The sequence below is a fragment of the Prunus persica genome, chromosome G8 (genome assembly GCF_000346465.2).
Source record: "Prunus persica cultivar Lovell chromosome G8, Prunus_persica_NCBIv2, whole genome shotgun sequence".
Lineage (NCBI taxonomy): Eukaryota > Viridiplantae > Streptophyta > Magnoliopsida > Rosales > Rosaceae > Prunus > Prunus persica.
The window spans coordinates 1,032,684-1,102,809 of NC_034016.1; the positions used below are offsets into that span (position 1 = coordinate 1,032,684).

The following is a 70,126-nucleotide window of genomic DNA, read 5'->3' on the forward strand; positions in this document are numbered from 1 at the left end:
AAAGGTTGTATGTTTGTTTAGGAGCTGCTAAGGAAGGCTTCAAAGCTGGGTGCAGGCCTATTATAGGTTTAGATGGGTGCTTTTTGAAGAGTGTTTATGCAGGGCAACTGTTAACTGCTGTGGGTATAGATGCCAATAATGAAACCTGGGTAATTGCTTATGCAGTTGTGGAATCAGAGTGCAAGGAATCTTGGATTTGGTTTCTGGAGCTATTGGTTAAGGATTGTGAGATTGTGAATCAATTTGGCTTCACCTTTATATCCGACAAACAAAAAGGTTTAGTACTTGCTTTTGAGCAAGTGGTCCCTAATTGTGACCACCGGTTCTGTGCAAGACACCTGTTTTCCAACTATAGGGTGCTTTTCAAAGCAAAAAGCCTCAGAGACAAGTTTTGGAAAGCATCATATGCAACCACTGTCCCCCACTTTACAAGGGCCATGGAAGACCTGAAAAAACTGTCAAAGGATGCATATGAATGGCTAACCACTCCAGATAAACCTCCAAGGCATTGGTCCAAGTCACACTTCAACACTCATTTGAAGTGTGACATGTTGTTGAATAATCTTTGCGAGTCCTTCAATGCTACCATATTGGAATGTAGGGATAGACCAATTATGTCAATGTTTGAGTATATTAGATGTATGCTGATGAGGAGAATACAAGCAAGAAGGGACAAAATGCTGACATGGAACAAGCCTATCTGCCCAAGGATATTTAAGAAGGTAGAGGGAAATAAAGCCAAGGCAGGTGCTTGTGTGGCAATGTGGTCAGGTGGAGGTAAATTCCAAGTGTCAGCTGGTGGCCATGCACAATATATTGTGGATTTGGAATTGAGAACTTGTTCTTGTAGAGCTTGGGATTTGCAGGGATGGTCTTGTGTTCATGCTATTGCAGCCATAAATTATAAAGGGGGTTTTAATGTCATGGATTTTGTGGATGACTGCTATTTGAAATCAACTTACTTGAAGACATATGAGAATCTCATACTGCCTATGAATGGGATGGATATGTGGGATAAGAGTGACTTTCCACCATGTCTTCCTCCGTCTTACTCTACACAGCCTGGAAGGCCAAGAAAATGTAGAACCAAAGAACAGGAAGAGCACAAGGGCAAGATGAAGATGAGAGCATCAAGAAACCAATCTGAAACTGCATTGTCTCGCATTCCTAACACACAGGACTCTCTCAAATGTGGGCAATGTGGTAAAAAAGGGCACAATAAGAGGACTTGCCATAGGAATCTTCCCCCAAAAGCTAAACCTGCAACTAAGAGGAAGAGGGGTACTGAAAATACCCAGGTATAGCAACTCAATCTTTTTCAATTCTATCCCTTAATAACCCTAAGCGTTTGTTGCAAACTGATGTAGTTTTTATGTTGTAGACCACTCCATCTGACGCATCCACTTTAGCTGGTGATCCAAGCACCCTAAAGCAAAGATCCAAGCCTCCAAGGCGTGTGCAAAAAGGGAAGCCAAAACCAACTAAGAAAGGACATGCCACTTCTGAAGCACAACCAGCCTCAACTTTGCTTCCTCATGCATCAACTTCTGTTTCAACTGCAGGATCAAATGTTGTACATTGAAGCTCACTGAAAAAGCTATTTGATGATTCACGTTTTGTTGTTAGACTGGCAGTTTGTGATTAGGAGGTTTTTGTTTTTGAAAAATTGGTCATGTATAACTAAGTGCTGACTTATTTTGATGGATGTAATTGCATTCACATAAGCCTCAACCACTGTGAATGCAAATACATCCACTGAAACTGCCATTTTGGAATGAATTTGAATGGACATGAAATATGTACGATATGCAATGTTATTATCTGGTTATTTTGAGCTATTTTGAATGCAGAATTTTCTGAGTTTTTGGGTTGCCACTTTGCTTCATTATTTTGGTCATTCACTTCATTGTTCCAGGTGCATCCATTTTCTAACTTCCCTGTTACATTATTTTTGCCATTCCATTTTCTACAAATTTTGCCATTCCATTCACTTCATCAAGTTACAAAAAAGTCGGCAATTAAACTGCTACATAACAATTAAACCTTACCCCATAACCCTTAATCCTACCCCATAAGCCCTTAAGCCTTACCCCATAACCCTTAATCCTAAAACCCTAAACCCTTAAACCCTTACATAACAATTAAACCATTACAAACTGCTACTAACAATACATTCATTCAATGGCAGAAGCTAATTCCAAGCTCCTCTTTTTGTTCACTCCACATCCACACATCCCTCCCAAAATGATGCTTGCAAATAGAACCCACGAAGCCACCAACAACACCCAAACGACCTTTTCTCTTTGTCTTGCCATTGCCATTGACTTCTCCAGCTTATTCCGCGATTTTAAAAGCCCAGGAATCACTGCCTTCGACCGTTCACACATGGCCGGATCAAACCATGCCCAAAATTCACAGCCCTTAAAACCCCTCTTAGTCTCACGTACCTTGGCTGCACACATGGAAAATCGCCTCCCAGGATTCGAATCTGTCCAAGAGGTTCGAATTGTAGCAGCCTTTCCGCACCAACACATCGGCGCCTCTTCATCCATTTCGCCCAGCCAATCGGATCTTCTTCGTCAGTTTCCCTCCACTTTTTTCCTCGCTCCTTTACTCTCGAAAACACGAACACAAATCAGAAACTGAGTTGGTTCGTTTTTTCCAACCCAGGTAAGCGAACTCTTCCTTTCCTTCGATTTTTTTCTTCCGAAATTGCCCATCGTGACGTCGCTTTCTAACAGCTATTTGGTTATGATGTGGGTCCCACGACTGCCACGTCAGCATTTAACGTCTGACTTTGACGGTCAATGTAACGGCTGGTGTAAATTGGTAATATTTCGAAATATTGGGTACGAAATTGATAAAACTCAAACCTTGGGGCCCATTTCGATACTGACACTAAACCTACAGGGACTAAAGTGAAGTTAATCCAATATTTTTCTCCCCAAAATCTACCATGGGCTACAGCTCCGTGTAGCCCTTGCACTAGTTCCGGCCGTGAATCCCAAAGGCAAAACCAACGAACACACAAAGTCCAAAAGGCTGGAACTAAGAAAGAAAAATGAACAGTTCGAAGGGATACAAACAAAGGTACATATGTGAACAAAACACTAGACAGAACAAAAAATATAACACCAAAAAAAGAATGGACGGTCCAAGAAGCTTTAGGTCGGCTCTCAAAGGCGAGGAGGAGTTTGAAGAGAAACGGGGAGGATATAGATAATTGAGACGAGAGGGATAAGAGTAATGGCGTCAAGTTACCATAAATTACCCTTTGGTGTGACCAAATTATAAAAATTAGATTGCTTGGACGATCCAAACATTGCAAAGTGTGAATAAATACGTAAACTCTAAATGTGGAGACTCAGGATCCCGTACAACAATAATCATGAAAACAATGAAGCATTATTGAATCAAATAGAAAATAAGTTGGGTTTATTGGCCTAGTCGCGTAAACGGGTAGAGTTGGGGGTTTCTCTAATATGTATTTTGAAAGTGATTCATTCAAGATCATTTTAGTTTTTCAGGCTGCAATGTCGGATATACCTTTTATCAGGGATGTGGTGGAGGATGTCAAGTCGTGTTGTTATAGGTCACTAGAGATGGCTTTGCTCATATTCACTGCAATGTTCATAGGGTAGTCACCGTTTGACTTGTTTTGCTTCACATTGAAGTGATATAATCATCAGATATTATTTTACTCTTTGAAAATTTTAGTTATCCTTAATCAATAAATTATGCCCCTTTTCTTTAAAAATATGTTATTATATTCCAAACCTAGTATATCAATAAGTATATATGTACAATACAATTATACAAATCATTGTGATGCACAATACGGAGAACGTATATCAACCATGTGATCCCGACTCGTATTTGAAAAGACAAAAGCAAACTTTAAGAACCTATGAAATTGCAGACGTTGCTGAGGTTTTGATGGCACACAGTCACGCTAGCTATAGCCTAAGCCTACAGGCGTGGGAATTTGATTCTATTTCTCATGGTGCACATCAGCTAGCTAACTTTCCATATCTGCACAAATTGTAAAGGATAAAAAGCTCAACTTTATTTTCGGTTACACATATAAAGCCGAACTTTAACGATCAAAAGAATGATCATGTATTCTTCACCAAACTCTTATAATCGATTGTGCTCTTCAAAAAAATAAATAAAGTTTTTTTTTTTTTTTTTTTATCACAAATGGTCTTTGAAGCTTGTGAAATGATCACTTTCGTCACTAATGTTTCTTTTTGTGACATTAATGGTCCTTAAGATTACTCTCCACATATCAAAATGGTCATTGCCGTTAACTTCTGTTGAATTTTCTGTTAAATTGTTGATGTGACACATGTATGGAGCCCACACATCCAATGGTATAGAGCCACGTGACTTTAAATAAAATAAAATATATTTTAAATATTGTAAAACTTAAAATCCATAAAGGTTAAGACTCTAATATTTTTTTATTAGTTTTTTTTTAATACAATCGATATTTTATTTTAATCTAATCTAAACTACGGAGAGGGAGATTTAAACTCGGGTGCAGAGTGGAGAGTACATTTACTTTAGCCAACTTGGCTAAGCCTATGTCTGTATTTTCTTATTAGTTAAGTTTAGGAATACTCTTAAACCCTATGAGTATTAGTAGGGATTGATTTGGTTCAGTAACCTAACTGAGATGCCCACACCAATGACCAATCGACTGGCGTCAAAATGGCCTACCATCGAACCACAATAGGTCAGTTACCGATTGTTTCAGTGTCAATCAGTTTCAATTGGTAGCGCTCGGTTTCAGGATCTAGAGCTTGTCGGTGTGAGAGAGAACAATGGTCGGTGTAGTTTGGAGCTTGTACTACGAAGATGAGAGAGAGATCAAGACATATAGAGACAAAGAAGAGGGAGAGATATCAAAAAGGAATAAGAAGGAGAGAGAGAGAGAGAGAGAGAGAGAGAGAGAGAGAGAGAGAGAGAGAGAGAGATCGATTTAGAGACATAGAAGTCGCAGCCACCTAAATCTTGTTTGTTTTCTCCCGATTTGGTGTCCGTTTTTCTAGCTCATTATCCCCCTTTTGTGGGCTTTTGCCTTCATGTGGGTTTTATGCCTTTCGTGAGTTTAATGACGGTAGAGGGCCCTATTCTATTTGTGTTGCATTTGGTTGAACTCATTTTTTGGGTTCACGTTTGTGTAACTGGCTTTAGCCTTCTATTTATGGCATGTTATGTCACAGCCCACTCCAACTAGAAAGATATTTTCTGTTTTGGCCTAAGCCCTTAGGGTTTTGGTCCTAGGCTTAAGCTTATGATATCTTGCCCAAAACGTGTCTTACTAGGTGAGATGACAACTGCTCTTATAAGGCACTTCACTTTTCCTTCCTTGAGCGATGTGGGATTGCTCATTGATCTTGCTTCCCAAGCTCATAGGTCTTACATGTTACTTATCAGGAATCGATATTGCAATTATTCCAATTTCTGCTTCTCATGTGTTTACTAACACGTGAGTATTGGAATGAGGATCCCAAACCTCTGCATTTAGATATGAGAGGTACAAGAGAAATGCAAACTAGCATTGGAGCTACAAACCCTCACACACAACCCCCACCTTAATTAACAATGTACAAAGGAGGATCTATTGCCCCCACTCAAATTGATTTACCCAATTTCTCATCCATTGTACAAGAGACAATGACTAAATTGAAGACAAAGTACCAAAGACACCTACATGTTTGTTGACATTAATGCCTCAAAGGCAATTAAGTTATAAAGGGCTACTTAATTTACTTTTGCATTTCCCTGTCTAGGAAGTGGTCCACTTCCATTTTCGTCTAAACCATCCATCAATGATATAATAATCCAAGTGTGACGAGTTCCTTTCACAACAGTAGCCTACCATCAAATACCATTTTTAAAAGCCATGGAAATCGGACGCAGACACTAAATGAACGGTGCATGTTGAATTGATCCAACTTTGCAGACGTGATATATTTATGCAACATTTTCCTTTTGCCAAAGATAACATACTTATATTGATTCAAATAAGACATCCAAATTCCTATGGAGGAGTTTGGTTTAATTCTCGAATTTAGTAACTTTAATCTAAATTTTTTGACTTTTGTGACACATAGAATTGTATTTTTTTTTTAATTTTCTGACATTATTATAATGTTTTTTATTTTTTAATTTATTTTCTGACATTATAAAGTTGAACAACGGGCACAGTGCCAATTTATCTACAACATGTTCTTCACCAACGCACCTAGTTGCTTTTTTTTTTCCTTCCCTTTTTTCGTTAAAAATAAACCTAACAATAACCGAAAATTTTAATGTATCATGCATTGGGCTTGCCCTTTTAAGCACGTTCAACTTTAGCATCTGCTTAGAAAAGTCAACTTCGTTGCTTATGCATGCATTTTTCACTAAGAGCTTTGGCATCTGCTTAGATAAGTCTATTAAAAATAGGGTATATTATTGTAGATGCTCTAAGAGATTTCGGGTTTTATCATTAGTATATGAGTTGTGCAACCCATAGCTACACCCATGATATGTTAATAGGAAAGAGGATATGGGTTGGTCATTACATAATAGGTGAATCTTATGTTTATTATTTATAGTGGCGGATTTAAGATTTAATAATCTGTTGGGCGAAATTTACACACTAAATTCAATGATACGAGTGAACAAAGTCGATCGGAATTTTCTAAGGCCCAAGGCCAAATTCTAAATGGTGGCTCGTCTGTACATACACTCAACACTGAATATGTAATTTTTAAAATAAAGGGAATAACACTTTTGGGATTAAAAAATATCATACACTCATTTGAACCAGAGTAAACCATTCTAACAACAACAAAAAATCATTCCTTTTGGGCTTAAAAGAACATATTAGATATTTTCTCAATTCAAAGCTCTTATTTCAAAAGCCCCAATTCAATTCAGAAATCCTAATTCGACAAGCCATAAATTCAATTTATCATAACAAACCAAAATTCTACAAGAGAGACGCATCAAAGAAAAATGAGAGAATGAGGAAGAAGATGACTAGAAAAAAAAAAATAATAATAAAGGAATGAGAGAAATGTGACAGGGAGAAAGAGAAAAAAGAGAAAATGTTTATTGTTTAAAGAAAAGTTTTAGTCCACAAGAAAAGCATGATATGAAAAGTTTCAATGAGACAAATGAAGCGTACTCTGTAGTACAATGAAGACAGAGATAAGGTGTATTTATTTATTTTGGCTAGGTTTTTTTAGGCAACAGCCCACTCTGTTCTGTGGGTAGAACTGCCCTTAATTATGGGGTGCGTTTTAAATTTTCAAGCTTGGACTAATTTCTACATATGTTACGATAAAGGCTTTTGTTGATGAGGAAACCTAATTGAGACATATAAATAAGGTTCCCTAACTAGCAGCCGTATCGTTTATGCTCCCATTGTAATTGGTTTATTCATAATGGTTTGTTGTTTCACAGCTTAATATCTTATGTTGTATGAAAATCATATTAAGACTTACACGAATGCAAGAAATAGAGAAGTGAGACCGAAAATGAAGACAACATATCTCAACTCCCAACTCAGTAACTTGCTTATAAAGCTAGAGAGAGAGAGAGAGAGAGAGAGAGAGAGAGAGAGAGAGAGAGCCATTATATGACCCAACGCGCATAAGTGGAGAGTAGGATTGTAAGAAGGAAGTAAAGGGCGTGCGAGTGACTGTACAAAAATTTGGTGGGCGAAGCAGTGGCAGGAACTGTTTGGTGGCCGCGTCATTTATAAAACTCCAACAAATTTAAATGATTGGATTCATTAATTTAATATTTAAAAGGCTCTCCACCACTATTTGCCACGCCATGCCCAAGTGTTCCTTTCATTTTTTATATTTTTTATTTTAAATAAAAACAACATCCACAGAAGAGAGAGAGGAGAGAGAGAGTGGTTTTCCAACGTAGAAAAGCACAGCAGAGAGAGAGAGAGTGAGCCACCACAACAAACAGACACTGCTTTACAACACCACCAACGCACTCTCTCTCTCTGCATCACCCTCCTTCCTTCTCAATTCTCATAAATTGCTCTCCACACCACCCACCCTCCTTCCTTCTCAATTCTCATAAATTACTCTCCACACCACCTCACCTTCATCTCTCTCTCTCTCTCTCTCTCTCTCTCAACTTTCATCATGTAAGAAGCCTTTCAATTACTCTGCATCCAGTCTTGGACTACTTTCAGAAAGGTAACTGCAATTTTTCTTGTTCTAATTCTAATTCATTTGCTTATGAATTCATTGGCTAGTTTCGAGTTTTCCCTTAAAGAGACAAGAACAATATGTATTTTCGTAAGTTCTCGAGAATTTCAACACTAATGCTAATGCATGATGCTCTGCATCCTCTATATTTTCCAAAGACAATCCAATTCAAGGAGTTCGATATCAAAATAGGGATGTTCAGTCAATTGGGTTCTTTCTATTTGTCCATTTTTTATGTTCTTTAATTTTGATTTTGCAGGTTTGCTTCAGGATCTGAGGCCATTTTTGCTTGAGCTACAAGGGTGAAGAACAGAAATGTATGCCTGGTATGTAATATTTTCTGAATTTTCAGAGTTTCGGCTGTTGAGTTTTGGATTGATGATAGGTTATGGTGCAGAGAGCTTACTCTCTCACAGCCTCACAGCTTGTTCAAAAGGAATAAGGACAAGTGGAATTTGTCTTGCAAAATTTTACTCTACGCCATTCTCTCTGATTCTTCTCTGTTTTTATAAATATTATTTTGTTTTAAAATATTGGAATGAACGGTCTCGATCCATTGACATCTTTCACGGGTGGACTGATACTCTTGGACGGTGGGGATTCGGATGATGGTGGATAAAGTTTGGAATCACATCTTTATGTCACCTCAAAAAGTTTTTTTAGTTTTGTTTTCCGTTGCTTGAGGCTCTTTTTTCCTTTTTCTCTTCCAAGTTTAATTTAAATTTATTTGCACTTGAATTTATTTGTTATTTTTTAATACAAGCGATAGTCTAAATTACAAGAGAATGAAGGTTTTTACACACACACTACCACGGTGCTATGGATATTCGAATTTGAAACTACTAGTCTACAAATCAATACCTTTTTTCAACTAGGCTACACTCTGTTGGCTTGAATCTTTTTGTTATTAATAGAGAAGAAGAAATTTGAATTCAGAATCTCTTTCAACATTCGGAAAATAAGTTATGTGCAATTGAATTGAGGTTCTTCAATTTTATCGAAATAATATTTATGAAGATACGCTTATAAGAAAGCTACGTCACTAAGATGGATTAACTATAATTGAATATCAAATTCATCATAAATATATATACATATATATCAAATCGTAGTTGATAGAACTCAATTCCAATTGAAAAACTAAATTAGGTAATTAATGTGACTTATTCATGTGTGGTTGGGTATGTGTAGCAATAGTTCATTGTACCCGGCTGAGACGTAAGCTGCAGTATTGATTCTCAGTCATTTTGTTTGCAGTAATTTGTACCAAGATGTGAGAATGCTTATCAACATCAACAATTAGGGACCAGCCTGGGTTGATTCGATTGCTATCTAGAAACATCCCCTCCTATCTCTTTTGCACCTGCAAGGTACTCCCTCTCTCTCTCTCTCTCTCTCTCTCTCTCTCTCTCTCTCTCTCTCTCTTAAAATGCTTCGTTTTAACCATGATAGGACAAATCATTAGGTACGTAATGATAGGAAAAGGTCTTAAGCTGAAGGCCCAACCTTGTGGGCCAACATACATCTTGAATACCACCACATTTGGTGGCCCACTTGATGACAAACCCGACAAATACAACCGTATTATTGATTTTTTTAGAAGTTCTTTTAATTTGGTTTGCATATGTATATAACGCAAAAACAAAGAATGATGAAACATTCAAAATATTAAGGGAGTGTTTGGTATCTTATTCAAATAGGGAACTCAAAAACTTTGATTTTTCTTTAAAACAAGGAGTTCTTAAATCTATTTTTAAGATTCAAAAACTTATTCGGTATGCAACTTGAAAACTGTTAATCTTAAAAATTTGAGAACTTATGGGTTGTTGAAAAAAAACTGAAAAAACTGTTTTTTTTTTAAATATAAATAATTAGGGTGTTTTTTAGTTGTTCTTGAGTTTGAATTTTTAAAAATAGAGCTACCAAATAGGTTTTCTTTGTTTTGGATTCAAATTCTGTTTTTGAATTTAAAATGTTATATTCAAGTTCAATACCAAATAGGCCCTAAAAAATACTCTTATTAATGAAAATATTACAAATAAATTATTCATAAAATAAAGATAATGTAGTAAAAGGGACAATTTTTTATATTATACTTTTTTAAAATAAAAACAAAATCAGAAGATGGGTCATATTTTCATCGAACACAACTAAACCTACCTGCTAATTTACAAGTGATTAGAAAAGTTACCGTGTTTGGTATGTGTATATATCAAACCAGTAAGATCCACCATTCTAGTCAAATTTTCAAAATTCCAAAAATTTGGTCGAAATTGGAATTCCCACGACCCATCATGGGGTATAACTTGAACACCAAGATCATCGTCCCCGGAGATTGGTCATTATGGTATAACATTAATGGTAAATTTCTGTTGAAAAAAATTCATTTTTCATGTATTGGTTATTTTGGACGCATGGAAGAAACGTATTGTTTTGGCAAGTAATGCTATTATGGAATGCTAATGTGGATTTACCAGTAACACGCACACACACACACAAATACAATGCAAACTTTGGTAGCATAAGTTTTTTTTTTTCTTTCTCAAAAACAAAATTTGAATTTTTTTGTAATGACAAATCATTGTACAACGAGGCTTTGACATAGATGAAGAGGATATGGTCAAAATTGTGGTGATTACTTTCCATTTTGACATTATGCATTAGTGTTACCATTAAGTTAAATAGAATGTAAGACTTACAAATTTACAAGTGATTTGCAAGTTATTACCATATTCTTTTTTGCCAATGCTACAAATGTGGCTTGAAGTTGAAGTCAAGAATTTTTCGAGGAATTACAAATCCTAACAACTAAGCGCCCATTTGATAATCATTTCAATTACAAATTCATTTTAACTAAGGGCCTGTTTGATAACAACTAAGGGCCTGCTGGCCTGTTTATTTGAAATTTAACACTTTTTATGCAAACAAACAAAAAAAATACAAATATGCATTTTATGGTATCTGGGTTCTTTCCATTTTATCTTACCTTCTGAAAGGAGACGGACAAAACAGGAGAGGATCATTATGGTATAACATTAAAACCTTCACACTGTCTCTTCTGAATAAGTAATATTGATTTTCAAGGGTTAGGTACTTTGGCTTGACAAAGGAAGATGTGCATGTCATGGCTTTTTTTCTTTTTTTTTTTCCAGAGAAGGACTTTTATTAAAGACGAACGCTTACCAATAAGAGATACAAAAATACAATGCGTAATGTATTTGCATATTTTAGCAATTCAATTGAAATGAGTATCACTATACAGGATACCTAAATTTGGTTATGTTTGCTTCACAAGTTTTTTTGCACGTGTATTCATGATTAGTGATGCTCATTTAAATTCTAACTTGGCAATGGCAGTCTGAATTCTTCTGTGTGACAGAACTTCGGGTTGATTGGAGAAGTTGTGACTTAAATGGCTAGAGTTTGCTGGCCATACTTTGATCCTGAGTATGAGAACCTGAGCACAAGAATCAATCCCCCAAGGTAATGTAGTCTCTGCATGAACAATTTAATCAAAAGTCTGTTTGTGTTTCACAGTTTCAGTTAGCTAGTGGTCCCGTTGTCATGATTTTAGTAGGAATTTCATTGTTAATAGATTAGAATGTGTTGCGAATATGAAATCGTTCGTCGCGCTTTTGTAAACTTTGCATTTCAATATATAAAATGTTGGGTCTATACTCAATTCATTGCCAATTAGTTTTAGGTTGGATACTCAAACTGTAGTGCTCTGATACCATCAGCGCTTAGCATTTTCCGGTGCTAATAAGTGGTGATGAAATGCTGAGACTAATGAGCACATTTGTTTACATTGTATATATATCATCTTCTAGTTATTTCACATCTCTACATAAATTTTTTGCAGGGTATCCATAGACAACTCTAGCTGCAGTGACTGTACTCTAGTCAAGGTGATTTTAACTTATAACCATAAGACTTGCTGTTGACACCTGGTTCTTGCAATGAATCATGGCATGGTACTTTAAATTAGTTTCCTGGTTTTCACACAAAGAGTTAACTTCAAGAATTATACAATGCCACTAGCTATTTGCCTGTCTTGTATGGAAAAATTGCTTTCTCTAATTAATACCTGGTTGCAGAATGAAATTTAGAGGCAAATTTAACTTGAAACAGAACATATGCCTTCGAACTCCTGCTGAAAAACCGTCCACAGACAGGATTTAATTTGCTTCATTTTCATGTTACATTCAGTGAACATATATTCCAGCCATCATGTTGAAATTGGTGTGGGGGGGTATGAAATGTATGTGTAGGTCGATAGTGTCAACAAACCCGGAATTCTGCTTGAAGTCGTGCAAATCTTGACAGACCTTGACCTCATAATCACCAAAGCCTACATCTCCTCTGATGGCGGATGGTTCATGGACGGTATGTAACTTTTTGTTTAATAAGTATTGTTTTTTTTTTCTTGTTAGTTATTCTCCTCTCTGGAAAGAAAGTAATTGCCATTTGAAATCTGCAGTTCTTGACTTAAACTCTTTAACAAATAAGAATTTGATTATCCCATATCTCTCTCTCAATGTGAATCAAATTAATATGACTGTTTCTTTGATAAACAGTATTTCATGTCACGGATCAACAAGGAAAAAAACTTGCAGACAGCAAAACCATTGACTACATAGAGAAGGTATGCACCTTGGTGGTTCTTTTTTGTTTTGTTTTTTTGGTGAAACCCTTGATGCTTCTTTCTTGCCACATGCATTTCTGTGCATGTATGAAATTTACAGCAATCACCTGTATGAAAATCCCCTTTATCCCAACGTGGATTTAATAATTTTCGTTACTAGAAAATGCAGAGGCTTGTAAAACCTTGCATTAAGGGTTTGTTTCATGTGATCATATTAAGAGCAATTGTTGTCTATGATTTGTGACATGCATAGGCTTTAGGACCAAAGGGCCATATCACAGATGTACTGAAGGCCTGGCCAGGAAAACGGGTTGGAGTGCACTCTGTTGGTGATCACACAGCCATTGAGCTCATTGGCAGAGACCGGCCAGGCCTCTTATCCGAGATCTCTGCTGTCCTTGCCAATCTTCACTTTAATGTAGTTGCTGCTGAAGTATGGACACACAATAGAAGAATAGCCTGCGTTGTGTATGTCAACGATAATTCTACATGCCAACCTGTGGATGATCCAAACAGATTATCTACTATGGAAGAGCAACTCAAGAACATCCTGCGTGGGTGTGAGGATGATGAGAAAGTTGGTCGTACAAGCTTCTCTATGGGGTTCACCCATGTTGATAGGCGGCTACACCAGATGTTGTTTGCTGATAGGGATTATGAGGGTGGTGGACTAGCAAATGAAGTTGATGACTATCCTCCCTGCTTCCAACCGAAGATCACGATTGAGCGTTGTGAAGAAAAAGGATACTCAGTGGTCAGCGTCCGGTGCAAAGACCGCGCAAAGCTCATGTTTGATATTGTATGCACACTCACAGATATGCAATATGTTGTTTTCCATGCCACCATTTCATCTGATGGACCGTACGCATCACAGGTATATGCATTTCATGCTCGTCTGCAAGTTCTCCAAATTAAGTTTCTCCAGCAGATCATTTTTAAGCGGTTGCTTTTCTGTTTTCTTGAAATTATTCTCTGGATTATGAAAAGGAAATATTCTTTCATACAGACTACATCTATGATATACTTGTATGTTAATGCAGAAGCTCATTAATTGTTACTATAATGTGCCCATCTGTGATGATCAATGAAGTCTGGTCACACCAACGTAATCTGGTATCTTGAGTTTCTAGACTAAACTCTGATGCTAAGTCTCGAATTCATTAGTTTTCTATTGGAATCAGTACTGGTGTGTTGTCTCCCAATAGATATAGGAAACCCGTTGAATTCCCATGTCTTAAATCTCCTTGAAGATTTGATTAAAGTACTTGAACTGATGCATATAGTTAATTGCAGGAGTATTTTATTCGTCACATGGATGGTTGCACCCTTGATACTGAAGGAGAGAAGGAAAGGGTTATCAAATGTATTGACGCTGCAATTCGGAGACGAGTAAGCGAGGTTAGTGAAAAATATGTCCACATTTAACGCTCATTTTAGCTTTGTTAATAGGATAAGTACAATTTACAAGTAATGTTAAAAAAAACTTCTGTAAACAGAACAGCTCATTGACTACTAAAACTTTTGTAAATTTACCACTAGTCAGGATTATATATTTGTAAACATTAATGGATAGCGAATACAACAAAGACATGCTTTCTTGACCGTTTTAAAGGTATCAAATTACCATGAAATTCAGGATCTAAGGCTAGAGCTATGTGCAAAGGATAGAGTAGGCTTGCTATCTGAAGTTACAAGGATCCTGAGGGAGAATGGGTTGTCAGTAACAAGAGCAGGCGTCACAACTATTGGGGAGCAAGCAATGAATGTCTTTTATGTTAGAGATTCTTCAGGCAATCCAGTGGACATAAAGACGATCGAAGCACTTCGTAAAGAAATCGGGCACACAACGATGTTCAATGTGAAGAAAGTACCAACAAGTTCTAAGGCACCTGAGACGAAGGGATGGGGCAAGACAAGCTTCTTCTTTGGGAACTTGTTAGAGAGGTTCTTGGCTTGACATGATGTCCATATGAATGTAAAAGGTACATTAAAAATGTATAGAAGAATAAATGTGTTCAGTAAGTTATCCGAACACAGTTTCTGCATTTGTACACTTTGTATAATATGCATGCTTGTAACTTGTAACTTTTGGTCTTTGCACAACGCCTTTCGTTTTTCACTTCTTTTTGACATTTTGATTGTACTCCTCCTCATCACTATTATGACGTACAAACATTTAGCTTTCTTAATTTCTTGTGTTAGGCAACTACTCTGTTCAACCACAAAAACTTAAGCTAATGTATAACAAGTTGGCGCCCTTCCTCATATACATCTCATTCTCCATATATAGGCATAACTTCACCAAACACCTTACAATTATTATTATTATTATTATTTTTAGTACAAGCAATTGGAAGAGGGGGGTTTACATATGGATGATATGGAAGAGTTCAACCAACGAGTCTGACCAAAATATACCGATACAACTAACATACTCTAGACAATAACCCACCTATTTTATTACATTTAAATCAAACCCAATTTTGAATTGGATGCCAAAGTGTTCATATATTATGACATATTTACAAATCATGCCATCAACCCCTCTTTGTTGCTGGACATTTTTTTCCTTAAAAAAATCCCTTAAATTTAGGATTTCAATAATGTTTTTAACTAGGCATTCAAAGTGGTTTCTATTTTTTTTTAAATCCATCAATTTCCTGTAGGAGTCCCAATTTGAACCCGTGCATTAATTAGGGTTGACTATTTCTCTTTTTTCTCTTTGATAGTTGTGACATAGCATATGTGTAACAATTTTTGTACACTTAATATATCCAACATATCTAGGTACATTATAATTTTCCAATATACGTAGATAGGTACATTATTTAATATACAAAAATATAATTATATTATTTATAAGAAAAAATAGGTTCATTATTGAATATGGTCCATTATAAGCAAATATAGGTAAATAGGTACATTATTTAGTATACAGTAGGTACATTATTTATAAGAAAAAATAAGTGTACAAAATATTTGCAGGTAAAAATAGGTATACAAAATATTTGTAGGTTCATTATTGAAACCATAACAATAGGTACATTATTTATAAGAAAAAATAGGTATATAAAATATTTTAATGTTCCTAAAACAAATTAATTTCAAATCCATAACAATTATTAAATTTGAATTTTGATTAAATAAAAGGAAATAACAAACCAATTAATATGAAATTGAAACAAAATATGATCAGGTTGTCATATTTGGAAAAACATACCAAGTTTTAATTATATATTTTGTTTACAAAATATAACCAATCATAGTGTAAAAAAAAAACATAATAGGAATATTAGAACCAATCAATTTCAAAAATATACGACACTAATTACACACCAAGTTTTAATTATATATAAAATAAATAAATAAAACTCACCTTATGCAAAATTGAAACACCATTATGACATTGAATAGTAAACAATTTGTTGGAAAGAAAAAAAAAGGTTAAAATACAATTAGGGTATTTTGGGAATTGAAAAAATATAACATTTATTATGTTAGACTTGATTAGGTAATTTACTTAGGTGGATCCTAATTATCGAGTTTTACTTATAAAAATTGGGTTTAATTTATAGAAAAATAAAAAGATGGGCTGTGGTAAGAAAAAATGAATTTAAAGGGGAAAACCCAAATTTACTATTGATGGGGTTTCAAAAAAAGGGAACGTACTAGGTGATTCAAAGGTTAACAGTATTCAAGGTGTCTGCTCTAGACCTTGGAAAATTGCTACTCCTCTGGAGAATATTCATATGCTTAGTCGATATTGTGAGATCATTCATTATCAACATGTTTTTAGAGAGGTGTGTGCAAGTTTTTCCTGCTCTACTCTTTGGATGTTTTAGGTGGTGGTGTTTGTAGATGCATTTCTCTGTAGGTTTTCTACTATTTTGTATATATATATAATAATAATAATAATAATAATAAGAGGAACAAAAATAGGAGAAAGAAAAAGAAAAAAGAGAAAAGAAGAGAGTTGGGCATATGAAGCGGAAGAGAGGGAGAGGGGAGAGGGAGAAGGAGAGATTGAGGCACGGGCTGGCTTAGAGAGAGGAGGAGAAAATCTTCTTTTTATGTTTTTGTCTTGGGTGATGAAACTGGACTGAAAATGAATAATGGGCTGGACAACTTCAATTTTTTAAGGAGGGTTAGGCTAGGCTACCTAGGCATGGGAAGATATCTTAAAATTTGGATCGGGCTTCAGTCCTACTTAGACAGAATTAAGCCCGTGCCTGGTCGTCATGAATTAGGCGAGTGTCTCTACACATACAAGCTCAGTCGTGGTTCTAACTGAATTGCATAATTAATTAGAAGAAGAGGATTGTGAAGAAATATCCAAAGAAAACTAATAATGCTTAACATTAATGTGGCTCCCATTAATCTTATTTTCAAAGAAACAAAGAGACATTTCTTTTAAAAGGCTAATAGATTTTCTCTATTCTCCCAAGAGGAAAAAACTATTATTCATCAGCAAGGAGAGTAACAGGAATAATACATTAATAATCACTATAATTATGGATTCCAAGGATAGCACTTGTCTACCGCATGAGGCACCCCTTCAACTTTCCTGCATGCACCATTCGGTATTATGAGCCAGTCACAGTTCTTCACGCAGTAAGGTTTGTCTCTCAGTTGAATGTATATATCAAACCAATAAGATCCGCCATTCCAATCAAATTTGCAAAAATATTGTGTAGAATTCCAAAAATTTGGTCGAAACTGGAATTCCCATGATCCATCAGGGGGTATTACGTGAACACCAAGATCGTCATCCTTGGATTTACAATGAACCGTAAGGTCGACGCCTAAACGCAAATAGTTGATGATGTTGACATGAGTTACAGGATTGACGACCGCTGCATAACATGTAGTTCTTAGAATCAGAAGAAATGTTAGCACCACCACAGTTCTAAAAGGGACAGCCATGCTTGCTTGTTTGTATGTTTTAGTGTATGAACGAAGGGAAAACGTGCTTCTTATATATACCTTAAACAGAGTCAAATATGTCTAGTTTTGTATTTTATAGAAACATGACCCTTTCCTTTTATGTTCAAATTCCTTAAAGCACAATTCTTAGGCAAGGGAAAAGGAGACTAACAAGAGAGGGAGAGAGTTTAGGTTCTACATATTTTATTTCTGTCCGATGATTGTATTCAATTGGAATTTTAAAAGATAATTTCGAGATAAATAAGTTCCTTGGATTTTAAAAAGTTATTTAGGAATGTAAATAAGTTCCTTGGATTTTAAAAAGCTATTTAGGAATGTAATTTCTTATAGGATTTTATTTATGGATTTCTTTAATCATGATTTTTTTACTTTTGAATTTTAAAAGATTTTATAAGAATTGAAAGGACCACATGGATTTACATCTAGGCCTTGGCTAATTAGCTCACAATGCATGTGTGACACCTACTTTTCTCATTTGGAATCTTTTCGAAAAGAGAATGGAAAAAGTTTAATGAGATTGTTTGGACCATAAATGAAAAGTGGCCCATTAAGGCCACCTCCAGCACAAGGGCCTAACCTGGGCAAAAGGCAGCCTCAGGCCCTAAACCCGTCTCCAGTGCGCAAGGTCCAATCCGAGCAAGGTGTGGGACCTACCAGCCTGAGCAAGCCCATGAGCAAGAATCGAATGGGCTGTTGGCCGAAGGCTGCTGACTTCAGCCGCGACATCACGACTGACGCCAATGCTGACATAAACCAACGGGGAAGAAGCCACACGGCGCTTCCCGGATGCTCCGATCAATTTTTTTTTTTCCAGAAATCCAACGGACCAAAAAAATTCTGAATTTTTTCCCTATAAATACCTAACAATATTATTCCCTTTCCATACCAAATCTTCATACAAATTCTTCTCCTTCCAAAATTTTTCTACTACTTTTCATTTGTATCAAAAAACAAATGGCATCTTCCATCGAAGCCGGAGGCACATGGACAACTCAGTAAGATATTGTGTTGTGTGAGTGTTGGGTGAAAGTTGGTCATTGCCCGATCACAGGCAATGAGATGAAGTTCTCTCATAAGTGGAGAAAAATTCATAGATAATTTTGTGAAAGATCGGATTCACCTCGGACGGAAATAGCCTTGGTTAGTAGGTTGAGAATTTTGAATAAAGAGTTTGGGAAATGGAGAGATGCGTTGGCAAAAACGAGGGACAACATTCGAAGCGGTCAAAATCTTGCCGACAAGATAAAATATTTATAAATGCCATTTTATTCAATTTAATGTCACTTTTTTTCTTGTTGCATATTCTTTTATATATATATATAAATATTTTCTTGCATTTCCAATTTGTTTATATTTTCTTGCATTTCAATTTTTTTTAAAAATAGATTATGCAAGCACAAATGTGGTTCGGTGCCATGGGCCAAGGCAAAAAAGGTTTCATGAATCATCAATGTTGAGACGTTGTGAAGAATTGTTCGAGATTCAAAACTATTTCTACTGGTCCGACGGTTGTGTTGAATGAGACGTCGCTCCACAATTCATCGACAACCGATTCGCCATTGGACTCCCCAATGGAGAGATTGGATCAATCAAGGAGATTTAATGAAAATCAAATCCCTAAGTTATGGTGATATCCCTATCTTAAGTCTAAACAATTGGCTAATTAAATGGAGCACAATTGTTGACCTAAGGAATATTCTCATTGTCCACATGGAGCCACATGGAGCTTAAGTTTGGCTAGCCTAGGCTATAGCCCAGGTGGCTTTTTTTTTTCCAGCCAAAAAAAAAATCATAGCTCACCCAATTTAAATAACCTAGCCTCCTTTTATTCTCCTCCTTGAACAACACGTAGTCAATAAAAAGAGAAGGGGAAAAAAAAAAAAAAAAACTCACACACAGCACATAGAAGAAAAAAAAAATATAAAAAAAAAATAAGCACCCTATCCTTGCACGTAGAAAAGAAGAAGAAAAATGCACTTGTTACTGCTGCACTCACCTTCAAGACTCAATTCAAGTGAACCAAGTTCATATATTCGTGAGATAAGCTTCTCTCAATTTGTTGATGTTTTAATTTGAGGATTTTTTGTTTTCGTTTTTGGAGTTTATGAAGTATTAATTAGGATTTTCAATTGAAACTTATAAATTATCATTTAGGGATTTACAATTGGCGCTTATCAGTTTCAGTTTATGAATTATGAATTATCAAATAGGATTTATAATTGATTTGATTGTTCTTGCTTATTAAATAAGTGTTTTTATTTATTATTAATGAAATTACATAGTACTGTTGTATTTTCTATCTACTTAGTACTTTGCATGTAAGGTAAATTTAGCCCACTCCATTTTGAAATTCTAAGTCTATCCCTGACTGAGATATATGTTCCCACAACTAGCTCACTCGAAAAAAAAAGGATTGACAGCAGATTTAACCGTCTCTTCATCAAGCATGCAATTTCAAACATCAAGAAGGCTATATATACTAGCAAGTTGGTCTCGACACACAACTCTTTTCTTTATAAAATTAAAAATTAAAAATTAAAAATAAAATAATTTGACTTCAAACTCGATCAACACTTGATCTCATTGAACTCAAATGCATTTCTCATGTATTAGCAAGGGCTGATCCACGTACAGGCTGGAATAGACTCCAGTCCAGTGCAAGATTTAAAGTTACTAGACTTCGGTGCAAATTTTACGAAGTTGTCCCTACTCTCACAAATATTAGCCTACCCCTCTTTGCCACATGTTGTCTCTTGTGTTGCTTTTTGTTTTTAAATTTAATAAACCAATCAAATTTTGCTGCTTTTATGTATTTTGGCTTCTCTTGTTCTCTTCTTCGTCCTTTTCTCTTCTACTTCTTTTCTCTTGTGCTGCATTTCTCTTCTTTTTTTTGTTTCTCTCTGCTTTATTTCTTTATTTCTTTTCTTCTTCTTTGTATTCAGTTTATTTTCTGCTTTATTCTCTTCCTCTCTTTGTGTGAATCATTGTTTGTCCCCCTCTATCTCTCTCTTACTCTCACCGCTCCTTCTCTCACCAACTCTTTAATTGTTATTGTTAGGTTTTTAAGATTAGGGTTTGGTTTTTAAATTTTTAGAATTTTTAAATGTTAGCCTACCTCTAACAAAATTTCTGGGTCCGCCATTGTGTATTAGAATTTCCAATTGACAACTCTTGAGATATCTGTTAATTTATTTGTTATGCCAACGCTTGATATAATTCCTAGTTGCTAGGCTAAGTCTCTTTAAGTTCTTCAATTTACATATAAACCTTTGTACTGGGCTGAATAGAGAAATCTTTAGTTCCAATCCAAATTGTATTTTCACTTATTTTAAGTTTATAAATCATTTATTTATCATCAAATATTTTACAAAACCCAAAACGGGCATGCAGAACAGTTAACAACGACACATCTACAATTGTTTCAGTCAAAATTTAGTACTTAACATTGCAAGACATGTTAACAACGACACATTTCTAACATGGGAGTTCATGCTTGCTTCTAATTTTTTTGGTTTTTGATACTGGGAGAATAAAGGTTAAATATGTGTTCTTATATACCAAGAAAAAACATTCATGAATGGCAACTACTTATTGAATGCATGAAGAGGATCCTCTATATTTTGAGCATGTTTCCCACATGTTCTTTTGCCTTTGGATTAGGTTTAGATAAAATTGAAACCTCCCCAATGTTATTTGAAGTGCAATTTTGGCAAGTTGTTATGAAATATGTACCAACCATACATGCATATTTAAACTCTATTTTTTTTACATCAATCAATTTGAACCCAAATCCTGGCCCAAGGCGATCAAGGCAACAACCCAAGACCCATAATTTTTTTTCTTTTCAAATTTGATGTTTTGTATTAGATATTTCTTTTTTTAATGCGGAAAGCAAAAAAATAAACAGAACTTAGATCCATGAGGGCGCAGGCACAAAGAGATTCAAGTAAAAAGAGTTCACAATCGAAAAAGAAAGACAACAAGACCAAAATTTAAACGAGATCAAAGAATGACCTAAAGATGGTAAAGCATTAAGACATCTCCTTTGGAGATGCTCTGACACACATTTTCTCCTTTGGTTTCTTTATTTATTTTTCTTGTTTTTTTATGTATTTATTGCCAAACTTATTGCCAAAAGCATGTAAATACAAATGAATTCATCATTTGCACTCAACCCATCTGGCGTGCAATGAAAGCAGCTATAAAGCAGTGGCCGCAACCTCTAGCTGGCCTCGAGTTGATAAACCAATACAATATTTTGTTTTTGGATAACTTGACGGCCCACGCAAGAGCCATTAGTAAATATGACTTGACTCTTGATTTGCCGTTAAATTTGAACCTAATTTTTTATATTTATTTATTTATTTTTAAAAATAAAATTAAAAATATTAATTTTTTTTTCTTCTCCAATTTCCCAGCTGTCATATAAATTATTAACATTTCATTCAGTTTTCTGTTAAATTTTTTTTAAAATTTTTTTTTTTTTTAAATTGAAGAAAAAGAGGAAAACAAATTCCCTGAGACCCACTGAACCAAACCCAGCGCCAACCCCCCCATCCCTCTTTCTCCTTCCCTGCCCCTCCTCCTCCACCCCAGACTCATCCCTCCCCTCTTTGACGGCGGCAATAGATCCATGCTCCCACCCCCACCCCACAAAACCCAGCCTGCAACCCACCCTTGGAGAGAGAGAGAAAATATATATATTTCAAAATTTTAAAGTTTTTTATTTTATTTTTTAATATTTATATTTTTTTTTATGTATAAAATGACAATTTTGCTCTTATATTTAAAAAAAAATTGAATGAAATGTTACGGATTTACACGTTAGGAGACAAATTGGCGAGAAAAAAATGTTCATATCCTTAATTTTCTATAATAAATAAAAAAAGATATGAATAAATAAAAAATTAGGCATAAGTTCATAGGCCAAATCAAAAGTTAAGCCTATCAAATATTATGCTAATATTAAAATGCCAATACTAAAATGCAAATTTCTTAAACTATATTTATGTACTAGCTTGCGTATGCAAAAGGATGAATTTGAACCACATCGATCTCTTTATACACGACACGATTGTCTTTTTCTCTCTCAAAATAGTGGCAAATGAAATGCAATTAACTATATATAAACATCGCATTTAAATAAATGTGGTGAAAATAGTATTATACTTCAATTATAGCCATAGACTTGTAGCCGTGATTACCTATAAATCAAACAATCACTACGTTGGTAAAAGGGTGGCACATAGTTTTGACAAGAAACATTCTCGTGAATATTCAATAGAGGAAACGGAATAAAAGAATGCTTCAAGCATTCATAAGCCAGTTAGGATTTCATATATTTTATGGAATGAGGTAGAATCATTTTTCGAAAACATTATTTTTTTCAGAAAAAGGAAAAAAAAAAAAAGAAGTAAACAAAATACATAAAGTATGCACTTGACCAAATAATCATTTTATTAATTCTTTGTTGCAGTTGAAATAAATAAGAAAATACTTCCCTTCTTATCAGGTAAGTAGAAATTTTTATATTTTTATTAATAACAGTGTAACATGTGTATATAAGTTTTTCGTTTTATATTTTTAATAAATTATGATTCGCATAAAAAAAAAGAAAATCTTCTTATAAATAAGCAGACAAATAGTATTCAATGAAATATACGCATTATTTATTGAAACTTGATTGACTCGCTCATTCTCCAGAAGTGACTGCAAAGAATAAAATAACACTAATCTAATTAAATTATCACAAGCAAACAAAATTAAGTATATAAAAAGAGAATAAACGAAGTAAAAGACAACCCGTAACCGACAAGTTACTAATATATTGTTTGTGTCAACGTACCATTATGGGCACCTAAAGAGTATCAAGTAACCTACTCAATAATTGTCACTAAAATTCGGGAAAAATAAATATAAAAAATTTAACTTTTCATAGGATCAATCATGCAATCTTTTTCCTGTGTGAAGATGAAGATGAGAATCCCAACCCCCCAAAAAAAAAAAAGAAAAAAAAAAAAGATGAAGATGAGAATGTATCAGGACGAGAAGCTGCGCAGAATTCATGAGCACAGAGAGGATTAAAAGAGATAAGGCAGGCTTTTGGTTCAGAAAAAGGGAAGAAGTGTGTTCCCTCTGTGTGGAAGGTGGATGAACAAAGAAACAAACACAAAGATATGATAGAAAATGTATATTAAAATTGGGAAGAAACAAAAAACCAAAGAGATACTTACGTGATTTAAATTTGATTTCTGACCTCCACTAGGCACCACCACTCATGCATTTTTGAAAGCTGAAGTGAAAGGAGATAAGAACGCTTCTGTCACTTTTGACCAGGATTTATTTGATTTCAATTTGTTACAAGTTGTGCGATGCCAATCATGATGCATAAATATAAAATCAATATCGGTTTGTCGCGTCTGCACCCATTTTGCAAATTGTAATTGTAAATCAAATACGGAATTGTGAATTAAATAAAGTACTCTTGCGATATTTGTTAAAAGATTGAATTTCGAGTTCTTTAAACGATTAAGTTAAAGATAATATCGATGCAATAACTCTAAACAAATGATATGTCAAGATGAATGAGTTCTGCATGAGAATTCTTTTATGTGCTTAGAGACAATGGAGGGCCCCAAACCACGACTAGGTGGAGCAGGTTCCAAATCCTGATGATGGGGTTAATGGGGTACATTAACAATCAATCAAATGTATGTGTGGCCAAAACAACATTGTTTAAAAAATTGTAACTGTAATTGTAAATCAAATACAATTTCCTTTTCAAATTGTGCACTAAATATAATTGTTCTATTTGAAAAAGTACTCTTGTGATATTTGTTGGACGGTTAAGTTTCGAGTTTTCGAAGCAATTAGGTTGAAGACGGTATCGATGCAATATGAGGATACGATATGAACTTGTTTTATAAGCAAATTGTGAACTTGGTAAGTAGGATGGCTAATGGTGGTTAGCTAAATTGGTTTAAGGTCTCTGTTTTTTTGCCAAAACATTAATATTTAGTAGCTCCCAAGTTACTGTGGTTGTCTTCTTATAACTGAAAATAGACAATGAGTGTGGTGTGGAGATATTACAAAGTCAATATATATCGCATACTTTGCTTCCCTAATTTTCACGTTATCTGTCATGCAAAGCCAGAAAATAGTAAACTATTACTAGGATGCGACCTCCCAAGTTGGCCATTTGCTTTTGTTGCTTTTGTTGTTTGCCAACTGCAAAATGTAAATTAGAATTAAGGACGATGTTTTGCAGCAAAGTTGAAATATTAAGAGATTTCGCCTCGGTGGCATTATATAGCACGCATAATTAATACATGCAAATGAGAAATAACAAAGCAACGAAGTGGCAAGTGGCAATGTTGGATTGGAGCAGTCGTAAATTTTTTTAGGAAGAAATTAAAAACCGCGTTAGGCCGGTTGGTTAGGGTAGTATACACTAAATCTAGCCATGTTTTGGGTAGGCCGAAAATTTTCAGAAAATAAAAATAGGTAAATATGAAGCAACAAGACCAAGGAAAAGAAAAAAGAAAAAAAAATAGAGAGAGAGGGACACAAGTGGTAAGGAATCACGTGATTAGATATGAATGGTATTAAACTCTATAATTATTTTGAACTGGGTAAAATTATTTGCACATCCAATTTTTTTTACACCCTAGCCCAATTTCTTGAACACTAGCCTAGTTTTATAGCAATAGATGCTAATTGTTTTACATGTATTCATTGTTTTTTTTTTTTTTTTTTCAAAATGCAGTTGATTTTTTTTTTCTTTCTTATTTGATGGATGCAATATCAATTTTGCTGTTTATATTATTTAATCATCATATCAGTGCCATGCACATATTATAGTTTTTGGAAATTTCTTGTATCGGTGTACCCGTACTATATTCATGTAACGTGCAAGTTCTGCCTACTTGACTTCCAAATCCTAAATCCACCACTAATAATATATAGGTCTCATTATTATCGAGTTTGATCTCCCTGCGTATAGATTATAGTAGTTCAAGCTATTGTTTATATAAAGAAAAAAAAATTAGAAACGTATTCGTTTATTTGTAATGGGAAAAAGTGCTTCTAATGCCTTGCTTTCCATTTGTATGCTTCGAAACAGAAAAGAAACAATTTTTTCATGTGTATGGCGTTCAATATGAGCCACCATTAGTGATTTAAGATGAAGATCATCTGGGCCCATAAAGATTAACATGGCTTAAAAGCCTAATTTAAAGAAAAAAGGCAAACTCCATCAAGACACGTAACATTCTTCACGTACTAAAAGAAATCATTTTTACTTTTGATAACTTATTTTTATATGTTCCACAAAATAAATATACTTTTGTATGTAGATGTAGTGAGGGATCACATAACAGGGATAAACTTTCTTATACTTTATTATATATACCCATTATTCTATATCGCTTTTATCACGTGACTATCTAATTTTAGAGATACATATATTTGATTTCATTAAGTTACCCTTACTGCCACTCTACAGAACCGTACATGAGATTTTCACCTCATACGGCTCCTCATTGAATTCATATTATTCAAATTCATCTACCTCGATTTTGACCTTATAAATCAATGTATATAGAATTAATTATTAAAACTCGTGCATCTATGAAGGGATGAATACAATGAGATTGAATATTTGAATGAGGTGTAACAATTAAGGTATAAAGTATATTAATGTGTTTTAGGAATATTTTAATTTTTTATATAGTAAATTACAAATATTCTAAGTTTTATATAATTTATATTAATTGTTTCGTGATGAAATGAATGGTCGAATTCTAATGAAATATGATCCGGGTTCCGGCTTTGTACTTATATAACAAGATAATTGTATGTGTACTAAATGAAATATTCTTTTATGAGGTAGTTTGATATAGGAATTTTTATAGAAATGTCACATGAATTTATATATCAATTTCAATTTGTTATCTTAAAGAAAAATTTAAGCATTTTGAAAAGTTAAGGTGACATTTTACTTAAATTTTTCTTTAAGGTGACAAATTAAAACTGATGTATAAGTTTAGATGACATTTTTACAATTATCCCTTTGATATATTATCAGAATTATTTATACCAACATAAATTGATTAGGAATTTTTTTTTTTTTGCATGTTAATACATGTGATATGGGAGTGGAAAAATCGAATCTAAAATCTCATATGTACAATATAAGTAAATACTCTTAATTACTTTAGCTACAAATTTCATACATCGTATATATTTTTAGTCCGTAAAAATATAAGTTGTGACATTTGGCGAGTAAATTTACATCCTTGTCCTAAACTTACCTTTTTATCTTTGGATGTAGTGAGATGTAAAGGAATATTATTGGATATGAATGACTAATGAGGGCAATGATAAAAACGATAAATAGCAAAAGGGCCACTTGTGGTGAAAAGAAGGTACATCAAACCATGTAACATGAATCATTCATGGGTGGGATTGCTTTTGAGTGCGGTTTCGGTTATACGCAAATGGAACCTTCTAGTTCTTCTCCAGGTCTTGGAAAACTCCGTCCTTTCATTTTTCATATATTCTTTCTTTGTCACATTTCTTTTCTTTTTTTGAAAGGCTTAAAGAAAAATTATATATGAAAATTTTCACTATAACATTTTTCCGTTTAAAATTTTCTTTGTCACGAATCTTTTTTCCTTCGTAAAGGCTTAAATGGGGTTTTGAGTTTGACCCAAATGGGTCATCCACTCTCTCTGAAGAGTTCTGATCTGATCAAATAAATCAGGACCGCAGTTGTGGGTCCCACTTTTCTGGTCCCACCATCATATCAAATCAGTATTCATGGTGTATTGCCACGTGGCACCATACACGTCTTCAATTCTCTGCCTAGACGCTTCTCCTCTCTTCCTTTTATACTTATTAAATGTTCTTTCTCTTTCTCTCTCTGTTTTTCTGTTTCTCTGCTTCACGAAATCATCAAACCGAGACCAAAACAAAACAAGCCCACATACTGTTTTGATCAAGAACCTTATTCAGGTATATGATCAACGCATGAACTTTCTCTGTTTTTCAAAGAATTTCTGTATGTTGCTCTGTTTTGTTATAAGTACTTGGTCTTGATGAGTTCAATTTTTCAGTATTAGTTTTTCTTTTTTCTAAATTTAACAATTTGGTGTCATTTTGCGGAGCTATTATTTTGATTTCCTCTAAAAGTTGCACCTTTTGTGTTCTAAGTTCAAATATAATCTTTTGTGTTTCAAATTTATGTTCTTTGAAGTTGAGGTTCCATTTTTCATTTCATCATCACTGTCAAGCTTGTTCCTTTCTTCTAATTTGATTTTGAGCTTGCTTGAACTGATACCAGTTCTGTCTTTCAATTTACTGAAATGGGTTTCTTTCAAAAATTAAAAAGAAAAATTGAAAGGGTCTCTTTGATTGTTGAAATTTCCTTTTTGCTTAGAAAAATTGAAAGCTGTAATATTTCAATGTTATTATAAGCAACCTAATGGGTTTATTTATATTTACAAAATAACAATGGCTTTTTAATTTGAACATGATTTACTCTGCTATATCTGTTACATGATTCTCTGCAAGTTTCTAAGGTGTTGACACATGGGTTTGTGTTGGTACTCTATTTTGTTGTCGTTTTTCCACACCTTTGTTTTCTCTGTATCGGAATTTGTACTGACTTATCCATGTTTCTCTCTCTTTAGCTGGTGACAGAAACGAGGAGCTTTTCTTTTATATTGTTTAAGGCGGTGAGTTTTGGGCTGAGATTAGATTCTGAAATGGTAGGAAAAGAAAACTTCAAGACTGAAGACTTGAACTTGTGCTTTGAGAAACTCATGATGTTTGGTGCTGGTAGTGCTGGTGCTATTGCGCTTGGTGGTGGACAAGTGAAAATGGAAGGAAGGGCTATTACTGATTGGAAGGATATTCCCATGGAGCTCCTGTTGCAAATCCTTGGACTTGTCGATGATCAGACGGTGATCATGGCTTCTGGAGTCTGTCGTGGCTGGAGAGATGCTGTTTGCTTGGGCCTTACCTATCTCTCCCTCTCATGGTATATGCTTTGCCCTCTGTACATCCTTTTTTGTTGTTGTTGCTGTTGCTGTTGTTGTTGTTGTTGTTGTGGCATCAAAACTAGTTGAAATATTTTGTTTGATGATACAAATAACGAAACAAATATGTTGACATAATGTGTGTGTAAATATTGCCCTGTCCTCTTTGATAAACCATTCTCTGTTCTTGTGTAATCCCTTTTGACAGTTTTGTTACTCTTTAGAACTCGATATGATTCCTCCAATGGTTTTTATTAATTAAAATGCATCTCAAAAATTGTTTTCTGTAAGGGTATTATGAGAAATGATTTCAATTTGTAAGAGCGTATATAGGGTTATGTGAAAATGATGCTTTAAGTGTTCCAGATCAGACTAATTGTATTGCTTGCCCATGCTGTCTAGTTGTAAGATTACGTCTAGATTCACTTCCTGGAGTTGGTAAAATTTTATTTTGTTCCCTGCGCAAGGCTCTTTTCATCTCAGCTAATTATTTGAAGTTATTTGGAGTTACATTTTTTCTCCCAAGACAGTTCCTGATTTTAAGTTGGCCTCCTATGTTAGAATGGAGATATATTTATCTTCCTCAATTTTTGAAAGTCAATTCTCTCTCTTTTTTGTGACATAATGTCTGTAATCTTTATGAGAGGAATTTCATCATGAATATCTTTTTGAAATAGATTTAATTGGAAGGAAAAGATGTTGATAAGGGTTGCTGCATTATGTTTATACAGTCAGTTTAAGCTTTTTGTTAGTATTGCGCATACAATCTCAATGTGAAATCATGGGGTATTTTGAGATCCACGTTGTTACCAACTGTGTGCGACTTAGTTAGTTGTTGGTACTTCATGTTTCTGGTTATCATTAGTATATTTATTTTCAGTTTATTTCTTCCCTCTCCCCTTACCCTTGCCAACCCAACACAAAAGGAGAGAATGTAAGTACATTGATGATGCTCAACTAACAGAGTTGAAAGCTTGCTAAGGTGAATCAAAGACGGCTGAGAAAGGAGCTAAAGATCCTATGGAAATTTGGAATATCAAAAGCGTAAGACTATGCTTTTGGGTACAGGGAACTTAAGATTTTCCCAGATGCCAAATCCTTTCTCTGTTGTTTCCAGAAAGTAAATGAGTGACATGAAAAGATTCTAGAGATTGTCTATGACTTGATTTAAGCTTTGTGCATTGATTTAGAAAGAAAAAAAGGTTCTGAATGCCAATTTAATCATTACTAGCTTGTCAATTGTCTTTTCAGGTGCACCAAGAACATGAACAACTTGGTCCTATCTCTTGCTCCTAAGTTTACAAGATTGCAGACTCTAATTCTACGTCAAGATAAACCCCAACTTGAGGATAATGCTGTTGAGAGCATTGCAAACTTCTGTCATGATCTGCAGGTCCTGGACCTCAGCAAAAGCTTCAAGCTCAGTGACCGCTCCCTGTATGCCTTAGCTCATGGGTGCCCTAATCTTACAAAACTCAACATTAGCGGGTGTACAGCCTTCAGTGACAGTGCTCTTGAGTATCTGGCTAGCTTTTGCCAAAAAATGAAAGTTCTGAATCTTTGTGGATGTGTCAGAACTGCATCAGACAGGGCATTGCAGGTAAAGATAAGATATTGAATTTTTTTTTTTCCCACGTCTTAACTAAGATAGTTCTATTAATACCGTAAAATCATGTGCAGGCTATTGGTCGTTATTGCAGTCAGTTGCAGTGTCTGAATCTTGGTTGGTGTGAGGATGTAAGTGATGTTGGAGTTATGAGCTTGGCATATGGATGCCCTGATCTCAGAACCGTTGATTTGTGTGGCTGTCTCCAAATAACAGGTATTTTGGTTACAGTACCTGTTCCTTGTTACAGTTGGCTTTGGCAGTCGTATTTCTCAAATCTCGTATTTGCACATGTATGTACTAATAGGTGCATTGCAAGGGAATCAATGCTGCTATTATCAAGTTGCTTAGTATTGGCTGTGCTGTTTCAGAGTTGGCAATCACTATCCATCATTAACCTTATAGTAGCGATTTAGCATTGTCTTCAGTAAAATGCCTAATGACTTAATGAAATTTTTTATTAGATGCTTAGGCTAACCTTTCATGTCCTTTTCTTTTTATGCCTTCCATTTGCTACCAATTGAAATAATTAACCCATATCCATCTTGATGAAAGAATGCGCCAAAAATAGCACTGAACTGAAAGAGAGCCCTTATAATTGGAGCATGAGGAATTGAACACAAAATGTAGTTTACCTGGTTTATGGATAGTGATCATCTCTGATGCCTTTATTCTTTCATTGCAGATGACAGTGTGATTGCTTTGGCAAACAAGTGCCCTCATCTGAGATCCCTTGGCCTTTATTACTGTCAGAACATTACAGACAGAGCAATGTATTCTTTGGCCCAGAGTTTAGTGAGGAACAAGCCTGCAGCAGTGTGGGAATCTAGGAAACCCAAGAATGATGAGGAAGGGCTCAAGACTCTCAACATCAGCCAATGCACAGCACTCACCCCTTCTGCTGTTCAGGCGGTGTGCGACTCATTTCCCGCACTTCATACCTGCTCTGGAAGGCATTCCCTCATTATGAGCGGCTGTTTGAACTTGACTTCCGTGCATTGTGCCTGTGCTGTCCAAGCACACCGCACGGCTAGCGCCTTTCCTCATTCGGCTCATTGAGTAGAGGAAAGAGGATTAGGGTAACAAACAAAAGTGTGTGGAAGGGCCGAGAACCCAAAGCCTCAGTATATATGTTTGTGATGAGATGTAATCAGCAGCAAATGGGCAATGGCCTGGAACTACGGACTTTAAGAAGTATCTTGACTCATGTTATCAGCTTTTGAATTATGACTTTTGCAGCATTTTGACTGCTGGAAAACAAACTTAATTTTGTTCATTTTAACAAGCAATTTGGCGTTCCCATACCCGAAGCCGACCTGAAAATATATTTATTTATATTTAAATAAATAAATAAATAAATAAAATATTTATATTTAACTTTAAATTAACCTTCCTTTTCTAATTCTTTCTAATCTTCTTTAGAATTTCATATTGATGTGATTTTGAATAGTTAAGTTGAATTTTATAATTAATTTGGATGTGTTGAATAATAATTTAATATGAAACTTAAGTTAAAATGTATGATAAATATTTTTTATGCATAAACAAAAAATTGGGGCTTCGGGACGGATATGGGGGATAGTCTTCCGATGGGAATGAGAACGGGGATTCTCTGAAATCTATTAAAAAGGGATAGGTTCGGGGACGGGGGAGGAGATGGAGAGCGGGACAGGGATGGTATTGTCATACACGGTCCCCACCCTACCTGTTGCCATCCCTAAACCTAACCCTCTCACTTTAATTGGTTAATTGATTTATTTTTCTTTTGACTTTTTCCATTATTTACTATTAATTTGTTTGCAGCTTGGAAGTGATTTTGAAGCCTTGAATTCTCATTTTTCCGTTCTTCATGTGTTTAGACTTCAAGGCTTCAAGATTCCTTTCAAGCTGCAAACAGATTAATGGTAATTAATGGATAACTTCAAAAATGAAGTAATCCATTAGAAATGGCCAAAATAGATGAAATTGGAAAACCAAAAGAAAGAACATTGATTCCCCATTGTAGAATTGCCTTTTCAATTGGTGGACCATAAATCTCTATATCACCACTAGTCTACAAAAACAAAAAAGCAGTAATGGCAAATGGTATTGAGTGCAATTCTTTTTCACGCATATTCTACAAGACAAATCTTACTAATAAAGAAACACAAACACTTTAAGCATACCTCGGGCACATAAACATTGCCATTTGTATTCAGTGCGATGCCTTCACTAAGCAAAGCCGATAGCATTGGAGACCAGTCTGAGTTATTGTCAGAGATATCAATTTTCCTCCCACCAACAAAAGCCTCAACCAGAGTCCTCTATACTCAAAAAAATACCATAAAAGAATATCAGTCATTAGCAGTCCTTGCCTAGACCACCAGCGTCTTGGCCCGATTTCTGCAAAATAAAAAGAAATTTCCCAGAAGTCCCATAACACTTGTTTTGCTCACATCCACCAGCGTTTTTCTAACAACCAAACAAATTAACTAAACTCAATTTGTTTTTAAACTAGGGCAACACTTTGGCTGGGTTGAAACCTCAAACTAGCTTTCATCCACTTGGTAACAACTTGCCAGCTTCATTGTCATAAATCAACAAGGAAATAGACAGCCTTTCTTCTATCATATTCTAACCTAGCTCCCTCCACCCAAAATGCATGAAGAACAAAAGGCAAAAAGTAAAGTTTATTGTAAGTTATAAACCACCTGGTTCAAAGTTAAGGTTCCAGTCTTGTCACTGCATATAGTTGTGGCAGAGCCCATGGTTTCACATGCAGATAGCCTTCGTACCTACATTTATAATTCCATCGTACCCATTTAATTATATGCTTAACCACAAAGTACATGAACTACAAAATCTATGTAGGAATAAAAATGAACATAATTACACATACCAAGGCCTTATATGCCATCATTTTTCTCATCAAGTAGGCAAGCCTGTGACATAGCCAAAGGGAAAAGAAATGAGGAATGTAGAAAGATGAATGCAAACAATAAATATATGTTTTACAACAAGAAAAAATCAAGTTCGTCAGTGTAGTAGATATTATTCTTTCTTTTATTGAGATCAGGTTACTTAGGTGAAAAGATAAAAAATAGTTCTGGCATGAAAAAATGAGCACACTTGCGTCAAGGTAACAGCTAAGTGAAGCCCTTTAGAAATAGCAACCTAAAATATTTTCTTAGTAGTCAAAATCACACTTTCGTATTTACAGTAAATAACCAGGTAGACAGACACATATTGACTGCAAATAACCAAGTAGTTATTGACATTGTTAATGTATGCATTTTGAGTTTTTGTTTTTGCTTCCCTTGACAATTTTGTAATAGGATTTTTATTGTTTTTATCAAGCTCAAGTTTAGATTAAGAATAGCTTCTCTAGGTGTTCTTAACTAACAACTATCCTATGGAGGTTCAAGCAAATTGACAAAGGTAAATTGTGCATTGCATCACATTGCATTAAATTGATTTCATAAAATGATGACTAGTTATTTGTTTCTCGTATGACTAGTCATCCTTGCTCTGTAGGATTTCCAGCTGGATAATCAACTTTTTTGTCTCATTCTCCTTTTTCTCTCTGCTGCCATGTGTCGATTCTGACCTAAGGAATTTTTGGGTGTAAAGGCCACAGAATTCCTCTTTTGGCTACTGTCACTCTTGCGTGGAAGTTTTTGAAAGTTTTGCTTGCCATCTTTCTCTTCTTCCTCCTCAAGAGAGAACCATCTTATTTTCATCTTATTTTCATCTGTGAGTTTTTCCAAATTGATTTCTTTTTGAAAAAATGCATTTGAAATATGAATCTGCATCTAGCTACTTAAAACACTTTCTCATTTATATCTAGATTAGATTCAAGATTGATTTCTTCAAGAGTATGATTTCTTAAAGAAATTGGTCATTCTTCTTTGAATCCAAATTTTGGTTTCTGTCTGAGTTAAAGCTTGCAAGCTAGTGTCATGGGATGAATGAGCTGGAGAAGGAGCTGCCATTGCCATGAAGAACTGAGCTTCAAGCTTTGCTAAGTTGGAGAAGAAGATTGCAGAAAGGAGGTATAGCTCATCTTCCTAAATAGATCTAGGTTTTTCTTGAGCTTGCTTATGTTCCTTTGTAAGAATCTTTTTCTACTTAGTGAATTGCCTGGTCGGTTGATGACCCTCAGTTTTTCCCAATGATGGGTTTCTGGGTGAACAATTTCTGATTTGCATCTCTGTAGTTTTTCCGGGTTTGTGTTCTTGGTGGTTGACTAGTCATCGTATGATTTCTGGGTTTGTGTTCTTGATGGTTGACTAGTCATTGTATGAATTCTGGGTTTGTGTCATTGTAGTTGACTAGTCATCATGATATGTTGTTTGGTGTTTTCTTAATTATGATGATTTCACACACTTTCACCATATATAGTTGTTGCTAGCATATGGGTTGTGGCATGCTCTATGTGTATTCTTGATTGTGGTTGTTCATAACTAACAGTTGACTAGTCATAAGTGTATTTGGTCAACGTCTAAAGTGTGTGAAGATTGTTGCGGTTTGTTTAAGTGTCGTAAAAGTTACCCCTCGCCACCTAAGTACCAATTTTAGACATACTGCTGTTGAAACAATTTTAGTGGCTCCATGTATGGCATCTCCAAAGTCAGTCTCTCCGGCCTCAATCTGAGCAGTTCCTTTTGCATTTTTTGTATGGAGTGTTAAGTGTCTATACAAATTATATATTGTAAATCAACTATCATGTCATAGAGAATGGGTCACTAGTGAATATCAGAATTTACCTGAGCAATAGAAAACCCATGACATGAACGACTACTTTGAGTCCAACAATAGAAATGATATTAGCCACCCCATTTAAGCGCACCTATTCATAGTCATATATGGTTCAGCACAACATGCCATGCATGAAAAGAGAATTTTTTTTCAATGTAACAGTTCGTTAAAGCTGACCTGCAAAGGGGTTTCTTCACCAGTGTCTTCCGAAATACGAGCCATGAGCAATCCCCGATCGGTATTAACCCCAACACTGGTTACTTGAAGAAACAGTAATAACAAAACAATGAAAGTTCTATTTCCACATCACACGTTCAGCAAATAAAAACAAGCCTTCCAAAAAAGAAGAATCAGCAGGTAGACAAGGAATTTCAGATAAGCTCTTGATTGACTCTAGAAAAACTAAGTACCAGACATTGAAGATGAAAGATAAGAAATAATCTATCTATATATATATATATATATATATATATAACCCACACATCATATGCAAAGATCAAAACAGCCTTTAATAGCCTGGACATGACTCCATAGCTTTCAAGACAGTACACTTCAGGAAAGAAGGAAGAATAGTTGCAGGCAGAGATAACGGTAAAGAGAGAGATCAGAATCTTTACCAGCATACTACCATAGCCAACTGCTACTTTGCACCCAGACATTAGAAATGGTTGCTGGAAGTCCTTACGAACCTGCAAAGAAAAAGAATATAATTTACAAAAAAGGAAAAGGCAATGTTCAACAAGGGTACATAATAGGCATAAAGGCTCACAATATTGCTCTCTCCAGTCATGCTGGATTCATCTATTGAATGTGAGTGGCCAGTTATTAAAATGCCATCAGCAGGGACCCAAAGATAAAATCAGAAGATTAATAAAATTTTCATTTGATATGCACTTTTGAAATATACAACAAAAGTCTACTGAAAAACACCCATACCTGATCGCCGATGTTAAGGGGTATACAACATCACCAACAAGAATATCATAAATAGAGACCTCAACTCTTCTGCCACCCCTAACGACCTGCACTAACACCAAAGATAAATCTAGTAAAAGAAAAGAAATAGAATCCTTACACATTTGAGGTAGCAACAAGGGTAGCACACCTCCAAATGTATGTTTCTATTTTCCTCATTGAGATTCTGGAACTTGAGAGATTCTGTAATCACTAATGGCTGCAGGAAAACAATGCAGGAAAAACTCATGAGAGAATTCAAGTAACATATATGCATATAAGTCAAATCACAAAAGAGGTATCTCAGGCAACAGCCAAAAAAAAAATTGTAAGATACGATGTTTATGTATATAAGTCAAATCACAAAAGAGGTTCTTTAGAAGACTTGCCCCCCCATAATTCTGCAGAGCAGGGAAATTATGCTCCTTCGTCAGTGCAACTAGGTCGGCTTTTCCAATTTGAAAATCACCATTCAGTTGTGGCTCGGGAAAAATCATAAATTAGAAGAACAATAGAACATGAGTCATGTAATACACATTCGTTTTAAATGAATTACTTGTGCTGATTTTCTAATTATCCGTTTAACCTTCTGCCTTTTTTCATCCTCCCCAAGTGTCCCTTGCTACAATGAGACAAAAATTGGTTTAGCCAAAGCCTTGATGAGAAAAATTAGTTTCCCAACAACCGCAAGAGGCCAACTGCAAGGGGAACAAAGTTGTGTTAAGGGCAACAAAAGAAGACAACTACACAACCAATAATACCGTAACATCAATCTAACTTTAACAGTATCTGTACGGACTCACCTGATAAAGGCAACAACAAAGGAAATCAGCCAATGATTCCATTCGAGTTTGACAGTTGACGTAAACCTCCCCAGAAACTCCACGATGATAAACTAAAGAAAAGCAAGTGAATGCCTATAGGTACAAACAAAAAGGTGGGAAGTTTAATATAGTTAACCTAAAGGTAAACAAATCCACACAAAGTCCCTTGCATCAGAACTAACAAATTAAATAACATGTTTGACAGATAAACAATTTCACTTCACTTTGGTAGAAATTAAGTGCAGAACTCAACATGGGAAACAAGTTATTTGAGGTACATGAGAAGATACCATAGTCAAGGATCTTTTAGATAAAGAAGAACAAAAATCATAAATAGATGAGAAGACACCAGATAACAAACATAAGTTACTGCTCTGTTAACCGGTCATGACTTACTTGACAAAGGACGAAGGTATTGAATGTCAGTGTATTCTTCAGCTTGTGAGCATAGTCTATGTTGGGATCATGGTTCAAATGCAGTATATTTATCCCTTGAAAGTTGAGGACAAGCAGGATGCTAACTTGGTAGAAAGCCTGAGTTCAATGACAACTTATCAAAAATACAAACAAGGAGGCAGATTATGTAGCACGACAATACATGGTAAAGAACAATAATACTTTAGTTTACATAAACGCAAGAACAAGCATGTACCTGAAGCAACAAGTTCCTCCACATTATATTCGTTATAAGAGGATCTCTGCAAAACAATGTAACTATAACTGCATTACTATAACCATCAGAGAAACAAATATGCCATCCACATTTGGTCAGTTCGATTAATGATATCGAGATTCAATAGAAATGGGCCAAATAGAGGTAGCCATATTCAAAACAATAACACAATAGATATGGGCCACCATTGCAGAAATCTTACTTTCGACCAACAGGGGGTCTGTCCATCAAGTGATCGTTAGGAGGCTCAGTAGCCAACGCTTGTGCTCCAAGAGTATCCATGATAAGATTCACCCACAAAAGCTGCATAAAAAACAAGGAAAAAAGAGTCCACAGGTGTACGAATGCATGGAGAGAGAGAGAGAGAGAGAGAGAGAGAGTACCTGAACAGCATTTAGTGGAATATCATTGGAGAAACTTGCTGCCACGGCATTTATAATTAGTGCAGTAACATTGACTGTAAGCTGGAATTGGATGAATTTCTGAATATTTGCATATACGTACAGATCGACCCCATCTAACAACCTAAAGCATTCAGAAATAACCAATGAGTCATGTGTGAATTTAACATTAAAACAGTAAGAGGGACGTGCCAGAAATTAAGACAGTGCCAGGTGAGAGAGAAGAAGTAATACAGAAGGAAACAGTAATTAACAAATAAAGGTAACCAAAAATTATCATCGAATAATATTCAGAAAGACTGCATGGTATTCCTAACCTTCACAACTGAAGCAAAATCATCATCCAATATAACGATATCTGAACTCTCCTTGGCAACTTCAGTCCCTTGAATACCCATAGCAAGACCAATGTCGGCCTGAACTCAAACGTGGAAGATTCCAAACAAAACATCAAACATTAACAAGTATATTTAAAAAGGAAACAAAAGAACCAATAAACTACAAAGATAGTACTACGATGATTGTAACCTGCTTCAATAAAATAAAATAAAAAGAGAGAAAAAGCAAGTAAAAACATCTGAGATACCTCAAGCAGTGCAGGCGCATCATTAGTGCCATCTCCAGTGACAGCAACACTATGTCCCCTTCTCCTCAATGCTTGCACAAGCAGAAGCTTGTCATTGGGTGAAGACCGTCCCATCACCTGCACGTTTAAAAAGCAAAGATTGAACTCTCTACAAATATGCCATGGGACTTTAATTCTTAAGCACGCACACCAGCAACCATATGAATGATACACAAGTTTCATACCAAAATCTTCTCAGCATAATCTTCTCTCTCCCTATCAGAAAGCTCACGAAAAACATTTGCCTCGATCAAAGTTGGTTCAGTAGCATCTTTATCATCAGCAAGTATGCCACACTCCAAAGCAATTGCTTTTGCAGTTTGAAGATTGTTGCCCGTAACCATGCGTACTTACATGTTCATCAAGTTGGAAGGTGATGCAGGCCAAACTGAAATAGGCTAGAGACTGCAGTAGGAATACTAAAGGACCAACTGAACCTTTCCATGCAATAAAGATCACTAGAATATGGCCCTGTATATAAATATCGCCATGCTCTGGCTTTCTGGTATATGGTTTAGAAAGTACTCCAATTTAGTGTTGATGGTCATTGTGCAATATGAATGGGTACTTACAGATTTTCTGTCAAAGATTTATTGCCTATTAAACTAAGAATCCACTGAGGCGATAATTTTGTTGAATCGAGTAAATAATTGTTGTCCTTCTTGTCAACTCAAAAGTAAACCTTCAATTGGATCAAAACTTCTCATATTGGAGAAGTTTTCTCCCACATTTTTATCTTTTAAATATCCTTACTTCGTTGCATATTTCCATCAATAGTCTTGATGACGAATGATATTTATGGATTCTTTAGTCATTAAAGTACATTGTGCCTGTGCTGTCCAAGCACACCCCACGGCTAGCGCCTTTCCTCATTCGGCTCATTGAGTAGAGGAACGAGGATTAGGGTAACAAACTAAAGTGTGTGGAAGGGCCGAGAACCCAAAGCCACAGTATATATGTTTGTGTTGAGATGTAATCAGCAGCAAATGGGCAATGGCCTGGAACTAGGGACTTTAAGAAGTATCTTGACTTGTGTTATCAGCTTTTGAATTATGACTTTTGCAGCATTTTGGCTGCTGGAAAACAAACTTGGTTTCGCCTCATGGTTTTGGCGATTGTTCGTTTCCAAGAGCGCCTACTCGTTAACTCCTGGCTCTGCATTTCCTAGAAGAAAATCTTTCTTTAAGCAGAGAGTCTAAAAAATTCATTTGAAAACCTAAACATTACAGCAACAAACGCTGAGGTAGACACCCTTCTGTTCCATCAAGACGACTAGTACTCCTCAAGTAAGATGCAGTGTGAGGTCTACTTCCCATTGAATTTAAATGAGGACATCATTTGAAAATCATCCTTGCAAAAAGTTACAAATCAATCTCTATTAGAAAATCTAATTGTGACGATTTTCAAATTGTGACAAGGGAAAAAAAGGCTGAACAACAATGTCCCTCAAATAGTCTTAATTGAGGCGTTCTGCCCAAATCACTTCCTAGGACAAAACCATTAAAAAGATTTGTTGCAGCTATTTTAGTGCTGCAGAACTTGCAACCATAGGCCCTTACTCCAGATTTATCAAGTGATCATCAATTCTAAGTCAACTGTCTCAAGCCATTGATATGTAGTACTTACTCTTCACGTACACAAGTCATTTAACTCTCACTTACTCATCTTCGCACAAGAACAAAATTGAAGATGAATACTAATACACGAGAAAAAGCATTCTAACTGTAAAACTTTCCATGCCGGAACTCTAAGGTAGCCGTCCACATGCTACCTTAAAATAGTTGTGCAGGCATGTTACAACAGAAGTTATTAAACTCGCATTTCATTATAAGAACATTGACCACATGTGTCTAACTATACGATTTATACTCCAGGTATTGGGAACTGGGTGGTAAGCCCTTCAACTCTTCTCTGCAGATCTGACACCCGATCCTTTAGAGAGAATTCAGGGGAAGCAACAAACCTCATAAAATCTTGAAGCTTTGATCCTGATACTGCTCGTTTAGCATCAATTGTTATCTGCACACCCTCATGAATGTAGTCCGCAACTGCTATGAATTCTTTCTCGGTGAATCCCCTTGTCGTCATGGCAGGTGATCCGATGCGAATGCCACCGGGCACTACAGCACTTTTATCACCTATTTCATCAAACATTACAGCTGTAAAATCAAGGGGAAAAAAGGCTGAAAGACAAACAAAGACAACAACTACACAAACAAAATAAGATAGGGCCTCAAACCAAAAATAAAGGTCTGGACACTTGGGGCCCATCTGGTAAAATTATACAGCTAAATGGCTTGACTAGAGAGTAAGAAGCTATATGCGTAGATTTGGATTAAAAGAAAACACATGCATTTTGTATGATTCCTTGTATATAGCTATTTTGAATCCATTGCAAATAAATTGTGTCTAGTTCAAATACATGCTTTCTAAAGATGTTTTTCCATTCAACCTAATTCTCAAATACAATGTTCTTTTAATGATTTCATCCAAATGGACCCTCAGACTCACCAGGTACTGAATTCTTGTTGAGGGTAATAGAAGCCATGTCAAGAATTTTCTCCACTCGAGCTCCATCAATCCCCTGTTAAAAAAGGAAATGTTAAATAACATTGGTAAATAAAATATGGTTATGAACTAATCCAATCACAACTTTATTGCTTAACTCATTATCGAAAACACTCTAAATTTGATAACTTATAATATGAGAATAATTATGATCTCTGATGACAGAACCTTATATTTTCATCCACACATGAGAAAGAAACAAAACAGAAAAACGTAGCTCAAACAGTAAACGAATAGGATACAGGAAGATTCCCTAAAAGAAAAAACCAACCCTTGTCAAGCCAAAACAAAGGCCCGTAAACACAAAAACTGGTGAACTCATAACTCATCTCACTAATATTTTTTGTTCTATCCATAACCTCTAAATGCTAGCCTTCTAAGAAAAGAAAAAAGTGCTAAATAGAAAACAAAAGCTCCACATTTTAGGACAAGTTCTCATTTAAGCAGCAATAAGAAATCTGTATCGAAAAATTAAAACAAATAAATTAATAAACAATCTAGGAACTTACTAAAGGCCGCAAATCCACAAGAACCAGATGATTATCACTTCCACCAGAAACTAGTTTGTATCCAAGTTCAGTCAATCGGCTTGCAAGAGACCTACAATTAGAGACCACCTACAAGGTAGAGCAGCCACACTAAATTAGGACATGCCTTAGACCATTTTCACATGAGGACAGTATAATTTCAGTACCTTGTTCTGGTAAGCCTTAAATTCTGGGGACTGTGCATACTTCAAGCACACTGCAAGGCCCCCAATAGTGTGGTTATGAGGACCACCCTGCATAAAGAACTCCAGCCTTTTATCCTTTCATATCTAATTTTAAAAAATAAATACTGAATTTACAGATTAGATATGGTTCAGATTTGTTACTAACCTGTAAACCTGGAAAAACAGCATTGTTGATGGCAGATTCTAAATCAACCCCAAGAACTGCATCTTTCTTGAAGAAGATCATTCCACCTCTTGGGCCTCTTAAAGACTAAAGAGAAATGTATTAAATATGTCAGATCATCCAAATGTAGCTTACAAAAAAGAAAGCACATGCTAAGGCTATTTATGAAGTATACTGAGTCTAGAGGAAAACAAATCGACATTTGCACATGTTTACACAAGTCCATTTATGAGAAATCTCAGAATTTGGAAAAATTTAGCTTAGTATAAATACGTTACACAAGTATGAACAATACCTTGTGTGTTGTTGTGGTCACAATATCGCAGTAGTCAAAAGGATTTGCAAGCACAGAAGCAGCAACAAGACCACTTATGTGAGCCATATCCATCATAAGAAAAGCACCAACAGCATCTGCAATCTTCCCATGCAGATTAGAAGTAATAGATCAGTTGCCAAAGAAAGACACAGTGCTTATATATGATAATGAATTTCATATCATTGTGTGAATGAAAATTATTTATATGGAATGAAGACATAAAATACTAACCTTCCTCATGCGAGGATAGTCAAAATCACGAGGATAAGCACTAGCCCCGGCAATAATGAGTTTTGGTTTAAACCGGTCAGCCATTTCCTCAAGCTTGTCATAATCAACGAGACCTGGATTTTGTTTTTGTTTTTTTAAAGGAAAAAGTCCAACATCATCCCAAGAGAATAACCGTTACATCTTTAGTAAATCTGAAACACAGAATCATTCTTATCCCGAAACAAAATGCAGCACCTGTGGATTCATTTAGTCGATAGGACATGGACTCAAAATAAATGGATGTGCCTGATACCCGTCTTTTAGGAGTCATGAAACCATGAGACAAATGTCCCCCGTGAGACAAGTCCAAACCCTAAGGTACATGCACATGTTAGTAGCCACCAATAAAAAAAGAGCAAGACAAAGCCAAGAGAACAACATACCATGAGACGGTCATGAGGTTTAAGAACTGCAGTATAAACCTCAAAATTTGCAGGAGAACCAGATAATGGTTGAACATTCACACCCCACTTCTTTCCATCTAAGTGAAATGCATCAAGTGCCCTTTTTTGGCATAGTGTTTCAAGCTCATCAATGTGCTCATTACCACCATAGTACCTGAAATGTACTGTCAAACTATGAGCTCCACCAAACATAATCGTTTTAATAAAAGTAACCAGTTGAACTCACATTACTCTGGGTCTGAGTATATGTACCTTTTACCTGGTAATCCTTCTGAATACTTGTTCGTGAGACATGAGCCAACTGCCTCCATCACTGCCCGATATGTAAAATTTTCTGAGGCAATAAGCTCAAGGCTCTTGAACTGTCGCTCCTTCTCCTTTTCAATAATACCACGCACCTCAGGGTCAGCCTCACTTAACCCATTATCTATAAAACTGCTTCCATCGGCTGTAAATCAATTAATCAAATTTAGAACAAGTCGGACATAATTCCTGCTACTAACCAATGACTCCTTTAATACTTCAACAGAAGTTGGAAAAATCCAAGCCGAATATATGGTTTTTTAAAAGGCTTTTTCATTTATAAAGATGGTTCTTTCAAAAAATTGAGTAACGAAACTCTGCAGTTGTACTGAAAGTAGTGATTACAAAACCTCCAAAGATGAATACGCAAAGCATATAGCATTCTGGCAGATGCCAAGGAAAAGGTTACCCCTTCTTTTCGTTTTTATGTTTTCTTTAAGTGAAACTGTCATTAAAAATTATAACACCATAACCTTTGCAATCCCAGAAGTATTCCTAACAAAGAAATCCCAAAAAACAAAAACTTAAAATACATTTCAATACGATTTACCAATGGAATCACAACTACATAGAAGTAATTGATAACTGCTCAATGGTTGGAGTATAATTACCTCCAATTTCGGGCAAAGGCACAGAGACAGAAGAGGATGGCCTTCCAGCAACCAAGCTTCCTTCAATGTAAGAATAAGATCTACGGGTCTTCACGTAATTGAGTTTTAATTGATGTGAATATCCACCAAAGCTAAGCCCCTTGTTTGGAAAAGTTGTTCCTTTGGTCCAAGTGGGCTGTTGAATAGAACCCATCACTGCAGCTCCACCACAAGCCTGCATCTTGGCTTCCAAATACTAGCCTGCCGCACAAGCTCCTACAGATTTCACACAAAACTATGAGCGGCGAGCACAAGTTTAATATACAAACGAAACGAATATGCATAAATGCACACATGGGTATATCACTTTAATTCTATAAACAAAAAAACTATGCAAAGAGTTCAAAAAATGGTTTGGAAAGTAGTCATTCTCATACAAAATCACACACCCTACAGTATTTGACTCCTTAAACTTCTTTTTCAAATGACTGGGGCTGAGAATTCGAAAGAGAAACGTCTTCCTAAGCAGAAGAAACACTTAGAATATGTTGATGATCGCAGCTTTTAAACAGAAAGAATAATCTAATCAAAGGGTTAATAGTAAACTTACCCACTTTATCAGGTTTGCTGAGGATAGAGCTTCCTTTGCAATCTGGCGTTAGGAGCAAAGCTGACGATGGAACTCGCACAGGGAAAACGGTGGGTTTAGTGTTAGGGTTTTTGTTCTTACCAAAAAATAAAAGAACAGAGCATAATATCAGACCCGTTGCAAAAAACTTGGTTTTCACTTTTTCTTTTTTAAAAAATAATAAAGAGGAATGCTAGCAACCATCTCTCTAACCTTCTCTTTTGAACATTCTCCTTTATCTGTTGGACATTCTCCCTTCTCTTTATGACAAGTGTCATTTTCTTTACACTTAAAACAATGCCATTAATGCATCACACAATTTAGTTTTTGTTTTCCAAATTTACCTTTTTAAAATGTATTGGCTTTTATATTTCCTTCAATTTATTCAAATTTTATTATAACTTCTTTAGCATATTGTTAAAAAAATAAATAATTAAAAAAAAAACGTCATATTTTTTAAAAATAAAAATAAGGTTTGTTTTATGACATTGTTATCATCTTTATTTTGTTTTTAACAAAGCACGCGCCTCTTTGGAAAAATTAAAAATTAAAAAAAAAACTTCAATTTTTATTTTCTTATTTAATTTTTAACAAGGTGGTAAGAAAGTTATAAAAAAAAAAAAATTTAGCTTGTTATTAAAAAAAAAATTAATACATTTAATAAGGGTAAACTTGGAAAACAAAAACTAGTTTGTGTGATGCATTAATGACATTGTTTTTAGTGTAAGGAAAGTGACAGTTGTAGTGAGAAGAAGGGAGAAGGTCCAAAAGAGAAGGTTAGAGAGAAGATTGTTAGCACTTCCCAATAATAAAAATGTGAGGATTGCTTTAGTGGTGGGAAAACTGTTGGATTTTTATTTTTTTATTTTTTTATTTTTTATTTTTTGATGCTGACACTCGAGATTTTCTTTTGCCCTTTTCATTTTTATTTCTTTTTAATTTAGTAAAGGGAACTTTTTGGGTATTAAAGATGGTGGAATAATCAAATTCAGGCGTTTTAGGTCCGCATGAAAAAAGGACTACCAACAAGAAATGGGAAAAAGTTTCCTAACTCATGGAGAAATAGGAGATGAAAATGAACCTTTCATTAGGGTTGGAATCGGTTCGGTTCAGTTACTAACTGAGGGTAGTTGGTTTAAGAAACCGCCACCAATCGATTTGCAGTCGATGATTTGACTGTTGGTAATACCGCAAGTAGCGGTCGAGCTGGTTCGGTGGTTGGCCTACCGAAACAAACAAATTGGACTTTTTTGACCAAATTTTTTTACCCCACTTCACATTTTCTGGGCTGCAATTTAAGAATTGAATCCGGTTTTTAAGTCCAGTTTTGTTGGGCAATGTCTTAAGGACTATTTTTGGACAGTTATACTTGGCCAAACATGAAAAAATGAGAAATTGAAGCCTAAAAGCTAAAACTACAATTAAACATGCTCAAAACATAAATTGAAGCCTAAAACTAAACATCCAAATGCAAAATACAACATAGTTAAACTTAAGTTACAACCCAACAAAAGAAGAAGTTTGAATTATTTTACAACCCCAAAAAAAAAAAAAAATGTTTAAGTTTGAATTAGTATACAACCCAAAATAAAGTAGAAGTTTTAATTAGTTTACAACCCAAACAAAAGTAGGCACACTTCACTTGAGCATTACAAATGTCATGGAGTTGAAGGAGGCGAAATGCTTGTTGAAGTAGAAAGTTGAGCATTACCACCTTGAGCCTTAGCGGCCACTACATGAAAAAATAAATAAGCATATGTACATATTAGTAGAAGCATTAAACCATCAAAGCATCAATAAAATCTAAATATAAATAATTGAAATACTTACTTGCTTGAATTTCTTCAAGTTCTTTATAAAAAGCAATTTTCTCATCCGTTGGTTCCTTGTATAAGTTAAATTTGTCCGCCCTAAGCCAATCATGAGTACACACTAATGCCTCTATCATTTTTGGGGTCAATTAGCTTCTAAAAGGATCCACAATCTTTTTGCCTCGGCTAAAGGCATTCTCACTTGCAACCGTAGAGGAATGGATTGCAAATATATCCTTGGCAACCTTGGAAAGGATTGGATATATTGATTGATTCCCTTTCCACCAATCCAAAAGGTTGAAGTTTTTGTTCTTTGGGTTTTCAAATGGATCGGCAAAGTATTTATCAACTTCATTATAGATCTCCATTTGTTGTTCCTTCTTCCTTTTAAGCAACATCTCTCTCAACATTTGAGAATGAGCATCATCACCATCAAACTCATCTTCCAAACCATCATCATCCCCCTCATCTAGTATTTGTAGAGCACCCAAGTTACCAACCCCTCTATACTCATCATACAAAGTGAGCAAGGCACTTTTGACTTCATCCCTAATAGCTTCAACCTTTGAAGCTTCGGCTCCAAGATTACGGAGGCTAATCTTGAGAAAGGCAAGCTTCCATCTAGGGCCTAACACATTCCCTATAAACACAAGTTTGTTGACACCCTCAAAGCTACCCCATTACTTATCCCACTTGAGCTTCATTGAAGAAGCCACCTTTTGCAAAGTTTCATCCCCCCTCATCTTTAATTTTTCTTTCAATCTCAACTTGCAACCCAACCAATTCGGTAAACATGATATTGAATGTACAAGTTTTGGTGGCACTAAGCTTTATGGTGATTTCATAAAACTTTTTAAGAAAATGCACAAAGGCTTGTGCATTCTCCCAATCCGACTCGGTTGGTGGCCCAACTATCTTCACAAGTTTTTTTTTTTTTTTTTTTTTTTTCCATCCTTCTCAAGCTCAGTAAGCAACAAATGAAGCATTCTCCTCCGCCATCGTAGTAAACACATTTTTATACTTAAATGCACCATTAAGCATCTTATAAGTGGCATTTCACCTTGTTGTCACATCCAAAGGAATGTTTGCCATTATATTCATGCTCTCTAAAATGGAAAAATACTTAAACTTATCCAACTTTGATGGTGAAGAATGTATGTACTTCATAAAATTTCTAATCCCCTCAATTAAGCTAGAAAGCTCCTTCAACCCATCATTAACAACCAAATTAAGAATATGACAAGCACACCTCATACGCAAATATTTGCCATCAAGCATAAGAGTGTTCAATGACTTCAACTTCTTGGCCATATACTCTACCGCCCCATCATTTGCTCTAGCATTATCTACCGTAATGCTAAACACCTTCTTTATCCCCCAACTATTCAAACAAGCATCTAAACACCTCTTAATGTCATCATCCTTGTAACTTGTGATCTTAACGGAATTTATTATCCTCTTATGCAACTTCCATTCATGATCCATGAAATGGGCGGTGACTACTATGTAGTTGATGTTTTGGATAGAGGTCCAAGTATCGGTTGTGATACTTACTCTTTGATCACTTAACACACTCATAATCTTAGTCTTCTTGGCTAAGTACAAATCCCACACTCCCTTAACAACCTTCTTCCTATTAGGGATCATGAATCCAGGTTGAAGATCATGAATAAAATCCCTAAACCCCGTCCCCTCCACCTCCCTAAAAAAGATCTCATCCTTGACAATGTACTTCACACACTTCATTTCCGATCTTGCTTGATTGAAGGCGTGAGGCACCAAAGCACTACACATTGCCCCTCTTGTGCCAACACCAATTGGTTTGCATCACATTTTCTATAGTTAAGATATAACTTGCATCTCCTTTCTAAGTGGGTTTTCAACCCGGTTGTCCCATTTTTCTTGGGATCCACTGGCATCTCCTTTTTGCAATAATTGCAAAGCCCAATTATTCTCTTAACCCCCATATCATTCTTCTTTATAATTTTTGTACAGTGATCCCACACGATACTCTCATTCAATTTCCTTTTCCCTCTCCCAAATGAGATGACACAACTTCTTCTTCTTGGTCTTATGTTTGAGGAGGTTATGTTTGAGGTTGCCCTTGGGGTTGTGTTTGGGGTTGAATCGAATGTGCACTAATTGAGGCATTAAGTGTTTTTTGATTGGCTAGACTCCATTTTCATATCATACATAATAAATCAAACAAAATCCTAACTAATCAACCAGCTATAACATAACTTTAAACATTCTAAACAACTTCAAACAAAGCAAATGCAACTTTAAAAATCTAACCAATAGCCAGCTATAATATTTCATATAAAAAAATGTACTTAAAACAATCTAAAACATAGCCAAACACATGAAAACAGATTCTAAACAAGTTAAAACATATTCTAAACAACTAAAAAAAATCTAAAATAGAGACAAAAACATCAAAACAAATTTTCAAATACTTAAAACAACCTAAAAATGATTATAAACAAGTTAAGAAAACCTAAAACACACCAAAACAGTTTATAAAACAATTTAACATATTCAATATCTGCCTCAAAGCTCCTTAGCAAAGCAATAACCACAACAACAACTCTTTTTTTCCGATGTCTGTCAATCAATGAAAGAAAAATAGTTAGAATCACAATACAAATACTTGATTTCAAACCCCAAATGCAATTTACAACCCCAAACCCGAAAGCCCCAAACATGACTACATACTCTATAATAATTTCTTCATATTGCTATTCTAACGAACCCTTCTTAACCTTTATTCAATCAACTCTCTTTCTTTTTTAGGCTAGATGAAATGAACTCATTTCAATTTCAATATCCTTAGTAATATTCATGTTTTAGAACAATTAGAACTCATTACCTTACTGCCAACTTCATTTTAGAGCCATCTTTTCATTTGTCTTTGGTATAAAAATAGGAACATAACCAAATAAAAAGAGAAAAACCAAACTGACCCTCAACCATCCATAATTATACTTTGTTTGAAAGGAGAAGCGTTTCATTCATTACAAATTTGCTTCTTTCATTATAACGAACTAGAATTCTTAATATAAATAATAATAATGTTGTAAACTCAAAGGTTATGGATACCCATAATAAGTTTATTGTAATTCCTTCATTATACCAATAATTATACTTATCATTGTAGAGTTGTATCCTATGCACTAAATACTATATTTATCATTGGTTATTATAATTTGTAACCTACAAATTAAGGTTGGTAAATGGTGATGTATTTCCTATGCTTATTAATAATAGGCACTAAAGATAAATAAAACACTTGAGCATTGAGCTCTTGAGAACTACTCTTACCTTTTATATACTTTCTCTATTTATTTTTACAACACGTTATTAGCACGACTCTATTAGTAGTTAAGGATCTTTGTATAATTTTTCTTATCTAATTTCCTATTTTATTTTGATTGATGTTTTTTTTATTTCGCTAACTAAGTTTCTTTGAGACATAGTCCCACACATGTTGATTGACTATAATACAGAAGGATGCTATGGCTCAAAGTTTACCATGTTTTTCGTTTTTCTTTTCTAACCAATTGTACAGTCTTCATCTTTTATTTAATATACACTATAACATGTATATGTTTTTATATATTATAATATATAAATAAACGGTTGCACTTTTATAAAGATGAATTTTATTTATACATTAGAACTCGAAGTTCACATCCTAATGATTTAAACTTGAAGTTTTAAATCAAAGAAATCCAATAATTCTAGAACCCGAAGTTCTAAGTTATATAATTATTTTAGAGCCTGAAGCCCAAAATGTATAGAACTCAAACCTGTAGATTTGAGTGACTAATTACGCATATGTACATTTATTTATTTATTTATAGTAATATGATCACCTTTTTATTATTGAGGCATATTTTAACTTTTCATGTTTACAATTAATTAATTCTAAATTTTTTATTTTTTTTATTTTTTTCGACGTATTCAACAATGTCAAATCTCATGAAGCTTGTGTTTGTTGCACTTAACATTTCTGGCAAGAACTATTTGATGTGGATCCTTGATGCTGAAATTCATTTAAATGCAAAGAATCTTAAAAATACCATCAAGGAAGGAAATGAAGCATCCGTGCACGATTGCTCGAAAGTTATGATTTTCCTTCGCCATCACCTTCATAAGGGGTTGAAATCTAAATACTTTGGGATGAAGGATCCTGCTATCCTATAGAAAAATTTGGAAGGGTATGACCATCAGAAGAGTATATTACTTCCAAAGGCTCGTTATGATTGGATGCACCAGCGCTTGCAGAATTTCAAAACAATGAATGAGTATAACTCAGCAATGTTCAAAACTGTCTCTCAATTGAGGTTGTATGGAGACACAGTTACTGATGAAGATATGTTGGAGGAAACGTTCACAACTTTTCATGCATCCAACATGGTCATGCAGCAGCAATACCGACAAAGGGGATTGCAAAATATTCATAACTGATTTCATGTCTCCTTGTTGTTGAACAAAATAATGAGCTTTTGATGAAAAACCATCATTCCCACCTAACTGGCTCAAAACCATTTCCTGAAACAAATGCAAATGCATCATTCCTTGAAGTGAATACAAGCAATCATGGTCGTGGTCATGGTCATAGTCGTGGTCGTGGTCGTGGTCGTGGTCGTGGTCGTGGTTATGGTCATAGTAGTTGTCATGGTTGTAGTCATGCTTGTGGCCGTGGTCGTGGTCATTATAAATTTCGAAATTAAGGTGGTCATAATCATGCCTCAAATAAATAAAAAAGTGCACCATACCACCAGAAATAGAATAACAATGAAGAAAAACAAGGAATTGCTCAGGAAAAGTGCACCATTTCCTGAGCAATTCCAAGATGCATGATGAAGATGTATGTTTCGTGAATAGTGCAATAATACATACAATTCTTCTAGATAAGAAATAATTTTTTCATGTTTTTAGACCTGTTTGGATACCCTAATATTTTTTAGATAACCTGCTTGGAACTTTGGATAATTGGATACGACATAGATATAATTGATTTCTTTGATTGTCTATATAATTATTGTTTCTTCGATTACTCTAAAGATTAATATGCGTGCTCGCAAGAGTGGAGGCTAAGAGGTGGGGGTGGGTCAGGATGGGGAGAGGAGATAGGAGATAGGAGAGAGGAGAGAGGAAAGAGAGGAGAGAAGTGCAGTTTTTATTATTATACTGTTTTCAATTTTAAAAAATTTATGTTTTATTTAATACACGTGGCGTCGTATCATTGGATATGTGAGGCCTACATGTGTGCCACATCATCAATCTAACAGATTTTTCAACGGAACCTGACGGTAAAGACTACTTGGTTGAAGGATTTCAAACTCAAATAATATTATATCCAAAAAAACATTATATTTTTGAACTGACATTATGTATTACTGCGAATCTTACGGAATGATGGTTAAATATATTTTTCAGAAAAATTACTTCATGTTGTTCTTCTATTAAATATATTTTCATTGTTTATTATTTTTTTCTTATCCAAAATGAATGAAGAATTGCATTGATAATTAAAGCTTATCACTCGTATTACTTGTTCAAAGAGAACGGTACACTAATCATCTAAAGTTCTATTTTAGGGGAATGAATATCTTATCATTGTTCATGATGCTCTTGATTATGGGGTTGCTGCTTATCCCTTACAGTGAGCTACTTTCTTATTACCCAAATAGCCAACTCCAGCTATCTCACTCATATTTCCTTTAATAGCTTTCAAATATCCGTTGTTTTTTCAGATTCCAAAATATGGGATTTTTGAGAATAGAAATTCACTGAAGGATTTAGCACAAATGCCTCAATGGGCTGAAGAGAAACCTCTGCGAGTTGCTACTGGCTTCACCTATGTACGCAATGTGTTTAAGATTTTTTCACTGTATTATTCATCACTTTCCATTTTGGGAATAAGTTTCTTTTGTTATCTTATTGGAAATAAGGGTTCTGTTTGGATTTAATTTCTCTTTTGTCTTCTGCTGCAGCTGGGTCCGAAATTTATGAAAGAAAATGGACTGAACCATGTGAGCTTTTCAACTGCCGATGAAGCGCTCGAGGCAGCTCCCACAGTAAGAATATGCTTTGTCAGAGTAAAAGTTGGTGGGGTTGCTTGAACTTATGAGGAGCACTGTCTGCTGTCTGAATGTAGTTGCATTGCTCCCAGCGTAATATAAAGCATGATGCATATTTCTCAGTATATGTATCATGATTAACGATATCTTCAATTTATTGTTTCCTGATTCCTTTCAACGAGAAACATAGGCTATTGATTTTTATCGTCTAGTTTTTGTTTCAAAGTATTTTGTTTCAAATAATTTTATGTATCAATATGTAACCTATAAGTTATCTTATTCAACGTTATACTAGTCCAGAACTATGTTGGATTCTAGCTGCTGCAGTTAATATTATGATATTTCTTGAAGAGATTAAATCCATGCTTAAGTTCTAGATGGCCATACATTCAAATGACTCTTTTGTTAGCTAGTTGTTTCATGGGGATGGTCTTCAATCTTTTGTACAATCTAGTTTGATGTGGTGTTGTTGACCTTGGCATTTGAAGCTAGGGTTTTTTTTTTTTTTTTTTTTTCTACTTATCAATAAAATTAGAAAATAATTAATTGCCACTTGTCTCTCTTTTGAATTTAGATGTGGATAGCTGATGCAATTTTGGACCTTGTGAGTAGTGGGACCACACTGAAAGAAAACAACTTGAAAGAGATCGAGGGGGGAGTTGTGTTGTGAAGCCAGGTAAGGTTCTTGCTTTATGGCTCATCTTACCTAGCATGTGATCTTGTAGGTTTAAGCATGCTACTTAGAAGGAGCTTGTTCAACTCCCTGCTCTTTCGATATCTTATCTTATGCTTGTAATTAGATTTTCTTTAGGTAGTTCTTGTTGCAAGCAAGAGATCGTTGATCCAAAGGAAAAGTGCACTGGACACGACACATGAGATTCTTGAAATATTGGAGGCGCATCTAAGGGCTGAGGGTGAGTTCACGGTGCGTATCTGAAAACCTATTTTTGTGCCTTCGGGACTTTTTCCCATAATCTTTAAATTTTCTTTTCATGCATGCATAACAGGTAACTGCAAATATGAGAGGAAGTAGGGCAGAGGAAGTGGCTGAGCGTGTTTTGAGCCAGCCATCATTATCACGTTTGCAGGTGAGGTTTGAAATGAAGCATCACTCTCTAACCATGAACCTTAAGTTCAAGTTGCAGTATACACTAATAACTGGTCTTTTATGGTGATATACTGACCCTTTTTTCACTTTGATGAGTTTCTAAATAATCTAAATGGTAACACATGCAGGGACCCACCATAAGTCTAGTTTTTTGCAAACGTGATGGGCAAATTGCTTCTGATTACTATGCCATAGTCATATGTGTACCCAAAAAGGCGCTCTACAGGTCTGTACAACAACTGAGAGTGGTGAGCCATGATAATATATTATAAGCATTGTTCAATGTTATGTAAAATGAATCCTCGCTTCTCAAATGCTATGAGAGTGCTTGTTCTGTTGACCAGCACCCTCACATTCATGCAGCGAAATTCTTCTGGCTTATGTATTTATCTTTACAGTATGTAAAAGAAACAATTAAATAATAAGTCAAAGGATGGCAGTTGGACTGTTCAATCAGAGACTTAGTTTCGTCATAGGGTTTAGTCCTCACTAGTTTGTTTATTTTGTGCACAACAAAATGCTCTTGTTTGGTTGGTTAATTGACAGACATGACATGCCACCTAGATATATAAGCAGCCAACTCTACCCTTTGTTTGTTTCACAATGACAAAGGAACATTGGTTTGAACTGATTTCTAGTTTTCAGTTGGTCATTTTTTAAATATGCTGGAACAATGGTTCTAAATTAGAACTGGTTTAAACCTTGGATGTGGAGTTTCTCTGCATATGTCATTGTGCCTACCTCTTGTACACAAAGGCGTATTTTTTTACTATTAAATTTTGAATCTAGGGCCATGTTTCATTTAAGATTTTCCTTTCCTTGGATACTGGGGTTTAATCTTCTATAATTTGGTGCAGATTGGAGGCAGCAGGGTTCTAGTTTCCTCTTTGACCTACATTTTTTATGAAGAAACTCTGAGATGGCGCGAACTCCTCTCAGCACTTGGCCTCCAGTTCTCTCTCTGTGGTTGATGTTGTGCAAGGTTTGTTATATTTTTGTAGGTGTGCCAATATTTAAGAGTTTGACGAGCAAGCCCATCTAGATACCTGCAATGGGTTAGAGGTTGGAAAAGGTGTACTTAAATTAGGCTTAAACATTGAAATTCTTGTACTCTCTCTCTTTATGTTTGAATTGAAAACTTGGCATGTAATCAGAGTGGTGGCGTAAGACGATTTTTGCTAGTTGTATGCAATTTTACTTTTTCCTCTGTTTTCTTAGTTCGGTTAAATTTTGCAATTGTTTATGATGCAAGGTCGAATAGGTACCCAGGATGGATGCAAATCATTGGCTATACTAATCATCTAGTGTGCTAAGTAATATCGCAATGATGAATTAGTGTGATTTCACTGATTTGGACTCAATGTCTTCAATAATATGTTTGTGATTTTTTTGTTATACAATTTTCTTATGTCATATGCATTTGCCCTCTTTTATTTTTTTGGGGTTGCAAGTGGTAGCTTAAACTTGCGGAGAGGGTAATCAAATTCGGAAGAAAGGGGTAGGTACATTGTCCTGGCCAAGCGAAACCCACATTTGCGTACATTGTAATTCTCAAGTCAACACCTTTCAACTTCTGAATCTCTGATCAATTTTCTTTTTATAAACACCCTTAGGGAGAAACAAAAGTGCTTCGTATATCCTCCCTTCGCCATTAAATCCAAATAAAAAAGAAGAAGAGGAGTTTACTGCTTTTACTTATTTCTTTCAATGGTATTTGAGGTTCATGGACATAAAATTCTAGATATGTAAATTTTTGAAGCTCTATATACTATCCTTCTATTCACAAGGCCACAAAATAAATAAATATAGTGAATTTGGCTCAACTCAAAATGTGTTTATGCTAGTTGTGCCAAGTGTATTAAAAAAGAAAGTACAGAAATTTCATGTCATTTGTCTTTGTTTCATTTTTCTGGATGGCAAGGGAGCTTATGAATTATGATAAAGATATGTAAATTTTTTGAACATAAAACATATCTTATCAATACAAGTGGATAATTAATGAGCATGAGAGAAAATATTATGTATAAGATAAACATATAGCCCTAGTTTCAAGATATAAAAAAAAATGAAGATGAAAAAAACAAGACTTGTTAAGTAACAATTTCATATGTGCATGTTTACCAAACTACTATAAACTTGGAGTTAACCAAGTGGGTTTGGTCAGTACTGACAACTTAACACTTGGAAATGGTCGCCTAATTCTCCTAGAATCTAGGTAAAATACACCAATCTCACGAGATGCATATGTTTCTAAACAATGTAACTTCCATATGTTGTTTGTTGCAAAATAAATGCAATTTCCGTCAAATCCTTGGATATTACTAGCTAGATGCAGGGACACGCATTCAGCATCAGAGCAAAAGAATAGTTGGTCGTCCCCCAAACATTGTACCCTATCAAACTTGTCATTCTCTTGGTCAAGCTTGTATACTCTAAATTCACTTGTCCTCAAATATGGTTTAGAGCCAAATGCATCTTCAGAAGCAATATCGATGCGGCGAAATTCACCATTGTTAACTCCTTCATCTTGATCATCATTATTGTTATCTTCCTCCTCTTCCTCATCATCAGTCTTTTCTTCCTCATCATCCTCATCATCAGTCTCATCCTCATCATCAATCTCATCCTCATCCTCGTACTCATCCTCATCATCCTCATCATCAGTCTTTTCCTCGTCCTCATCATCAGTCTCATCCTCATCATTAATCTCTTCCTCGTCCTCATCCTCATCATCAGTCTCTTCCTCGTCCTCATCATCAGTCTCATCCTCATCATTAATCTCTTCCTCGTCCTCGTCCTCATCATCAGTCTCTTCCTCGTCCTCATCATCAGTCTCATCCTCATCATTAATCTCTTCCTCGTCCTTATCCTCATCCTCATCCTCATCATCCTTATCATCAGCCTCTTCCTCATCATCAATCCCTTCCTCATCCTCATCATTAGTCCCTTCCTCCTCATTCTCGTCCTCATCCTCAACATCACCATCCCTTCTTAAAAAGCAATCTAGTATTTGATGGATCACGAAGACTTCATTATTTGTTGCTGATTGTAACAAATAAGAGGCGTACATTCCTTTCAACAAGATCTGGAAGTCATCACGATACTCAATGCTTGGATTTAAATCCCTTGTGCTTTTTGTTTTGTCATATACCAATTTAATTTTCACTGTATCATCTCCGAAGTTTAAGCTGTGAGACGCAATAACGATGCAATTCTTACTAAGACTACCCGAAAAAACTAAGGCGTATAGCATGCCGGAAGAAGAAAACAATAATTTAGCAAGATATTCGTTTTCATCTAATACATAGAAGACACTCCATGTTTTGTCTCCAGGTCTGCATAAACCCAACGTCAACTCATCAAAAACTGCTGCAACAATACAGTTGTTTGATTTAACATCCTCCGTAGATAACGCGAATGAATTACAGAAAAGCAATGCACCGCCACATTTCGACTTGTTTGTGTTTACAAACTTATGGAAAGATGGAATTGTTCTCAAAGATAGAAATTGGTGTTGGTCTCTTGAAATTAGGTTTACGAGATACAGTTTGGAGTTTAATACTTTTTCTTTGATCATAACCAACCATCCTTTAGAACAACCACAAACCCGCCCTCCTTGAACCGGCTTAGGTAGCATCAATGTGTGAAACTTGACATCTGAGACACTGAAAAAACTCAAGTACTTATTGGAAGCCTGAGGGAGCAGTAACCAAGGCAGTTGTGGAGCATTAGAAAAGTCTCTTCGTGTTTATGCTCAAAATGGTTAGGCCAAGGTTGAGTCTAACTTAGTGATGAGGTGTGATGGATGATGGATGAAAGTGAGGACCTTCACCAAGTGTGTGAGGATTTGGGTAATCGATAAACATATAGAAGACAAGATATACGTGGTTCACCCGAATGATGGGCTACGTCCATGAAGAATGGTGTTCTCATTATGATCATATTTGTTTACATTTGTACAAGGGGATTAGACCCAAATATAAAGATAACAAGTGAGAAGCCTAGGGCAGAAATGGATCCAGAAGAGAGACCCCCTTTCTTAGGGGGGAGTAGTCTTCTTTTATAGGTGAGGAGGAGTCTCCACCTCTTGTAGTTTTCCGATGTGGGACTCCTCTTACTTTGCTTAGAGTTGTGATTTGTGGTGATGCTTCTTTGGCTAAGGTGATGACCTCTCAAAGCATGGCACTCGGATGATCTAGCCTAGCTAATTTCTCGGTCAGTTATGGTATAAACAGTATTCCCCCAAGTTCTCGATTAAGAAGGTACTTCTTGGTTGGGGACTTGTAATTTTAAGTGCACTGCCCGAGCAACGCCATAGCTCATCTTCCAAGCTGTATAGTGTACTGCCCATAGTCCCCCAAGTCCTCGGGTAAGAAGGACATTTGGAAGGGAGAGAACTTGGCACGAGGGTGCCGAAGGTGAAGGGGTTGCCGAAGGCACAAAGTTGCATGTCGCAGGGTAAAGTGGCTGGGCACAAGGGGTGCCGAAGGCATAAGACTGGCATGTTACAAGACAAGGTGTTGAAGGTGTAAAACTTGCATGTCTTAAGGCGATGTGCCTAGGCACGAGGGTGCCGAAGATGACACAAAGCGTGATTGTTTGTAAGGTAATGTAGCTAGGCACGGGGGTGCCGAAGGTCAAGGGGATGCCGAAGGCACAAAGCTTACATGTCGCAATGCGATGTGGCTAGGCACAAGAGTGCCGAAGGTATAAAACTTGCATGTTGCATGGTAATGTGCTTAGGCATGTGGGTGCTGAAGGCGAAGGAATGTCGAAGGCGACACAAAGCTTGCATGTCGCGAGGCAATGTGACTAGGCACGAGGGTGCCAAATGTGACACAAAACTTGCATGTCGTAAGTAAATGTGCTTAGGCATGCGGGTGCCGAAGGCGACATAAAGCTTGCATGTCGCAAGGCGATGTGGCTAGGCACGAGGGTGTTGAAACACAAAGCTTGCATGTCGCAAGGCGATGTGGCTAGGCACGAGGGTGTTGAAACACAAAGCTTGCATGTCGCAAGGCAATGTGGCTTGGCACGGGGGTGCCGAAGGCGACACAAAGCTTGCATATCGCAAGGCGATGGGCCTAAGCACGAGGATGCCGAAGGTGACTCAAGCTTGCATATTTGCAAGGTGATGTGTTTAGGCATAGGGGTGCCAAAGGTGACACAAAGCTTGCATGTCGCAAGGCAATGTGGCTAGGCACAAGGGTGCCGAAGGCGACATAAAGCTTGCATGTTGCAAGACGATGTGGCTAGGCACAAGGGTGCCGAAACACAAAGCTTGCATGTCGCAAGGCAATGTGGCTAGGCACGGGGGTGCCGAAGGCGACACAAGGCTTGCATGTCATAAGGCATTGTGCTTGGGCACGGGGGGTGCCGAAGGCAAAGGGGGTTGCCCAATACACAAAGTTTGCATGTCGCAAGGCATTGTGCTTAGGCACAGGGGTGTCGAAGGCAAAAAGGGTTGCCAAAGGCACAAGGGTGCTGAAGGGAAAAAATGCATTATTATTATATAGGAAAGAATAATAATAATAGCTTTTTTATTATTATTTTTTTAGGTACCTTGTGGCTGTGGCCCGATGTTTCGGCAAGTGGGGTGGGCTGGGCCTGATATTGGCTTCGGCAATGATAGAGACCCGTGAGCACATCACTTTGCCTGAGCGAATCCTTTGTCGTTCGGCAAGGGTACCATGCATTAGTTGGCTTGGCGTATAGCAAGAGGCTAGGACGATGGTGGCCAAAGTGTAGGCTTTTGGCAAGGAGGTTGGGCCGCTTGAACTTGCGTGAGCCCAGGTGTGGAGAGTTGAGGCAAGTAGTGAGGGCTTGGCAGGTGGGCCATGTACATGACCATTGCCGTTCGGCAAGGGGGTCAAGATTGTGCAAGTTGGGCTTTGTTAAGATATTTTGGTAAAAAAGGCTAGGCCTTCGGCAAGCTTGACTTGGAACCGTGTTTTTTGTGACCCTCCCCTCAATTCTCACACGGCCCTTGCCATTCGGCAAGGGTAAGCTTGGTAAAAATTCTTCAGCTCGTGGGTCTTTTAGCAAGGTTGGCCTTTGAAGCCCTTGAAGGGATTTTGTGAGTTGGACGAGGCTTCGGCAGCGCGTCGGGGGTTCGGCAAGGTTCTGGGTCTTTGGTTCTGGCATTCGGAACCTATGGATTTGACAAGGGCAAGGAGGGTCGCCAGCTTCTTTGCCACTTTTGCATAGCCCTTGCCGAACGGCAAGGGTCGTGTGAAATTTTTTTGAGGCCTTTGTGTTTCTCTTGGGTGAACCAAGACTGCTCGGCAAGGTAGGAGAAGACTTTTCAAGTACCAAGCCCTTCTCGAACCGGCTTAGGTAGCATCAATGTGTGAAACTTGACATCTAAGACACTGGAAAAACTCAAGTACTTATTGGAAGCCTGAGGAAGCAGTAACCAAGGCAGTTGTGGAGCATTAGAAAAGTCTCTTCGTGTTGATGCTCAAAATGGTTAGGCCAATGTTGAGTCCAACTTAGTGATGAGGTGTGATGGATGATGGATAAAGGTGAGGACCTTCACCAAGTGTGTGAGGATTTGGGCAAACGATAAACATATAGAAGACAAGATATACGTAGTTCACCCGAATGATGGGCTACGTCCACGGAGAAGGGTGTTCTCATTATGATAATGTTTGTTTACATTTGTACAAGGGGATTAGACCCAAATATAAAGATAACAAGTGAGAAGCCCAGCCCAGAGATGGATCCAGAAGAGAGAGTCCCTTTCTTAGGGGAGAGTAGTCTTCTTTTATACGTGAGGGGGAGTCTCCATCTCTTGTAGTTTTCCGATGTGGGACTCCTCTTGCTTTGCTTAGAGTTGTGATTTATGGTGATACTTCTTTGACTAAGGTGATGACCTCTCAAAGCATAGCACTCGGATGATCTAGCCTAGCTAGTTGCTCGGTCAGTTATGGTACAAACACTTCGCATAGCAAGAGAGTTCCAAGACTTGCAGATGATTCTTAAGCGTATACGCTCTCCTAAATTCAAGTGCTTTAAAATAATCTCCATGATATCGTCAGGCACTGTCTGCCACCCCATATTATTGCAGCAACTGGTCCTTTGGCTTATGTACTCTTTGTTTTGCTCTCTCTTGCCTTCTTTTTCGCATTGAGCTTGCTTTTGTTGGAATTTTAAAAGGTTTTAAAAATTTAACCGTTTTATTTATTTAATTATTTTGGCGGTTTTATTTTATTTATTGTGGGGGTTATAAATATTTAATATTCAGGTTTTATTTCTGGTTGGTAAAAGTTTTAATTTTTTGGTTGGTGAACTTTTATGGTTGGTGAAGGTTACATGTTTTTGGATGCCTATAAAAGGCCACTCCTCCTTCACATTTGAAAAATACACAATACACACAAGAACACACAATAACACACAATAACACACGATATATACAATACACTATCAGAATATCACATACACATTCTAATTCTCTCATTTTCTACTTTTACATATATTCTCTATTTTATTATTATTATTTTGGGCAATGGTTATGTGACTTGGATACCTATATCTGTCTGTGAACGTGCTCATAGCGGATCTTGAGTTTGTGTATAAGGGGTCGTATCTTGGAGTCTTGTAGACCGTCAGTACCTGCACGTAGGGAGGCTACAAAGGCTTTAGGACAGCGTCTTTGACGTGCTTCACCGTACCAAACTCACCTTCTTACTTATTATTTATTTTCCTTTACTTACCTATTATTTTGTTTTCTTCAATTTTATTATACCTTCAAAGCTTTCCAATTTGTTTATGTGCTATTTATGATATAAATATTTTGTATTTAGCTTTACAGAAAGAGGAAAACTATTATTTTTTATAACATTCTAAAGCCTTTGTAAGTTAAAGTTGTTTTCTTCCCGTATTCCTAGCTTTAATATCTTTTAACTCTTTGACTGAAGCTTTTACATTTGTATTGGATTTTCAAAATGAAAATTACGATTATTTTGGGTAGATGCAGTTTGAAGCTTTTATGTTGTCTATACAATTTCAACTGCTTTAAATATTGTTGGTACATTTATATGTTTATAATTTGGTGCTAACGTTTGGGAAATTACTGCTAGTGTTTGAAAATAAAACCTACCGACTACTTTATGTGGTATTATTATTATAGCTCAATGTATTATTATTTTATGCGGTGTGTCCGTTTTCTAAGTTACTGTTTGTTTTAAATAGCTTGTATTGTTTTATTACCGATTAATTAATTATTACTCATTAATTAATTTGCGGTGAAACATCCAATGTTAAATGGTTGAAGTGTTTAAAACCGAAACGTTGAAGTGTTTCAAATTCTTTGGTATATTTGATTTTATTGTGTTGGGCCTTTTACATTTGCCTTCATTGATTTTGGTTGCCATCAATCTTCTTTTATATAACGGTCCCTTATTTTTTGTTGGACTTAATGTCATTTTATTGTTCTTACTTTTGGAAGTCCTTCATACCAACGTAAGAAGCAATTATAATATATTCTTAGCACTAAAGTTTAGTGTTTGAAATTACTGTTTTAATATTGAGTTTTTATACACTATCTTTATGTGGTTTAATGCATTATGAAGGAATAAAGCATTATTGGTCAACACACAATTAAGTTTTCCTTTTATGAAGATAAATTTGATTTGAATATTCAATTGTTGCATCTTTGCAATTCTGTATAGTATACTATTTACTTTGATTTCAAATCCTTGAAAGAAAAAACGAAAAAAGTGCAAACCGTTCTTTTGTAGTTTAATTTTGAATTCAAAATCTAATATTACGTCAGTTTTAGATTTGGGCTATTTGTGTATCCAATTTTATATTGATTCTTATTTTCATTTATATCTACTAATTTTTGCGAAAACGTGTAGAGAGTTTATGTGACATTATTGCAAGTTTTATTGAGCCTAATTATTCTTTATTTTGATGGCTGTCATTGCTTTGAATTTGGGAGAAAAACCTATAGTTTTTTTTGTAGTATAAATGCATCACTTTAACACCTTGGACATTAGCTCCTTTTGATTCCAGAATTAGTTAATTGCTCTTAACTTCTTTTGGAAGCTTTTGCATTTCACATTCAATTACGAGATTTTATTTATTTTTTAATTTATGCAGCTTTAGTTTCAAAACTTTAATGTCAATTTCATGACATTTAGAGCTTTTATTTTGGCAGTAAAATTGTTGATATTGTTAGGTGATTATTGCCTTTAATGTTCTGAACATTTATGCAATTTAATTACATCTTTGTTTTAATGCCTTGGATTCCTTTTAAAGTTGCCAACGCCTATACATTTCGATTGTGCAATCCTTCATATTAGTTTCTTGAGTTATCTAATGTTCTTTTGATTATAAAGTCTTGACAGCTGCCACATTGAGTTAATTAACATGAAATATACATTGTGGAATCCTCCTGAGAAAACTGAAATGAAATAATAAATTATATCACTGTAAGTGGCATTAATTTTGAGTTTTGGTGTAAGGCTTTCAAACCCTAAATTTTTGAGGCATTTTTTTCTTTTGAGGCTTTCGATGGTTTTGTTATATTTACAATGACTATCAAGATCATTGTGAGTACATACCTTATGAATTTAAAATTAAATAAATTTTAGTACCGTCTTCATATATTTTGAGAATTCCCTAATTTGTGGGGGTTGAGTTTTTCCTTAACTATGTGGGTATTTGTTGGAATTTTTGTGGGTATTTCAAATACAAAATTAATATCAATACTTATTTTTTTAATTTAATATTCCAGTTTTGAGTGATTTGATTACCTCTTTAAAACTGAATTTATTTTGTACATTTATTATATAAGTTTTCATATCTCCTTTATTCATATTTATTCTATTTTAATTAACGCTCAATGCTTACGTTATTTGCGTTTTGATAATTATTAATATTTTTTAAAACATGTGGACCAATTTGTGGAAGTTGAATTTTCTTAAATGGGAAATTTAATGCTGTAATTTATTTGTTAACATTATGCAGTTTTGCTTTTATGCTGAAAATATTAGATTCATTTATGTAGGCTTTCTTTCTCTCTTTCCCATATTTTTGTGTGTTTTCAATTTCTTTATGCTCTCATGGGAAAGATTCATTTAGTGACATAATACTTTTTATATTTTATTGACAAACATACTGTGTCTGTATGAAATTCGTTTCATTATGCAAATTTTATTATGAGACTACCTTGTCTTCAATTTTATGAAAATGTGTGCAACTAATGATTACCTTGTTATACAATTTTGGTAGAGACTTCTTATTGTCTTATAGGTTCTTATTGAGAATCAACAAGATACAATTTCAACTTGGATATGTGATCACGATTTCAGCCATTTGGAATGCACAAAAGGGAGTAAGGGTATCTTGAACTACTCAGTGTTTATAGTTAAATTTATTTAATGAATTAATTGTTATATTATTGTTCATAAGTGGTAGCAGGTGTACTCAAAGTTTCATGGACTTGAGAGGTACTCTTGATCATAAGATTTAATGTATGATGTATTTCTATTATACTTAAATGTATACCAATGCATATTTAATTTACAATTATACTGAGGTGAAATCCACTAATCATTTGTGTGCAAGATTGTGTAGGAAATATTTTCAAATAACATACAGGTTTAAAGCGCGCTAAAATGGAGAACAAAGACATGACCTACATTATATATGCCTTGTGAATGCTAGTCTTGATATGCATGCCTCGTGGAGGAGGCTATTAATGCAAAATGTCGAGGGGGATGTGCTTAAGCCCATAAGGGAGTCACCTAGGGAGGTAACCCAACTTCTGTGATTGGAGATCCCATGAAGGAAGTTCAATGTGGTAGAAACAATCCATACTGCGTGACTCATATAGCATTCATAAAACTATGGAGATATCCTTGAGATATTCTTCTGCTCATCCCTAAGGCAAAAGTGCTATTTTATGTGACGTTAGGAAGGGATTTATCCCTGAATGAGTTTCAAGGCGGGCAAACTCCCGCAGGGTGCAGGTCACATGTACTCTTGGAGAACTCACCTAAGTGAGAGACGTCGTGAGGCCGCGACTATGAGAATTGGGCTATTCTCTAGTAACTCTCATGAGAATCAAGATTAGCGCATGGCCATAAATAGCGCTACCCCGCATCCAAGTCTCAACTAATACTATGTGTGGGATATGTTGAAGTTTGGTCAAAGGTGCCGAGTTCAATACTGTGTACACTCAGGTTCCTCAAATGGAGACTATCATCACTAAGTGAAGGTTCAAGCCCGGAAGGCACCTACACCTATTACATAGTATTATATTGCCCACATATATATTATATATTTTTAACTGTTTTTTGTCACGGTAAAATTTTGAAAACCTTGTGGGGGATTGTTGGAATTTTAAAAGGTTTTAAAAATTTAACCGTTTTATTTATTTAATTATTTTGGCGGTTTTATTTTATTTATTGTGGGGGTTATAAATATTTAATATTCAGGTTTTATTTCTGGTTGGTAAAAGTTTTAATTTTTTGGTTGGTGAACTTTTATGGTTGGTGAAGGTTACATGTTTTTGGATGCCTATAAAAGGCCACTCCTCCTTCACATTTGAAAAATACACAATACACACAAGAACACACAATAACACACAATAACACACGATATATACAATACACTATCAGAATATCACATACACATTCTAATTCTCTCATTTTCTACTTTTACATATATTCTCTACTTTATTATTATTATTTTGGGCAATGGTTATGTGACTTGGATACCTATATCTGTCTGTGAACGTGCTCATAGCGGATCTTGAGTTTGTGTATAAGGGGTCGTATCTTGGAGTCTTGTAGACCGTCAGTACCTGCACGTAGGGAGGCTACAAAGGCTTTAGGACAGCATCTTTGACGTGCTTCACCGTACCAAACTCACCTTCTTACTTATTATTTATTTTCCTTTACTTACATATTATTTTGTTTTCTTCAATTTTATTATACCTTCAAAGCTTTCCAATTTGTTTATATGCTATTTATGATATAAATATTTTGTATTTAGCTTTACGGAAAGAGGAAAACTATTATTTTTTATAACAGCTTTCCTTTGAACCAACAGAAGAGACTCTCAATCTTCATCTCTCTCGGGTTAATTTGTTTATGAAATTGAAAATCTCAACCAATAATATATATAGTCAAGTCAATAATAGGAGATTGATGGGGAGAAGAAATCTACTTGGTATTGTATTTAAATGAAAACAGCATCTTTGCAAGTAAGTAGGAATCCATTCAGAAATATAATTGTAATAAAATAAAAATATAATTGGACAAATCGCAATCCGTTCAGAAATCTAATTCTAACAAAACTGACCAAGTGACAATCATGCTTATATTTCTCACATCTGTTTACAAGATATATTCGCCCTCGTCCACGCGGAAGACTCTAAAGAGAGTCTGAAACTGAAGAGAAAGCTTCGTTGTTGCGATTACATATATATATCACTGTAAAAATTGAACATATTTGAAAATGGAACTGTTCCACAATAATGAGGGCAATGAATAAATACATTTTGACACACGACACTGGCTTGCGCCATTCTCTAGCATGAATATAACAAAATCCTCGATTTACCACGACAGCTTTCACCCTCTGTTATAACTTATATATATGCTTTGCCATCTCACGTACGCTTGTCAACTTTTCCTTCTTTTACATATAATCTCATGCATTGCATATCATTTGCTTTTGTAAACAATCTCTTCGTCATCAACATCAAATGCTGGATTGCAAAGGCACCTGAAGAGCCTGCCAATACCCTGCCAGGGAAGAAGGCAAAGGAACACATCAGCTACATTAACCGGTTAGCGTGATTTGGTATATTTCATTAGGTGTTTAGAATCTTATAACATGCCTGAGTGAGAAAAGGAGTTCTATATGAAAGTGGTCGTGGCGAATCCTCTTCAGAACTGCTATCGGAACTGCTCCCGTCGTCGTCTGTGTCAGCTGAACTTTTCCTTCTTGAAGTTCCACCATTTCGTGTCTGCTTTTCCTCCTAAAACCAGAAAAATTTGTATTTAGTGTCAGCAGGTCATCACTTAAAAAGATTTGTTTTCATGCTTTGATTCTCCTTTTGTTTACGCGGTTACCAAAGCACAAAAATAAGAGGGAGCAATGTAAATGGGACTGAATGATGTGTGAAAATCGTCATCCAAAATTAATAAGGAAGTACTATAATGGGCATGCAGAACCTTTGCATTCAAGTTTATACTCAAGATGAAGAATGCACCAAAATGCAATAAACAAGAAATGCTCCTCTACAAGATTTTGCATAAATCGTAACTACACACCTGAAATATCCTTCCAAGGTGTTTGAGCGCCAGAGCACGAGCTTTAAGTTCATCTTTTCTAACGTTATTTTCCCGTAGAACCTGAAACCATATTTTGGAATCATGAGAAGGATCTCCAGTTATCTGACAGGTGTCAAAATGCATTGCAGGAGATGGAAAAGCAAAGCCAGTTTCATGAAAAAGAAAGGTTTACTGTTGATTGTAAGAAATCACTAACCATTTGACAAACATGCATGAGAGTTACTTCAATGTCCACCACATTCAATTTCCACAATGAGTTCAAAAGTGTGTCTTTGTTTAAGCGTATATGTGATTCAACATCATTTTCAGGGCCGCTTCCATCCATTTTAAATTGCCGACGGATTTCTTCTTGAAGTTGGAGCAACTGAAAAGCACCTGAATTCATTTTTTTCAAGATATAATTAGATTAAAAGAGGAATTAAATTTCCCTGTAGAAAACACGACATTAACACCGAATGAGGGGTAGAGTCCTGGATGATTATATGCAAACCTTTTGCAGCAGTCATCTGTGACTTCCAGAAATGTCCCTTATTCCGTACCCACTCAGCCAAAAATGGTACTCCTAGGAATATGGTTTTCTTTCCAAGCTCTTGTGCTGCTTGTCTCGAATATACGTAGCCAATAGTGTGTAGCATTTCAATTCCAAAGGCTGCAATTGAGAAAGAGTAGAAAGTTTAGCATGCACAAGTAGTGACAGGCTAATGCATCATTAATTTTTTCATGAAACTTACAAAGTCCACGCTACTATATATCATCACAATTACATAAATTTGTGAAGCCAAAGAACAGATGGGGTGTCATATGAGAAAATACAAGTCAATAATTTATGCCTACAAGAATCAAAGTCTGTTGTATTTGACAAAGCATACAAAATTTTAAGTCCTATCAGTTTCAGTAACTCATCCCTTAGTGTCATAAAAATTAGGTTCGATATATGATTATTAGGAGCTAGAAGCTGTCATTAAAGTTCCTAGCACAACTATGTCCTCAAGGATTTATTGATGTTTTCTGATATTTGACATTAGAGTGTCGTCAAGAAGAATAAATAAGACACGGTTTCTTTTTAATTTATCAGTTAAAACTTTACCAGTATATCAACTTGAACTCAAGCACTTAAATAGCTAACGTATATCAGGCAGAACAGCTTAAACATAATCAAAGTAAATGAAGCTGCAAGATCAACTACTATGAAGTGCATTACTTTAAAAACATCAAGTGAAGATATATCGATAATCTTTAAGTTCATCTTATACATTATGCTGATATCAAGCATGAAGCAGATTACAGAGTACTCAAAAGAAAAGACGGAGAGAATTTCAAGAAATTCCCTGTACTATATGTGCCCTATTTTTGATAGATTTTAAATCTTTGGTAATTCCAGAAGATAATTGAAGTTGTAAACCATGGGGAATCTTTCAATTTAGGTGGTATAAATCTTTTGAGCTATGAGTATGGTCACAGCATTTGAAGTGATACAAAGTTCTTGTGCAAATTTTAAAACACTTAGACTTTCTGTTTGCAACATTTGTCCCATGGGTTCATTAATGGTTACTGAAATCATAAACAGGCCAGATGCAAATTAGTTGACCTGCATCAGAAAGTCGTCCAGCTTCAGATTCAGCATGCTGTAAGAATCCCTCTTTGTCACCTTGAACATATTGTTTAAGAAAATCCTTGAGTGATTTTGCTAGCTTTTCTTCTCTTTCTTTCTGGACAGCCTGCAAAAAATAAATCCATACTATGGATGCTGTTATAGGTTAAAGGAAATGAACCAAGTGGATAAAAATTCGAGGAAACAATGATATCAAGTTAAAGTCACACCTAGGTAATCTCAATGGTTACATTGAATAGAAGTAGACGCTGAGACATGAAAATCTGAAAATCTGAAAAGCAGCAAATGTGCTCTAGCGGACTACCACAATACCTAAAAGATTGTCTGAAAGATACTTAGACTTATTTAAAACATAAGAGAAATGGTCAACCAATTCAGACTGAGTCTCCTTATGGGAGCAGAAGTTCTGCAACCCTACTGCCCCTCCCTGTGTAATTTTATGAGTATGTATTGTGAGCCTGTGACTGCAGAAGCCAGACCTTTATATTCCATTTTATTCGCGAACATGAGCACAATGAACAACATGCCTCGCTAAAGAGAAAGATACTGGTATTTAATCTAATGAGTTCTGGAATTTACTTGCCTTCAATTTATCATGCACTTTTTCAGGGCTGTCACCTTCACCAGCTAATTGAGAAGAGGCCATTGATGCTACAGCTAGATGTCCTATGTAGTCCTCAAATAATTCACTTCCGAAAAGAAAAGCAAAGACAGCTGTGGGGTCAAGCATGGTTTCCCTTCAAAGAAAAACACTGACTTATTAGGATATTAGGAGAAAATATTCTAAGAACAAGATTAATGCACAACTTAAATTCATAACGATATAACAACAATACTATCAACTTGCGTTGCACATAGACAAATCAAATAGGGTAGAGAAAGTGTCCAAACAACAAAGTCTTTCACAACTATGGATTTTTTTCCCTATAAGTGCGTTAGAATTTTACATTATGCAAAGGTAAGTTGGTCCAGTAGAATGTCAGAAATCAAATTCATGAAATGAAGCCAAAATTTATGTCAAGAATGTGTTTAGATGACTAATGGCAAGGCAGAAGGATTGGGAGCAGTATAATTTATCTGCAGTTATATCATAACTCATTTTCTTTATATGAGAAAGATCTCAAGTAACAAAAGCTGTAATAGGATGACCTCGATATCTACGTGTATGTGTGTGCGCATATGAGCATAAGCAAATGTCAAATATAAGTATTTGTACCTAGATATGCAATACTTTCCATTTCGATCATATGCATCTCTTTGCACTGGATCACTCAAAACTTGATAAGCTTCACCTAGTACCTGGTAACAAGAAGATTTTTTATTAAACCTCAAGGTAAGAGAACAACCACACAAGTATGTGTCAACAAGATAAATATCATAGCGCCTACGTCTTCATGAAAACTTATATGCAGCAACCCATCTCCAGAGATTTAAAAAAAAAAATTGACAGAGCAAGGCTCCATTTGATTCATAAGAGGACTGAAACTTTCTTTACCTCGAAAACCGATAAACAAACGATAAAAAGAAGGATTAGAAGTAGTG

At 35.6% G+C, this 70,126-nt stretch overlaps 4 protein-coding genes and 2 pseudogenes across 10 annotated transcripts in view; 3 read left to right on the plus strand and 3 right to left on the minus strand.

Moving 5' to 3' along the window:
- Positions 7,890–15,062, plus strand: LOC18766686 (ACT domain-containing protein ACR3). Of its 5 annotated transcripts, none has more exons than XM_020570548.1 (10): positions 7,890–8,216; positions 8,488–8,554; positions 9,486–9,598; positions 11,586–11,711; positions 12,091–12,136; positions 12,500–12,614; positions 12,806–12,873; positions 13,127–13,747; positions 14,167–14,271; positions 14,486–15,062. In XM_020570548.1, the coding sequence occupies exons 4-10, from the start codon at positions 11,641–11,643 to the stop codon at positions 14,828–14,830; spliced, it is 1,371 nt and encodes a 456-aa protein (XP_020426137.1). In that variant the 5' UTR covers positions 7,890–8,216; positions 8,488–8,554; positions 9,486–9,598; positions 11,586–11,640; the 3' UTR covers positions 14,831–15,062. The 5 variants fall into 5 exon arrangements, with proteins under 5 accessions (XP_020426137.1, XP_020426138.1, XP_007201032.1 ...); XM_020570549.1 differs by having other exon boundaries at positions 11,608–11,711; XM_007200970.2 differs by having other exon boundaries at positions 7,892–8,216; positions 14,510–15,062.
- On the plus strand, positions 27,622–31,761 carry LOC18768375 (F-box protein SKP2A). Its single transcript, XM_007201725.2, has 5 exons — positions 27,622–27,831; positions 28,509–28,858; positions 30,108–30,456; positions 30,537–30,678; positions 31,148–31,761. The coding sequence occupies exons 1-5, from the start codon at positions 27,637–27,639 to the stop codon at positions 31,519–31,521; spliced, it is 1,410 nt and encodes a 469-aa protein (XP_007201787.1). The 5' UTR covers positions 27,622–27,636; the 3' UTR covers positions 31,522–31,761.
- LOC18766848 lies at positions 32,251–40,497 on the minus strand (annotated as a pseudogene).
- Positions 40,119–44,829, minus strand: LOC18766436 (serine hydroxymethyltransferase 3, chloroplastic). 3 transcript variants are annotated; one of them, XM_020569888.1, is made up of 13 exons: positions 44,634–44,829; positions 44,473–44,544; positions 44,045–44,299; positions 43,383–43,578; positions 43,110–43,284; positions 42,922–43,039; positions 42,688–42,800; positions 42,436–42,558; positions 42,123–42,227; positions 41,939–42,025; positions 41,754–41,861; positions 41,188–41,260; positions 40,119–40,814 (listed from the first exon to the last, which is right to left on the minus strand). In XM_020569888.1, the coding sequence occupies exons 3-13, from the start codon at positions 44,262–44,264 to the stop codon at positions 40,540–40,542; spliced, it is 1,593 nt and encodes a 530-aa protein (XP_020425477.1). In that variant the 5' UTR covers positions 44,265–44,299; positions 44,473–44,544; positions 44,634–44,829; the 3' UTR covers positions 40,119–40,539. The 3 variants fall into 3 exon arrangements, with proteins under 3 accessions (XP_020425477.1, XP_020425478.1, XP_007200292.1); XM_020569889.1 differs by lacking the exon at positions 44,473–44,544 and having other exon boundaries at positions 44,638–44,829; XM_007200230.2 differs by lacking the exon at positions 44,473–44,544.
- Positions 52,097–54,630, plus strand: LOC18768306 (annotated as a pseudogene).
- The window catches only part of LOC18768130 (chaperone protein dnaJ 10), a 6,736-nt gene continuing 2,533 nt past the window's right edge, over positions 65,924–70,126 (minus strand). The window contains exons 4-11 of the mRNA XM_020570845.1: positions 69,801–69,883; positions 69,168–69,321; positions 68,561–68,690; positions 67,463–67,621; positions 67,169–67,347; positions 66,952–67,032; positions 66,516–66,656; positions 65,924–66,420 (exon numbers count right to left, since the gene is read on the minus strand). Coding sequence (XP_020426434.1) covers positions 66,340–66,420; positions 66,516–66,656; positions 66,952–67,032; positions 67,169–67,347; positions 67,463–67,621; positions 68,561–68,690; positions 69,168–69,321; positions 69,801–69,883 — 1,008 coding nt within the window. The 3' untranslated portion in view covers positions 65,924–66,339. The remainder of the gene's footprint in view (positions 66,421–66,515; positions 66,657–66,951; positions 67,033–67,168; positions 67,348–67,462; positions 67,622–68,560; positions 68,691–69,167; positions 69,322–69,800; positions 69,884–70,126) is intronic.

Coding starts and splice junctions, on each gene's coding strand:
- LOC18766686 (XM_020570548.1), top strand. CDS start 11,641: ATGGCTAGAGTTTGCTGGCCATACTTTGATCCTGAGTATGAGAACCTG. Junction 12,137..12,499: donor GTGACTGTACTCTAGTCAAG/GTGATTTTAACT, acceptor ATGTATGTGTAG/GTCGATAGTGTCAACAAACC. Junction 12,615..12,805: donor TGGCGGATGGTTCATGGACG/GTATGTAACTTT, acceptor TTTGATAAACAG/TATTTCATGTCACGGATCAA.
- LOC18768375 (XM_007201725.2), top strand. CDS start 27,637: ATGGTGTATTGCCACGTGGCACCATACACGTCTTCAATTCTCTGCCTA. Junction 28,859..30,107: donor ACCTATCTCTCCCTCTCATG/GTATATGCTTTG, acceptor TTGTCTTTTCAG/GTGCACCAAGAACATGAACA. Junction 30,457..30,536: donor CATCAGACAGGGCATTGCAG/GTAAAGATAAGA, acceptor AATCATGTGCAG/GCTATTGGTCGTTATTGCAG.
- LOC18766436 (XM_020569889.1), bottom strand. CDS start 44,264: ATGCAGGCTTGTGGTGGAGCTGCAGTGATGGGTTCTATTCAACAGCCC. Junction 43,579..44,044: donor GCCTTTGCCCGAAATTGGAG/GTAATTATACTC, acceptor ATTGATTTACAG/CCGATGGAAGCAGTTTTATA. Junction 40,815..41,187: donor CAACAAGAATTCAGTACCTG/GTGAGTCTGAGG, acceptor TTGATGAAATAG/GTGATAAAAGTGCTGTAGTG.